Raw genomic sequence first — 64,233 nt, 5'->3', positions numbered from 1 at the left:
AAACGGATATATATAGGTGGGTCACATTTTCTATGGAAGGCCGGGTATGAACACAAGGTGGGCTCTAAGGTCTAGGATGACCCTACAAGGTATGGTGGAGATCATTATCATCAATGGGGGCCTAATGGTTTGGGGGCAGTTTAACAATGGAAGATGGGTATCATTAACATCAACGAGGGCCTAACGGTTTGGGATAGCCCAACAAGGTGAGGTCTGTTTGCCACACATGTGGGACCCTATTCAAGGTTGGGTGAAAGGAGAAAGAAAGGGAAATGGCCTTAATAATGGGCCCTAGGGAGGTTTACAACGATGGGCATTTAACCACCACTGCTGTTAAGGTGCAGTCCACTTGGGATTTGAATCTAACCCACGATGGGGACATGACCCTTATACTATATGGGAAAAATGGATGGACAACGGGTGTATCATATACATCAAGGTGGGCCTTACAAGGCAGCCCCCAACATGGTGGACGTTGTGTGTATAACATACATATCATGGTGGGATTACATAAGGCAGCCCACAGCTTAGGAAGAATGGATGGATAGTGTGCATAACACATACATTGAAGTGGGCCTCATGGGGTAGCCTATGGCCCGAAAAAGTGGATGGACAATATGCATACAACGCATAAATCATGGTAGGCCTTATACATCACGACGGGCCTCACACACGGGCCCCATACGTCACAATGGGCCTCATATACATTACAATTGGGCCTTATCACATAGGCCCCATATACATCACAATGGACCTCACGTATGGCCACAACGGGCCTGAGAAGGTTCAACGGTGGGTGCCAGCCCGCTGCTGTCCAGTGGTATGGGCCTGCCCCAACTGGACAACATGGGCCTGCTGGATATGGGCCACCCACAAACAGTACAGTGGGCCCGAATAATTTCAATGGTGGGCGTTAGCCACAGCTGTCCAGCAATGCCTAGACCTAGCTGCTGGATGGTGTGGATTAAAACACACTCATCAAGGTGGATTCCTACCATCCTTATTGGACAGTGTGGATGAAACACATACATCACGTGGGCCCCACAGCCATTGGATGACGTGGGCAGCACACACATCACGCTGGGTCCAGTCCGTGTCTAGGGATTGGACGGTAGGGATAAAACACTTACATCATGTGGGGTCCCCACTGTCCCAACCTGATGGACGGTGTGGAATACAACACATACAACATGTGGGCTCCACGTCCAGCGGACGGACGGCGTGGATAAAACACTGACATCATGATGGGGTCCCACCGTCTAGTGTACTGGACAGTGTAGGATAAAACATATACATTAGGTGGAGCCACGTGGGTGGGCCACCAGCTATGAGACCTAGCTGCTATAGGTTCATACCATCCAGGCCTACCGGACACCTTGGACAGTTTGGATATAATACATAAATCATGTTGGGGTCCACGTGGGTGGCCCACCAAAGTTTGGATCAAGTTGATATCTATGATTTCCCTCTGTCCAGGTCTGTCTGAGAACGGACATCGTGGATAGGTGGGGTCCAATCCTCTTCCACCGTTCAATTGGATGGTGTGGATCAACAGACATCAAGGTGGGTCCACATGTGTGGGACCCACCAGTATTAGATGAAGTTGATATTGGTGTTTTCCTCCCCGTCCAAACGGACTGCCAAGTGGGCCCACTCGGTGGACGGCATGGATAAAATACATTCATCATCAAGGCGGACCATCAATAGAGAGAGAGAGAGAGAGAGAGAGAGAGAGAGAGAGAGAGAGAGAGAGAGAGAGCGCGTGTGAGGAAGGAGCTCCGCCACCATGAGCTCCCTTCCAAGCATTACAACACATACATCAAATGGGTCCCACCACATGTGGGTCCTCAAATCATAAAATCAACGGTGGAAATTCCTTTCCCACCCGTAAGATCAAGGTCTGGATGACCTTTTTATAATAGGAAAATAAACATCATGATGGGGTACATGGAGAATGACTCCATTATGGGATGAACATATGAATCATGGCGAGCCATCGGCCACACGTAGGGTCCAAAGTGAGACCTATACAATCAATCGGTAGGCCCCACTCGGCTCATCATGAAAATCACAAATATAGTCCCATAAACACCCGCCGATTCCACTTCTTCTTGGTTCATTGGAATGTTAAGCTTCTTGACTTCTTCTTTTATGGAGGATGATGAAGATTGAAGGGTTGAGATGAGAGATTTGGGGTAGGAAGTGAGCCACACACTTGGGTTCTTTTATCTCCTTAGGATTTTCTCTCCTAGTTGCTTGGGATTTTGGGTAGAAAAATGAGATGTGATGGAGTGAAATGAGAGAGGAGTGGTGTTGTATAAAAGGGATAGGATGAGAGGAATGAGTGTGTAAGAGGAGTGACATGAGAGATATGAGTTTGGTTGACTTTTGGGTGAGAGAGGGATGAGTGTCATGCTTTGTTGGTAAGAGAGGGATGGGCTAGGTATAGGTTATGATGGCTTGTACTTGATTGATTGATGTGATATGTTGGGTAAAGATTCCTCTCTCGGGATTTGCAACGCGCAGTATTTTCTCGAAATACACGCGGGCCTATAACTCCTAGCATGGACATCGCATTGGTGCGTAAGACGCGGCGTTGTAACTGCGGCGACGGCGTGGTCGCTAGGATATAAGTTTCGGGTTGAGTTGACTCGGATTTTCGGCATGTAAATTAGGGTTGACGCAATCGCTGTTTACAGGTTGTGGGTCGCTAGAATTCGACGGGGAGGGTCGCGGGAGTTTAAGGAACGGTACAGACTAGGATACCCTTACAAAAATGAAAGGAAATAAGGGCTTGTTTGATTTTCTAAATTTCATGTAAATGCCCAATAAATTAGTAATTATTACTTCTCCACTTCGTTTGAAAATGCAATTACATTTTAGTTTTGAAAACCAAGTCAAATTGGTTAGTTTAAAATTTTGGGCCCCACCCTAATATATAAGATATATCTGTGCCGTCCATCCATTTTAGCGTAACATTTTGAGACATGAACCAAAAAATGAGGTTGATCCAACACTCAACTGGCCCACACTAAAGTAAATAGTGGTATTGATAAGTTTTTAACGATAGATGTTCAATTCCCTAAATCTCGTGGTGTGGTCCACTTAAACTTTGTATCAACCTCATTTTTTTGGTCAAGTTATAAATTTAGCTAGCATAATAAATGGCCAGTGTAGATAAGTTACATACATCAAGGTGTGCTCCAAATATATTTCTTAATGTCTTCAGTTTTGTAGCTCAAAAAGTTAGCATTAAAACAAGCACGAATAACAATGCTTCAATTGCCAAAAGAAATAGTTATTACTTACATTTTACAGTGTATTTACATTTGGCTAAGAAAACCAAACATCCCCGAGTGTTTTCCGTGGCCTGAGTACCAATGCGGCTAGTTTCATTTCGTTTTTAGATGGAGGAGCATTAATTACTTTAAAGTAGTCCAACTTTTGGGCCAAGCAGAAGCTCGTCACTTCACTAAAGCGTTCAGTAGCCAATTCGCGCGCATTTAAGTGCGCTCATACGAATCATCGCCATCTGAAAGGGGTTGTGGATTACGTTCTAATCCCGGTTGGAAAATAAGCTGTCTGACAAGAGCTCTGGTGGGGCCCAAAGTTATTAATTTGTTTATCCACGCCGTCCATTTATTTTATTAGATCATTTTAAGGAATGAACCCAAAATAAAGAAGATCCAACGCTAAAGTGGACCACCCCAAATAGTGATCTTGCGTTGCATTAAATGCAAGAGTCATCTTTGGTGTGGTCTATTTGAGCGTTGTATACTTTATTTTTGGGCTCATACATTAAAATGATCTGATAAATTATATGGACGGCGTGGATAAACAGATACATCACGTTGGGCCCCACAGGAGTTCTGTTCGGACGGCCAATGGTCCGAACGCGGTTCGGACGAAATCCGCTCACTGCCACGTATAGAAAACTCAAAAAGTCTGTCCTTTTCTTCCCCCGTCTTCCCTCAACGCATGTGTTGCCTCTCACTAGGGCCCGCATGCTAGGTGGACCGATGATCTGAACCGTCCAAGTTGTGGAATCAATGCTATATAGGCCATTCTAAGAAAATCACACTGAACGTTTAATATCTTACATATGATAGAAACGATAATATGAACGGTTCAAATCATCAACGAAATCTCAACGTGTGGGCCCCAGTGAGTGGCGACACAGAATGATCCTGAGTCGCGACGGAGGAAAAACGAACTGTACTGCTCTTCCTTCCTACACAAGCCCGTTCGTTCCTTCCTATGAAAGCCACAGTCCAAACACTATTAAACCCCCCTACTTCCCGCCTTTTCTCTCCATCCAAATTACAATTCATTCCAATCGCAATATCCCGTCCAAACATGTCATCCAGACTCAAAGTAGACGACATCCGAACCCTCCTCGCCCAGCGCGGCCTCGACACCTCCGGGACCAAGCTGGTCCTACTCAAACGGCTCGAATCCGCTTGCAGCAACGACGGCAATTCCTCATCCGACGTCGTTGGTAAGAAAAGGCCGAGAAGGCGGCCAAACGAGGACGGTGCCGAGTCCCAGAAGGTCGATTCTGTTGAAACGATCAGCGGGATGGGCATCCAGCAGTTGCGGGAACAGGCGGCGCTTCACGGCGTATCGGCGAGCGGCTCGAAGAAAGACCTAGTCAAGCGGATATGCGCGGCTATCAAGGAGGGCTTGGACGACGTTCCGGAAGGTATGGCATTTCATCCAGATTCTAAGCTGCGGCTTGCTCCGTTGTTTAATTACACTGAGATATTGAGATGATAGAGTATTGGGGATCGTTTGAATGCGTGTAAGTTCTGTAAGTGGGAAGTGACTGATAGGTGGTGTTTGGGGGAGGAAATTTACGTGTAAGTAACTTACAACGCAAAACTGCCAGTAAATTTAATGGGGCTGGTGTGAGAAGTTTCTTCCTAAAAGTGATATTCACTTGGGGTCTGCTTGGTTTTCCAATTTCATATGAAATGCAAAGTAAGTAAGCCATACTATCGTTTCCAGGTGTTTGTTTAAACAAGAATTATGGCTCATAAATCAAGAGTCGAAATACATTTGTGAAGGAAGTAGGTAAAGTAAATTGTAATCATTACATTTTCACCTTATAAAACTACCATTTTTACAGTGTTTTGTGGGTGAAACAAACTATGCAGCAAAATCATCATCGCAGTCGAATGTAACTGATGTCACCACACAGTTACAAGTGTAAATAATCATTACTCATTTGCTGTTGTAATTGGAAAACCACACAGGCCCTTACATGCTGCCCAGTTGGATGTAACATGTAAGTGTAAGTCACTTAAATGTAAGCAAATTTTTTTTTTTTTTTTTTTGGGTAACCTGTAAGTCAATTATAGGTAAGAGGCGGTGTATTCACACCAAAAAAAGCTTAGAGTAGAGAATCACTAAAAAATCTTCAAATTACCTAAAAAAGTCTGGTATAGATATGTCATTGAGTTGATTCTTAGGCTAAAACAATCATCAGGTGGGCCACAAAAGTGGCCCCATGGATTCAAAATTTCTGTAATATGGAGCTGCTGTTGCTGCTCTCCAATTGCAGAGAGGTATGCTTAGTCAAGGAAGTGAAATCTCACCCCCCCTGCTAGTAACTGACTCACAAGTTGTAAGTGACATAGTGATGTAAAAGAAACTCTAACCCTAAATAACTGGGGCATGGCTACACTGATGATGAAAATGATTGATCACTAACAAACTTTCCAGCAAGAGGGTGTTCATCAGGTCTCCATATCATATGAACAGTGCAAAGAGTAAAAATTATCTCTTTTGGAAGATGTTAATGCGATCAAGCCATATATCCACCAGAGTTTGTTCTTTTGTGGCAGACTTCAGTTTCATTTGTTTGTTGGGGTTTCTAGTCTAAAATATCATTCAAACATGTCACTGCAGAGAAAGAAGTTGATGATGATAAGGAGAAATTGGTCACAGCTACCAAGAAAGGTGGTGCAGTTTTGGATCAATGGCTCCCAGATCATATAAAGTCAAACTACCATGTTTTGCAGCATGTATGTATGCTCATTGTATTCATTGATTTGCCAAAACTCTAGTTTTATTTGGTTAAGAATCCTGCTAGAGCATTCATACTTGATATCGAAATTTTGTAATGTGAGCATCTGCAAATAATTTTCGCGATCTCTTACCTGCACACTATTTACAGAGCTATACCTTGCTTTCCCCCCCATGTACAGAATTAATGTTCGGACTGCATTCTTGAAGTTGCATTTGAAACTTAACCCCACAGAGAAGTAGGACTTGTTACTTTCTAAGGATAGATTTTCTGCAGTGTTGATTAGAATTCAAACATTGGGGCCTGTTTGGAATGTGTTAGTATTATAAGCAGATTCGTTCTCCACCTGAAATGAGAATGCAGCAATGATGGGTTCAACATATTATCACCATGCCTTGCTCTGCAAAATGTAGCTAGGTTATTTCTCATCTTGCTTCCTTAACATTCTGTGGGTACATCCAAACAGCAGCCTTGTCAGGTTTGGGTTTATATGCAATGAATTGACTAGTCATGTGGCTAGTGACTTGGGTACAGCTTGTTCTACAATTTGCTTCTTCACTTTTTATAGTGTCAATGACAATGGTGTTCTGTTTTATATCAATATGCGCTTGCCAATGTCTCCAGGTCATTTTTATGTGACTTGGAGCCATCCTAAAAGTGTTTTTGGTTAGCATGTGCATTTATTGATGGTTATTTAGACATCATATCAGATTAGAAAGAGGCCAGAAATCCTAAATTTATTGTTTCTGAACCTTAAAACTACATACAAAAACTAGTAGCGAGAATGTGTTTCCCAGTGACTTCAATGTAGCTTTGAATTGTACACAAATAGCAGAACCAGAAAGCAGACCAAGAAGTATGGGTGACCCATGAAATTTTGCAGCACGGATGCTCACTTTTCAGCTAAGAGCATTTTGATATTTCTCTCACTGACAAAAAGCACGGGCAGTTATCCTCTATATGGCATTCTTGAAGATTTGAAAGCAGTCAATGAGTTTAGTCCAATCTTTTCTAGCTAAATGTGGAACAGAGATAAGACCAGTTTGATATTGCTCCTGAATATAGTGACACTGAATTTGATTTCCCCTGCATGATTGAGGGAAGCAATGTGAATAGCACTCAATCATGACAAAGGAACATGAAATAGTTTAAGATGTCATGTGTAGTTGACATTTCCTTTGATGGGGTAGATGGAACTTATGCCTTCTTCACAGTTCAATATCTCTACTATATCTAAACATGGTATGGGTAGGGGTGTGAACGACCGTCCAACAAAAGGCCATGTGGAGCCCACTGTGATGTTTGTGTGACATCTGTTTTGTCTATCAGTTGAGGAGGCTCATGTTAGGACGTCTGCCTAAAAATGAGGCAGATCACAAACTCAAGCAGGCCACACCAACGGAAATATGTGGATGTGACACCCACCATCGAAAAGCGATTATCCCTTTCTCTGCGTGTAGTCGCACCCCTCCCTCCGATTCACTCTCCCCTTTTCTTTCTCACCCCTCTCTCCATGTGCATTGCATGTGCCATATCCACTAGTGTTATTAGTGAGAAACTCATACTAGAATATATTGTATATACTATGCTCACTAAGTTGTATTGAGAGGCAGGCAGTTATTTCCCTTTTGTGGCAGGGTGATGAAATCTATGATGCCATTCTGAATCAAACAAATGTTGGGGCAAACAACAACAAGTTCTATGTGATTCAAGCTCTTGGTAAATTTTTCTTTCCTTAAACCTTTTCCTTTTACCCAATTAGTTCTTTTTGTCCTTTTGATGGTTATAATCAAAAGAGGTTTCTATGAGCTACTGCTCCTTCAGGTCTCTCCCAGATCTTGCAATATGACAAGTGATTGGCACTGTGATCCTTTAGATCCATGGTTTTGTTTATGTGTTTTTGCTGGTAGCCAATTAACTTTCGTCAGCATTGTTTTTTATTTTTGAAAGGTGCAATTTTATTGACTTGCTGTTAATTCAAGGTTTAGTTCTTACAACCAGCCAAACTTTGGCCTTTGTAACTTTGTTTTCTAAATTAATTAATTAATTAATATTATTATTTATATAATTTGTTATATAATTTGGTTATGTAGTAATGATATTGTAGACATGAGCTGTTGCATGTGTAAATTGGAGGAATGATGCGATTCTCTTAATAATGAAGTAGCAAACATATTTATTTACAAATACAAAGAGAGAGTGTCACACACACACACCACACTTATTCGAATGGTAAACTGTCTCTGATGTTCTTTGAACATGACGAGAGTGGAATGATACAAAGGAAAGCATTCACTAAAAATGAAAGAAAATGATGAAAAAAAAAACTAGAAATGTGATTGTAGCCTCTTGATGCAATTAACACTTTATATTCTCGAGTTTATCATGCAATTAATACCTAGCATATTTGATGAAAATGCCCCCGCATTAATCACCCCCGGTGAGGTGTCTTGAACACGAGACCTCTCGCTCTCATACCAATTTGATGCAGGACAATTAACCAATTGCTTTAAAAGCTCGAACTGATAGAGCATGGCGAATTAATCCCTTTATCTCATAGCCCAGGCCCCAAATCCATAGGTTAGGTCCCTGGCCGAACCCTTCTTGTGGGCCCCAAATCCATGGGTTCCGCCTCACATGAGCCACCAGCCTCACATGGCCCCCAATCCATGGGTTCCGCGGGCTGCCCACCCCGAGTATGCCACTGCGTCCCACAGGCCACCCCACTCGAGCTGGGTGTGAAAATGCCCCTGCATTACATATGTATTGTTTACATGTTATTTCTAGGTACTTAATATGTGTAACATTATACTCAATCATCATGTGTTTTAACATCAGCATGCAAATTCTTGAAATTTGAGATTGTACGTTAGCATATTCATATCTTCAGGAATATTTTTTTTTATTTATAAATATTATCGTCAGGACTATATAGATAATAATATGGCCTCCTATATGCACATATATTAGTAAATTTAGTCTGCATGTTCCTTTATGTGATGAGCCAACGGCCCCAACCTCAGGTGAAGGAGGGTTGATGTCAGGTATGCAGTTGGTGATAAAACTTTGGCCAAACAATTATGAGATCTCTGGTTTGTTTTGCAATGACTGGCAAAAGAGGATTCATAAAGGCAATTCCAAATAGCCGGGACAAGGCTACGATGATGATGATGATGATTGCAGCTTCTTGATGACTGCAATGTTCTAGCCTTCTAGGAGTAAGAGCAGGTTATATTTGTGAGTTGATTGACTTTTTATCCTATACACGTGGGTCACATGTCAAATTTGATTAGTTTTGAGTTTCATTGTTTGAATAAATTTCAAGTCTTTCCTTTCACTCTGCTGGTTATGATCATGCCTTAATTTATTTAATCTGTTTTTTTTTTTTTTTTTTTTTTTTTAAATTTTTAAATACTACTGTTGTTATTCAATCTGTAAGATCTTCTTGTAAGTATGCATATCTGCAGCATTTCCACCATTTTTCAATCACTCTAAATACAGAATGCGAAGTGAACTAACTGGCTTTTAGAACCAATTAAATGCCAGATATGTGTTTCCATTACCTTCCTGCTTTTTGGGAACTTCCACTTATGGGAAAAAATATTCTGAGAAGTCTTAAGTTTACTTAGTGTTGGTGATGCTGTCAGATTGCTGTATTTGGTCCAATCAGTTCTCACATACCAAATTGAACTTCATGCATATGGCTTTTATATAAGTGCCTTCTAGATTAAAAATATTGTTGCCTTGACAATTCACGAAATAGATAACGTTTTAATTTTTTATCTCTACAACAAGTTCCGGGTGTGTTTGGTATTTTCTGCTTCCTGAGGTGGCTGCAATGCACCATGTCCAATCATGAGTGATGTGAGCACTCATGACCACTCTTTGCATCTCACATGTGATTTTGGGGCAAAAAATTGAATAAGGGAAGACATATTTCTGCACTGCCCCAAACAATGTGTATTAGTCTGCCCTGCCAACTGTGATTTTACTATGCACCCAAATGTACCCAATATTTGTTTTGCTGTATTACTGTTTTTATTCATCGGGATCCTCACTGGTGATAATACAATTGCATCCGCAGAATCTGATGATGGCGGCACGTTCCTGGTTTACAATAGATGGGGAAGAGTTGGAGTAAAAGGTCAAGATAAGCTACATGGACCTTACACCTCCTGTGACGGTGCAATCAATGAGTTCCAGCAGAAATTCTTTGACAAAACAAAGAATCAATGGTTGGATCGCAAAGAATTTATTTGTTATCCGAAGTGCTATACTTGGTTGGAAATGGACTACAGCGAAGCAGAAAAAGCAGTTGTATGTTGGTTTTCTCCAGTTATTACTTGTGGTTATTTTGACTGGACATTTAGTTTCTCGAAATCTTGCAATACCCGTTGGTTGAAGAGCCCTTCTGTGTATGCTCATGAGAGTCAGATTCTGGATCTTACTCTCCACACGTGCCAATGTGGTACTTGTGTGCAAGATCCTAGCCATTCATCTGGTAGGCTGTGTATCTGCATGGCTAGAATACCACGCCAGTCAGGTCATCATGTAGGCCATAGATGTATATTGAATTTGGATCAATGGTCAACTTTTTATCCTTCAATTTCTATATGCGTGCTGCCCACCCAAAGACCAGAATGGCCTTATTTTTGGGCCATGGCATAAATGGGGGGGACTACCCAATATATGACCCAGCATGCATGTCCACATTGGCATGTGTGTGAAGAGCCATTTGAGCTTCTCTTGTGAGTAGCCATCACATTTCTCTTTGTTGAATTTATGTCCTCCTTACAATTAGTATGTTTCTTGAGTTGGATGTCTAAACATTGTATTGCTGCTAAGATCCAAACATCATTACCAGGTTTGTAATAAACCCAATGGCTCTATAATTGGTAGTCAACTTCGGGAGACACGACTTGAACCCCGCCTTGCAAAGTTCATCTCTCTCATTTGCAATATCAGCATGATGAAGCAGCAAATGTTAGAAATAGGTCAGTATTTCATATACTCCGAATGCACATTTCAGATAGTCGTAGTTGGATGATAAAGAATTGACAATAAAGTGAAATCTATCCTGATGAATTTTATTATGATTGCTACAGCCTTTGATTGACAGTTGGTGTCACTGTCAGATTGAACTTAGTCCAAGTGTGCTATTTTGCATTTCAACATTGCTGGTGTTGTATTTCCATTAATTCTGCCAAACTATTAACTTGACTTTTATTCTGTGATATACCATTGGTTATCTTATTACCTTGTTGGTTTTTTGCTTTGCCTTGTTTTAGGATACAATGCTGAAAAACTGCCACTTGGTAAGCTAAGCAAATCTACAATTTTGAAGGTCAGGCTTTGAGTTCATGCATCTGACTTTTCAATTCCAGTGAATATTGTGAATGGCTTTATCTGCTTTCTGTAGATTGAGTGACAGCATGGAACAGAATGGACTTACAAATCCAGTAAAGAAACTATGTTTGTACAAAGGATGATAATGAAACAATCTTGAAGTCGTCTACAATAATAAGGAACATGTGGAAGACTTTTGTCAATATCTTTAGCTTATAATTAATGTACCACCAGTCACCACCACAACCACATCGTGGTTGCTGGGGCTCCCAAACTTTATACTGGTTGTTTGGGGCAGTTTGAGAAAAAAAAGACCTGTATTTAGTGGACTAGCATTTCTTTCCCAAATCATGGTCGAGATAAAGAATTCAGTGGACTGGCACATCCACCCCAAGTCATGGTTTGAGATAAGACTGGGAAGTCTCCGTTCTTTTCTCAACCATGATTTGATGGTAATGCATCATGTCAGTCATGAAACTGCCATGACCAGGATGCACCCTAAATAAAAAATGGGAATTCCACTTTTCACTTTTCAGCTGGTTGTTCAGTTTCTGGATCAATAAAAGCTGCTAAACATAGAGATGACAACTGTCAACAAATACATTCTGCATTGAAACCTATGGATTGTCAAGTGGAGCAGGGGGGGAATGTGGTAGTTTGTAGGAGCAATAGCACTGGATTATGATGCTAAGGCAGATCACTTTAGTGAAACTTACGGCTACTGGAATAATCTTATGATAGATCTCTTGCTATTGGATATCGCAATTCCTCGGTGCTGCAACTAAAAAGAAGAAGCCGATTTCATACTTATGATTCATGCTTCCTCACCTACTTCTCGTTGATTTGTAAGGTCAGGCTTAGGCTAATTAAAACCTTATAATGTTGTCTTTGGTGAAAAAGAGGATCCCATTTCGTCAAACGACATTGATCAACTTCTTTGATGGAATAAAGTGCTTAAATCAACACCCCCAAGCCAAGCCTTTCCATGATCTGCGTCAAGGATTTTCCTCTTCACCAATGTATTCGGCTGGAAAATAACTGTCAGTTGACTTCAGCCCCACAATGATTGAATTTTTGTTTCTCTACTCCATGCTTGTTAGAATTTTCCAGTGTTCCTCTTGGAGTTATTTTGAAGGAATCAACGGCCAATCTGCTCATTGATGCTTATCCCTCTATTGAGGATGCACAGTGGTTTGGTTGGCCAAATTTCTTTGTGGTTCATCAGATGATTCCTTTCGTTTCCTTCTGTTTCCTTCTGTTATGAACAATTCCTCTATCTTTGGTCCAACTTGGTCTATCTCACCTGCTTCCAATCCATACTAATAGTCATGTTTGGATGGTAAGCATTTCCCTAGGAAACCATTGGCTTCAACTTTCTAATTTTTTTTTTTTTTTTTAGAAGATGATAATTTATTGCTGGGAAAAACTACAAGGAGCACAAAAACAAAAAGTAAAACAAGAAGAATAGAAAAAAGAAAGGAGAAAAACAGAAACTAACAAAACAAGACAAAAACCTAGAAAAAGAAACAGAAAACAAAAACCGGTCCCACAACTGGTGAGGAACCCTGGAAAAGAAGAACACCATGGAGCCCAATCCCTAAAAAACACCAGTACCCTTGAAAAAGCTCCCGCCGTATATGCTCAGATTCTGGAATCCAAGGTTGTTTCTTTCAGCCCAAACAGCGTAAAGAATAGCCAGCAGGAGGGTCCTCCATTTCTTTTTTCTAAGGCCTCCTCGAGGCTCCCCATGTCAACTGTAGAAAAGAAGCTCCATAGAGTTTGGCATTGGCCAGGAGACTCCAGCCAAGTGAAGGATGCTCCACTAGATATCTGAAGGGAAAGGACAGTGGATAAAGAGGTGATCTACCGTTTCTTCTGCACGAAAACAGAGAAGACACATTTGGGATGGAAAATCCCCTTTCCCTCAAATTGTTGATCGTCAAAAGTCTGTTCCGTTCCACCAACCACCTGAAAGCTGCGACCTTGGGAGGCACCCCATATGACCACAACGGACCTGTGTGGTAGGAAGAAGATGAGACCTCCAGAGTTGAGAGGGATCTATAGAGTGATCTAACAGAGAACAATCCTGAGCCCACGAGTGACCAAAGGCTGGCATCTTCTACGTTTGGAGAGGGAGCGAGGACTTGCAAGTGAGAAGAAGCTGAATGAGATCCCGAATTTCTGAATCAGACAGGTTTGGGGGGGCATCCACACCCCACCTCTCATCTTCCACAAAGCCATCCTTCATCAAAACATTACGATTTTGGCTGACAGCAAAAAGAGCCGGAAAGGAATCGGCTAGGGTGGGAATTCCACACCAAGAATCTATCTGGAACTTAATTCTCATGCCATTTCCAAGGGAGAAAGAAATCCTTTTAAATGCCATTGGGGCCATCCTCGCTAGACCTTTCCAAATGAAGGAAGCACAATAGAGGGAGGAATCCTTAAGTCCACCAACCTTAAGGGGATTAAGGAAAGGCCATATTTTGCCGCTACTATCTGTCCCCCCCCCCCCCCTTCAAAGTAGGGGTGCAAACCTCACTCCATCTGAGAAGAGGAAATTTACTACGTACATCTCCTGCTTGCCACAGCCACAGGAAGTGCCCATGAAGTATGTCAATCTGAAGAATAACAGACTTCGGGCAATGAAACAGGGAGAGAAGGTAGATAGGAAAAGGTTAGAAAGAGAAGCCTTTATCAAGTTCAATCTGCCTCCCAATGACAAAAAAATCTGTGAGAGGGACATGATCTTGAAAATATATGAGAGGGCTTCAACTTTCTATTAAATGTCCTTAGTACCAAGTCATGGTATACTGATGTCAAACACATCAATATAGATGATGAAGGGACATGATCTTGAAAATATAATTCACAATTATGTTTTTCTTTTTTCCTTTCCTTCTTTTTTCTTTTTTCCTTGAATGTTTTTCAGTTTGTAACTTCTATTGCAGAATGGCGTTAGTGTAATAACTGCAATTTTTAGCTATTCAATTATTGCATTTCTTGATGGTATACTTACATCTTTTACACAAAATAGATTCGATCTTCTCATCTTTACCTAGATCTGAATCTGATTATGGAGTACATAAATCACACTCATTTGATTTTTTAGGGCTATGATGTCTTGAAGCGGATATCTGATGTGATAGGCCAATCTGACAGGAAAAAACTTGAGCTATTAAGTGGGTAAGCGTCTATTTCATGCAGTGGAGGTTACATAATTAAATTCAATTTGTTGAATATGCAATTTTGGTATCATAGTTTTGGTATAATTATACATATTGGCGTGTTGCGTTGCTTGCGGTGCTTTGGTCAATCTGGGTAGAAAGGAATGATCTCTGCTTTCGCAACAAGCAAAGATCTGAGGCAGGGGTTTTCTTGAGGATTACACAGTTTTTGATGGACTGGGCTCCTTGAAGCTAGAGGGTTCCTTTCTCCAGTGGTGGTACTAGTTGTTGTACCCATAGTTTTCTAGGTCTCTAGTTTTTCTAGGCCTTCTCCTTGTTTTCTTTTCTTTTTGTATTCAGTTTCTGTTTTTGCTGGCTGTAGTTTGTCTTGCTATAGCTGTTTTCTTCTTTTTAATATAATATCACCTTTCAAAAAAAAAAAAAAAACCTAATTCATGTATGTGTGTAGAATATCTTTGATGGAGACCACAGCCCGGTTATTTATTAGAAACAAACATCTGTTACCGCGGACATGGAACCCCTAAATGTGCTTGTATTTTATGTGGATATGGTTTATTACACAAAAAATATGATGTAAATATAGGTGCACAAATGTAGGTACTGATGTAGTATGCATAACAATAATCTATACGGCTATTAGTAACCTCCATTCATCATGCCTTCCATGTAAATTTTGTTTTGTTTTTCGAAGGGTTTATATGTAAAATTTACTTGGGCATTTGTCTGAATTGTTCTACGAATATCTTAAAGTTCAATTTAACATGTTACCTGACTTTGATATTTATATCATGTTTCACTGTCCACTTTCATTGCAGAGAGTTCTACACTGTGATCCCCCACGACTTTGGCTTTAGGAAGATGCGTATGTTTTGCTGCTCTCTTAATAAGCTTAGTTATATTTTATGGTTTTATGCAGCCATTTGACAAGCAAGTTTCATGATATTTAGTTTTGGTAGTTAAATCGTATTTATTTATTAGATTTAACCATAAATACATGGGTCTAATTTCTGTGGAATGCAGGTGACTTTGTCATCGACACACCTGTGAAATTGAAAAGCAAGTTGGAAATGGTAATTCGTTTTTCCTCTCATAAAACAAGAAGATCCAAATCCAAGAACAATTCATGAATTCACAATCAATAGTTAATGGTTCCACTTTGCCCTGAATTTGGATTCTGTAACTGGAAATTCATTTTTTCTCTTTCAATACGGAGGCGAAGGGAAGTTCTTTTCTATGTTGGCTCATCTGCTGGTGCTTTTTCTACTTCAAATGGTTGACAGTGGCCTGAAGAAATGGCACTAGTAGTGAAAAAATATAAATGATGTATGGCTCCACTGGCTTAGAGTAAGATTGATACCAGTCTTAAAATTAACTTAGCTGACATGGGATTTTGTTGTTACAATAAAGATAGTCTATGTAAGTGATACCTATGTATGGTCAAGTTTCGGACTGTAACATGTGATTTGATCAGTTCTCTGAATAACTGTGTTCCCAGAAATGCTTATGCATCTGAAAGTTTCCTTGCAGACCCACAGTTCTAAGAAGCATGATCTCCTTGAATCTTGATTCTGATCTGCTATTACCATTTGATAAAGTCTGCTGAAACAAGGATGATTTTCTCATGAAATAAACCACCACAGCATAAGCATGGTGGTCTGTGAGACTCCCCCCATTCGAGAAACGTGGACTGAGATTTTAAACCATGCACCACACAACAGCTCGTTTCTGGGTATTCACTCCAACAGTAGGTGTATAACTGGGCTGACCTGTTCTAACCCTAGGTCGACTAGAAGTTCAATGTATATCATCATCATCATCTTAGCAGCCTTGGCCCAACTAGTTGAAGAATAAAGATCACAACAAAGCAGCATGATCTTGGGATAGTCGAGAAGGTCTTCACTCTCATAAATGATCATGCTTTCTAGAAGAAAATAGGTGACTGCTGCAATGACCCTGTTTTACTAGCCCAACCTGTTTTTGTGGCCAGTTAATCAACCGACCATTCCATCTGGTCCGGGTTTTAAAACACCTCTCTCTCTCTCTCTCTCACTCACTCACTCTCTCTCACACACACACACATGTGTGCGCGTGCGCGCGTGTGAATTTCAGATTTGCAAATCAAAGTGAAATCCATAAGCTTAACGATTTTTGCTGAATGTGGAGTCCCCTATGGAAGTTTTGAGATCAGTATTTTATTCTGAGTTGCAGCCTAATTTTCCAATCATGTATATTTGGTTAAGTGAATTCTTTTGTTCAGTGACATTCCATCAGTTCTTTGGATGCCTCTTATTTTCTGGATAGAGAAAAGCAACACCCATTCCACTGTTTTGAAACCTGATCCTCAGATTGGGGTGACTTAGTGGGTATTGGAATAGCTTAGACACATGTCGAGGTTGGATCAATATTCTGTCCCATTATTTATCTGCTTCTTTAATCTCGTACCTGCTATAAAGATGCTAGAGACAACTGCTTATTGAATTGATCCATACTTCTCAAGTGTTGGCAAAGCATCTTAGGATGCCACTTGATTTTATTTGGAGACAGTTCAAGCATATTGTTTCAACATCATCAAATTGGAATATTGCTGATTTTTTTGCAAAATGCATGATTGGTGATAAAGGATATCTAATTAACAAACTCATCATTCTTGATTTGCTCATAAGGTGATGAAGCATTTCAGGGATTGGTTTGTTTGACTTACATGCATATGATTCCTCTTTCACCAGACCTGTGCATGCAGTCAATTATAAGTTAAAGATGTTCCCCATTCGCTCTTTGTAACAAACCAAATGATACTATGGCTATGTTTTCTTAGATTCTTTTGTTTGTACTGAATGATGAATGTTTGTTCCTTCTCTTTGAGCAGTTTCAGAAGTAATTTGTACATTGATTTAATGGATAGAATATGAATATCTGCTACTGCTAAATTCACAGGGTACATTTGACTAAACAATTGTGAATAGTAACCATATCTCATTTAAAAATACTTGTTGCTAAACTCCTTGAATGTGTTAAATTTTTGGCATTCAGGTCCTTTGGCTATCATGAGATTGCATTGATCTCATTGCTATTGAGGTTATCTGAAATTCCAATATACTTTGACTTACCCCTGTGTCAAGTTTTAAAGCTATTAATCATACCAGGCAAAACATTGAATGCAATTGCATTGCTTCTAACATTGGCTTACAAACTAATTTGCTGCAAATTTAATATGCAAATGGCATGATATTCAATTGTTTAATTAATAAAAAAGGATATTCAATTATTTACATTTGATCTCATTTTAATAAATAGATAACATGAACCTCCTCTGTCTGCAATTGAAGGTGGAAGCACTAGGTGAGATTGAGGTTGCCTCTAAATTGTTGAAAGACGACAATGACCAGGTATGTTTTCTATTTGGAATTGTCCTTTATAATTAGGTTGACTGCCACACTCATAAGCCAGAAAAATTCAAATATCCAGGTGACTAGGGGTTTTGGCTGAAATCAGAAGTGTTCAGCGAATTGGTAGTTCATGCCATAACACTTGATTCCCACATGTATTGACTGAGTTTACTGGTTAACTCTGTTGCATCATAAAGTGCAATCGAGTGAGATTTTCTCCCCAACTCCTCCATTAAGGATATTTCATTTAGGGAAAGGGTTTTTGTAATGTCTCTTTCAACAATTGAAGCATTGATCGAATAGCTAGGGTGATTTTGAGTTTTGGGTGGTTGTTTCCCCTTCATTTTCTTTCTTTTACTTTTCTTTGAATAAGTGTGTAACTGAAGCATACGTGCAGGATGTATCGATTTGTTGGTAGGTTTAGGTTCTTTCTTTTCTATTTTATATTTGTCGTATGTATGCATGCATTTATAATGTGTTTATTGACGGGGTTTGTTGGGTTATTTCTTGATGTTGTTTCCTCTCTCTCTTTCCCTCTCTATCTCCCTCTCTCTCTCTCTCTCTATCTCTCTCTCTTCCACTTGTAAATATGCATATAGGTTCTAATTGTAACTATGTAGGTAATTATTAAGTGGCTATTGCATCATCATCATCATCATCACCAAAGCCCTGTCCCATCTTTGGGCCTGGCTTCATGAATCTTGTTTTGCAGTCAATCCCAATTAAGGCCCTGCCCATGTATATGTTGTTAATATAAATCGGGCCAAGTTGGCACTAGATATCGAGTTCTTCCTCTCTCTCTCTCTCTCTCTCTCTCTCTCTCTCTCGGGTTAGGTTGAAGTATTTGTGTTAGTAAGGTTACTTCTAAATTGTGCGCGCATGTGTGCGTGTATATATTGATTGTACAACATCGGGGTAGGTTTTCATGTTTGAGTTTTTTTTTTTGCTAAATTTGCACTTGGCTTTCTAATTCCTTTGTCCTGTTTCTTATACTGTAGGATGATCCCTTGTATTCCCATTACCAACACCTTCATTGTGAATTGACACCTCTTGAAGTTGATTCTGAAGAATTTTCTATGGTAAGTCATTGTTTAATCATATCATCTCAATAAACCTAGGCCTTTGTACCTATTTTGATCTTTGATCCCGTGACAACAAATGAAATGCTACTACCTGAAATGGGTTTTATGTTTTATGTTTCCTTACTGCTGATAAAAGTGTAATATACCTGTTTGATGCAGTGAACAGTGTCACCTGGACACACAGTATGGGTGTTGAGTGTCTAAGTGTCCTAAAAGGGGAAATTTATAGAAATACAAAACCTTATCCACCTTTTGTATATCATATTATCATACTGAGATTTGTGAAGTCTCTTTTTTGTCGTTTGGCTTCTGACAATCTTTTCATTGCAAAATTATTATGCCTATTATCATCACTATAGGCATCTTTGACAGTTAAGGAACACTATGTTCATAGGATAAGTGTAGTTGAGATGGATGAGTGGCAAGACAAGGAATGATAGGATTAGAAATGATGCAACTGAGGGAACTTAGGAGTAGCACTAATAGGTAATGAGGGAAAGTAGACTTAGCTGGTTTCATCATGTGTAACAGAGACCAAACTGTGCCGCTTAGAAAGAGTGGGTTGGTACAAGTTGAAGGCTCTAAAAGGTCAAGGGAAAGGCCCAAAAGGACGCGGGTGGAGGTAGTAAGAAAATACCCGAAGACCTATGGTCTAACTGAAGTTATGGTCCTAGATGGAGTGGAATGGTGGTAAAGGATTCATGTGGCTGGCCCCAATTTGTTGGGATAAGGTTTAGATGATGATGATGATTATCATCACTATAGGCAACTGTATTTGCTTTTCTTGTGAAATTCTAAAGGAAAATCCCCACACCTAAAACCTTTTTGAAGAATGTTTTCCCTGCTTCTTCTCAGGTAACTACAAAAAACCTAAATGTACAAAGAAATGAAAGGCATTGTTGTTTTTCAGTTCGTCTTTTAATGAACTAGAAAATGTCCAGTTCTGTGCTTCCTATATCATTTTCCTTTGATGTATAAAAGGGCTCATGTCTATGTCGTCAAATGGTGGCTGCGGTTCTTCTCTGGAAAATGTATTCATGCTGGTCTGGTGCACGTACTGGCTATGGTGAACAATGCTCTACTAAAAACTCTTCTAACCATTTTCTATGTCCAGCCATATACTTTTGTACGATTAAATTGTTTTTGCACTGCTGATCTTTTAATTGCCTAATAATGGACCTTGAACGTGATATGATATCACCATGTAACATTTTCGTTTTCCAGATAGAGAAGTATATGAAGAATACTCATGCCAAAACACATTCAAATTATACAGTTGATATTGTACAAATATTCAAGGCATCTAGGGAAGTTGAAGCAGAACGCTTCAGAAAGGTGATTGCGGAACCTTGGAAATTTAATTCTCTTATGCTCTCAGGAGACTGTTCAGTTACTGTAGATCTTTCTATCTTCATTTTACCCAAGAAAGTTTCAGAATTTATGACTCCTTGCTTCCATTCATGGTCTAACCCTTTATGTGTGAATGGTTGTGTGTAGTTTTCTAGCATGAAAAATAGAATGCTTTTGTGGCATGGCTCTCGACTTACAAATTGGACTGGCATTCTGTCGCAAGGTCATCCTCGTACTTCATTATTTATTCCCAATTCTCCTTGCAAGCAGTGTTCGTAGTATCGATACTATCGGCCGATATTATCGTTATCGATGGTCGGCGATACGAAACCCCTAAGATTTCCCTCAGAAATACAATAAAATCATGTAATCCTGTTTATGCGATATATCGCACAAATATCATAAAATATCATGCGATATTGCCAATATCGATGATATATTGGCATTTATCATGACTTTTCCCTTGAATGCATACACGATATCATCGGAATATCTTCATAACCACGTACAATTCCAAAAATTTGAAAAATAAGTAAGAAATAGGAAAAAATCTCTTACCTCATATCTACCTGAAGGGCTGGCCTTCGACTAGATTTGGTGGGCCAATCGTCGACAACCCCGGATAAATTTAACACCCCCCCCCCCCCCTCGGCTTTTTTCTTCTGGGTAGAATCGCTTTGAAAGAAATCAGATTTTCATCGAGGTTTTTTTGAAATTGTAGGGCTGCGCCTTTTTATTCGGAGGAAATCGGATTGCGTATTGAGTTACTCAATACGCTCTTATGGTACTGAGTAAATTCTGTTGGGCCCACTGTGAATTCATGCGGTTTATCCAAGCCATCCATCCATTTTTGCACATCATTTTAGGGGTTGAGCCCAAAATTGAAGTATATCAAAAGCTCAAGTAGACCATACCAAAGGAAATAGTGGAGGTATTGATTTCCACAGTTGAAACCTTTCTAAGGACCCCAGTGATGTTTATTTGTTATCCAAACTGTTCATAAGATCAAACAAACATGTATTAAGGGAAAACACAAATATCATCTTGATCTAAAACTTCTGTGGGGCCCTAAGAAATTTTCAACTGTAAAATTCAATTCACACTGTTTCAGGTGGTGTGGTCCACTTGTGCTTTGGATATGATTAATTTTTTGTCTAAAGCCCTAAAATAAAATGATAAAATGCATGAATGACAGTGGGCCCCATAGAGTTTACTCAGTATGCTTAGCGTACAGAGTTACTTAGTATGCAATCTGCTTCCAATTTTGAGTCCTCTTGGATTCGGTGCGACTCCGGTTGCACTTAAGACGGTGCAACCCATACGGTGGGGCCCACCTTGATGTATATATTTTATATCCATTCCGTCCATTTGTTTATAGAGATCAATTTAGGTCATGGGACAAAGAACTATGCATATCCAAAGCTCAAGTGGACCCCATAACAAAAAGCAGTGGGATTGAATGCTTACCATTAAAAACTTCTTGAGGGCCATAGAAGTTTTTGATCATGCTAATATTTGTGTTTTCCCATACTCCATATCTCCATGAACTTGTGAACAGGTTGGATCTCAAATAAACATCATGGTGGGCCCCAGGAAGGTTTCAACGGTGGTCGTCACTGTCCCCATTATTTTTTGTGGTGGGATCCACTTGAGCTTTGGATTGGCTTCATTCTTTGGCTCATAACCTAGAATGATCTCTCCAAATGTATGGATGGTGTGGATACAACAAATATATCATGGTAGGGCCCACATTCAAGGTCCCACCCACATTGCTGTTCCGCATGGATTGAGCACGGGACACATATTTCCCGTGAAAATCCTTTCTTAGGAAGTTCCTACGTTGGGATGCTAGGTGGGGCCCACCTTAGTGTTTGTGATAAATCCACACCGCCCATCCGTTTTGGGGGTTCATTTTAAGACATGCGATAAAAAATGAAGTGTATCCAAAACTCAAGTGGGACGCCCAAGAGGAAACAATGGGGATTCAGTGACCACTGTTTGAAACATTTGTATGGCCACGAAGTTTCATATAAAGCCATGTTTATGGTGTTTTCACTTCATCCGAGTAGGAATGACCTTATAAACGGTTTGGATGGCATATAAACATCAAGGTAGATCCTAGGAAGGTTTCAACGGTGGGAAACTCTTTCCCTGACTTTTACTCTCGTCTGACCCACTTGAGTTTTGGATCCACCTCATTTCTGGTCGCATGACCTAAAATGAGCTCACAAAATGGATGGACAGTTTGGATTTCTCACAAATATCACGGCAGCCCCACCTGACATCTCAGTGTAGGAACTTCCCGCTATGCCTACGTGCCCAACTTGGGGAGTATGACCCCACCAGCGATGTGGGTGAGGCCCTGACCGTAGGGCCCACCTCTATAGATGTATTATACATCCATGCCATCCATATGTTTTTCTATATTATTTTAGGATATGATCCAAAAAATGAAGCTGATAAAAGTTCCAGGTAGACCACACCACTAGAAAAGGTGATCATTGAACTTCCACTATTAAAAGCTTCCTAGTGTCCACAATAATGTTTATTGAACATCCAACCTATTGACAAGGTCATGCAAATCTGGATGGAAAGAAAATGCAATATCAGCTTGATCTAAAACTTTTATGACCCATAAAAGGTTTTCAATGGTTATTAAGAACTATTTCCTATGGTGTGGTCCACCATTAAAAACTTCCCATGGCCCACTGTTTCTTGTGGTGTGGTCCACCTAAGAATTGGATTTGATTCATTTTTGGGCCCATGCCCTAAAATGAATTGGCAAGAAGGATGGACAGTGTAGATGTATCACGCGCACATTGAGGTGTGGCTCACATAATAATAATTGTGTTTAACAATTAAGTGTCCACTAACCAGATGTTAGAATTTTTTTGGCCTAATAATAATTGTGTTTTTATACATCTCTTGAAACATTTATAAATATTATGCATTTTATTTTAATATAGTTGCCTTAGTTCAATTAGACAACGCTTGGCTTAGGACCTTATAGTTGCCTTAGTTCAATTAGACAACGCTTGGCTTAGGACCTTATACAAAAGAAACCTATTGTGTGCATTTTTTATTTTTTTTTGCAATGTTATGATTTGAAACTGTGTATTAAGATCTTTTTTGACAATCCCTGAAGTTTCATTGAAAAATTCAACCATTTTCCCAATGTTTCCCCATGTTTCCCAAAAAGTGCGATAAATTATGCGATACAGACGATATATTCCGTGCGATAACCGATATGTATCTGTATCCCAAGGGTGCGATACATAGCGCGATACCGATATTTCGAACACTGCTTGCAAGCCATAAAGAAAAATTCTACAATAAGAATGCGTGACGAGAAGAAGGCATTTTTGTGGCACATGTTTGGGCCCACTGAAAATATGCCCTGGACCAACAAGGTTGGCCCACTAATTGGTGGGCCACAAGTATGTTGAATATGGACTGTCAGTCTTTTTACTCTTCTGTCTGTTTCCCCATACAGGCGTGGCCCACTTGATGGTGCACTGGTCTGGTTTTTGGGCCTGGGCATATTCATCATGGGCCCACCTGATGAATGGCCTGGGTCTCGCACATGTGCAGTGTTGGCAAATGCACTGCGAGGAAAACACACAATCCTCTTCGGGTGGATCTCCTTAGCATTTCTCTTATGCAATTAATTGTTCTGATTAGCATATTTCCTTTCTGGTCATCTATAGTTTCTGTTACCTTTTAACACTAATCGAGTGTGTTATACTGTTTCCAAGCAAAATTGGTGAGTTATACAGAAAATCTGACTGCTTCTGTCATGATTAAACATAGGATTACGGATCGCTCCTCCAGAAGCACCTTCCACAGGTTATATGTTTGGAAAAGGTGTTTATTTTGCTGATATGTTCTCAAAAAGTGCCAATTATTGCTACTCTACTAAGGCATGTAGGGTCGGCGTGCTTCTCTTGTGTGAGGTAATTCCCTTAACTGGTAACAATATGAGGATCATTAGGATACTTTTAGTTTCGTCTTATTGAATCCTTACTAAGCACACACCTCTACATGTGGCCACACATTGCCAACTGTATGTGGGACATCTGACCAAGCATCAGGTGGGCCAACTTGGTAGATGATCCAGTTCAATTGTGTGACAAAGATGCGCTTTAATAAATGGGGTGCAATCATTCTGCGTCCTAAGTACACTTGTGGCCCACCCAGTGAGTGAACCGGCCATGAGTTCCACATGATGTACTGATTTGATGTACCACACAAGTATCAGGTTAGTTGGGTCCTTACACTTGCTCCGGTGGTAGACTCTTAGGAGTTTCGACACCTGGTCAAGGGTTCGAGTACCCATAGGTGGTGAAATTCCACTATGGCGTGAGTGTGTGGGGGTACCTGTGCGTGTGTTTTTTTTCTTTTTTTTTAAAGTATCAGGTTAGTTGATGTGGATGCATATAGAGGTGGGTATGATCTTAGCATAACTGTCTTAATATTACTCCTGCTTTGCCTTTAATGTAGTAGCATGTAACTTTGGAGATGTTGAACCTTTTTGCTTCACAGGTTGCACTTGGTGACATGGCTGAGCTTCTATCTGAAAATTATAATGCTGATAAGTTGCCGAAGGGAAAGCTAAGGTTTCTTCTCGCTGTCTTATTTAATTTTCTCATTATAGTTCGAATGGGGTATTATTTGATGGATAGAAAGGAGAGTACACATCCATGGAGTCAATTAATGAAAAAAAGGAGAAAAATAAGGCATCTGTTTGCTACGCTTCAGAATCAAAATCATATGAAATTGCATGACCACCCACTAATTATAATGTGTATGCTGATTCAATCATTTAGGGAGAAACTTGTACACTTGCTACATGATCTCCAATGGCTGTTAGAACTTGATCAGAGGTGGTTCATGCAATTACTAGATTCAATGTTCAAGCTCTAGGATAGAATGTTTCAGTTAACTCTATATCTAAGTTACATGGTCTGCCAATCCCCGTATGTTGGGATAAGGCTTAGATGATGATGATCAAAGTTGCATATTCCAATGAAAATTGTAGGATTGCAATGATCAGTGATTGCATTCCAGTCATCGAAGTTGATCCGCCAAGAATCACCAAAAATGCAGCAAGAGTTAGGGCTTGGAAAGGGTATGGTTGATCCACAAGCCTGCCAATCCTACCTGCTTGAGAGCCAGGTTCAGGGGTATATTGGGTCGTAAAATGTTGTCTATTTAAGTAAACTTAATGTAGGGGCATTTTCACACTGGGCTCAAGTGGGGTCGCCTGTGGGATGCAGGGGCACACTCGGGGTGGGCGGGGCCCACAGGGGAGGTCTTGTGTTCGAGACTCTTCACTTGGGGTGATTAATGCGCATTTCACACCGGGCTCAAGTGGGGTAGCCTGTAGGATGCGGGGACACACTTGGGGTGGGCGGCCTGTGTGAGGCGGTACCCATGTGATTTGGGGCCCACGAGGGGGGTTCAGCCGAGGTCCTAACCCATGAGACGTGGGGCCTGGGCTATGAGATAAAGGGATTAATTCGCTATGCTCTAACAGTTCGAGCTTTTAGAGCAAGTGGTTAATTGTCCTGTATCAAAACTGGTCAGGCTTGGGTTGACTCTAATCTAACTCTGGTCACTGATATATGTTATGTATGTATAAGTGAATAAAATAAAATATGCGCCGCAATTATTAATGTGGATCCTTGCAAAAGGTCCGCAGGCTTGGGCTTAAGCCTCTGTTCATGGGTCAGATAATCTCATACTGGAAAAGGGTTGGGCTCAGGTCTGTTTTCTGAGCACTTTTGGTAAATGGGTTGGGCTCAGGCGGATCATGACCCAACCTGAATCTAGGCCATTTCTATTCCTAGCAAGAATAGTAGACAATAACTAGAGAGTTCCAGCTCACACATGCAAGTGGCCACAAAATCCATTAACATAGAAAACTGAGTTGCGTTACCTAGAATCTAAACCATGGAAAACCCTACGATTCATAGTAGCTGCTGCAAGTCTACAACTGCTTTTACAAAAAAAGCTGAATCCTGTTCCCTCAATATTTTGATTTATAGCCTATAGAAAATGCAAAAAATCCCTGTGAAAGTAGGGGAAAATATAAAAAATACCTTTTAACTTATTACTACCTAAATATAGGTCAAATCCTCCTAGCCTCTTTAAGGATATTGCTGTAAATAAGACAACCTAGCTGACCGCTGCATTAGGACTTTAAGCCATGGCTTTTCAGAAATAATGAAAATAACCCTGGCGGAATAATAAGACAATAAATACAAAGTCTTTAATTTTCTTGGGTCGATTAGGATGCAAGCAGCACCAAAATGCTTCAAAAAAGTACTCTTGATAATCCTATGGCTAATTCCCTCCAGCAACTTGCATGAGTCCTAAAGTGTTCTTAGGCACCACCGCGCATCACAAAGCAGGCCAAGTTCAGCCATTTGCTTGGATCATTGCATGTAGCAACCTCTGGTCAATAGGCCATACCACATTGTAGGTAGCATGTAGGCCAAAAGTTCAGTTCTGTGGTTGTTGTTAGAGAGTTCTTGGTTTCTATTAGATTAGACACATCCCGACGTGAAAGAAAGGAAAAAGAATACTAGATGACGTTCTAACATGCCAATGCAATTTAAAATAATAGAAGTATGATTGAAACATAAGAGTTCCAATTGTAGATAAACAATGAAGACATGTCATATGATTGGCTAGCCTTGGTTCCCCCATTCAGGTTGAATTCCCTGCAGAGGCTTTGGATAGGATTTTTGACAGTCTCCGTGTGACGAGAGGCGCATTCAAACGGCTAGCTAGGTCCCATGAGATAATCCAAATAGCCTTGCAAATCCCCTTGGAGTCATTTCTGACTGTTGAATTTTCCTATCCTTGTTTTTTGGTTAATCGATCCGTCCATTCAATCTTCCTCTAATGAGTTCTCTTGAATCAAATTTGCACGATGGGAGTAGGATCTCGAATCTCACTTTACATTCATAATAAACCTTATTTCGCTTTGTGGCAGTAGGATTTTCAAGCATATGTATGTTTGTTGGCTAGCATTGTTTTAAATGCAAATGCATTTGCAGCACAAAAGGTGTTGGAGCAACAGCGCCAGATCCCTCAGAGTTTCAGACACTTGAAGATGGTGTTGTTGTTCCCCTCGGCAAGCCAACAAAGCATCCGGTTCCTGAGGTAATTTGGATGATCAGCATGATGAATTGCATATCCTTGAGCCCAGCAATGGCCAATAGTGGGGGTTGGATCTTGAATCCTACTCTCCCATACTTGCATCATATCTGCGAGATTCAGTTTATTCATCAGGTGGGTCCCAACAAGTAATAGGCGGCCACTCTGAAAAAAAAGGCCGGCATTTCACCATGTGGGCAACACATGCACGTTGATGTGGACATGGTCCGTTCCCTTAGACCATTCATTTGTTCCATAGGCATGTGCCTGTCTAATGATTGGACTGGCCTGATTTTTGTGCCTCCACACATTCATGGCATGACCCACCTGATGACCGGCCAATATCTTGCACACATTTCCATGTTGGGATAATGAGGGGCGGTTAACTTTTGTGATTTGTCACAGTTCTCATATATCATTGTCAATCTTGCAGTGTAGCTTGGGGTACAACGAATACATTGTGTACAATGTTGATCAGATTCGGATGCAATATGTTGTTCAAGTAAATTTCAATTACAAGCAATGATGATCAGCCACTAGAATTTTTCTCCAGTTCCGAAGGATTCGATCAGTTTTGCATCACTTCTAAAGTCTTCCCAGATGCAAGATGGGCCCCTTCTACTCTCATTGATGTGCCATTTTAGAAATCTTTCTTGTATCTTTTAGAGTTTGTGTTATGTATTTGCACTGTAATAGTCATCATGTCCAGCCAGGTCAAGTCAACTTGTAGACTCAAGACTCTCTCCCTCTTTGATGTGCAGCCAGGTTAGGTCGACTCGTAAGACTCAGATGCATATCTAACAAATAATATTTAAATTTTAAAGTAGTAGTAAATGTTTAACATGTTTACTAGAGTAAATTGGCTAACAACTAAAATGAGTACAACCTGATGTATGTTGGCTGCGCCGGCTTCTCTCCCACACAAAAGTTTCAGGCTCAAAAAGCGCCCTCTTCTTTATTCAAAAGGCGACTCCCAACGACTTGACTGATTCAGTCGCCTTTTTGAACACGAAACCTTTGTGAGGGAGAGATGTGGGCCTAACTAACATGCCACTCCTTGTATTGAATCATTCAGGTTGATTAGAGTCATTTGGTGTGTTGATCTGAGTTGACTCGGCTGAGTTTGATTATATATATATGTGTGTGTGTGTGTGTTGAAAAATGATGCAATATGTGACCATAGTTTTAGAAATATGATAATGGCAATGTTTAATAGCGAGGTACATATTAGATGGTTGTTGCACAAAAAATGTCCGACTTTGATATGTGTCCCGCAAATAGATGGTTAAGAAAGAAAATATAGTGTTTTAAGATTCTATTGCTAAGATGTTCTGATGTGGTGATTCATGAATGGATCATCATATCAATGGCTTGGATCATTGAACCATGACCCCATTTTTGTGTGTAAATAAATAATATAATAAGACAATCTACGTTGAAATATGTTCATATGGTGACAATAAATCCTCTCTTTTAATGAGACAGTATGATGTGCTTTCTTTGACTAGGATTACTGAATAGCAGTGAATTTAGGGTTATAGCTTTACCACATCGTGACCTACCAGATCAACGGTTTTGATTATCCCGGATGTGTACGTGTATGTTGGTCTCCAAGGACTCGGATTGCGTGCTGAGCAAATTCTGTGGGTCCCATCGTGATGTATGTATTATCTAGCCGTCCATCCATTTTCCAGTTCATTTTAGGGCATGAGCCCAAAATTGAAGCATATCCAAAGCTCAAGTAGACCGCACCGCAGCAAACAGTGGAGATAAGGATATCCACCGTAGAAATCTTCCAAGGGTCGATAGAGATGTTTATTTGTCATCCAACCGTTCATAAGATCACACAGACATGGATGAAGGGAAAACACAAATATCAGCTTGATCCAAAGCTTCTGTGGCCCCCAAGCAGCTTTTAACGGTAGGCGTTCAATACTGACTGTTTCCTATTGTGTGGTCCGCTTGAGTTTTGCATGTGCTTTAATTTTGTGGTTGGAAACGTTTCCACAGCTGCCCCATCTTCATTGGACGGCTATCAAGTGCGATGCCGTGCCACGAAAAGCCAGGTAGGTGTGGGGCCCACCATCTGCTTGATGGTCGACTACCTAAGCTGAGTCTGCAGAAGGAAGACTTAGAAACTCGATTCCTTTCTTTCTCAGAGAAACGCCAGGTGCACTGGGCACGTGCACTTTTCTCTCACTCGTTGCTAACACGTGCCAAAATAGCGTACATGTGCAAGATCAAATCCGTTCATCAGTTGGGTCCCACCCTTTTAATGCCAGATTGAAAAATATCATGTCAGATCGTGGCTCGTGTAGGCCACACATGCATGTCCAATGTTTACCAACGGTGGGTTTCTTTTAATGGCCCATTTCTTTTGCACGTGTCTGGCCCTACTGATAAGTTAACCAGCCGGAGTTTAGAGACAAGGCATGTACATGGAGGGTTGAACCTGATGAGAGATTTGGATGGCACACGTGTCTCCCATGTTGGCACGTGCAGGAGGCAATTACCAGAAATGTTCAGGTCCTTGATCAATGGATGTAGCCAAGTTGGACCCATAGATAGACCATAAAAGAGCCATCTTATTCTCGCTTGGAATAGAAAAGAAAATGACTTGAGAAGGTGCAACACGTATGGAATTATTGGCTCCTTTAACCGGTATGCATGCGTGACTTTTGACACTGGCGCAGGAAGAGACGTGATGAGGTCGATCCGGAATACTACGCTGAATTCATAGGACTCTTTAGACTTTTCAGAGAAAGAAATTCCTCAAATCCACAAAATAAATAAAAGTAAAAATAATTTCTAATAAATTTAAAGTAATTAATTCAATTCAAAACTAAAATAATTTATAATAAATTCAAAATAACTTAATTGATAATAAAAATGAAATTACAAATATTTAAATAAGGAACTCAAATCCAAGAAGAAGTTTTACTTACTAAAGCATCAAAAGTTATACTCGAGCTAAAACTTATTATTTATAATAAAAACAATAACTTACTAAACGATCAAAAGTTATACTCGAACTAAGACTTATTATTTATAATAAAAATTAAATTAAACGGATGATTAAAAGTTATATTCAAACTAACTTATTAAAAGTTATATTTAAACTAAAACTTATTATTTATAGTAAAAACAAAATTAAATAGATGATTAAAAGTTAATTATGCGTGAACTAAAACTTACTATTTATAATAAAAATAGAATTAAATGAATGGCCAAAAGTTATACTAAAGTTAAAACTTACTATTTATAGTAAAAAGGAACTAAATGGAACTTTTGACCGCAAACGTGAAATCTCACAAATCCAGCATGGGCAACTCGGCATAGTAGGTTGATCGCCTTAAGTAAGTCTTCCAACCTAAAATCATATATAATATGTCGAAAAACTCACTCCGACTTGCGAGATACGATTAATTTAAGGTTTCGATGGTTCGCATCATTTCCACCTCTGATCGGCCCTTCTCTGTCAATGTTTCCCATGAAAGCTTCTGCGACCTGCTTTACATCATTAGACATGCACCATGTGAGTACACTCATCGATAGCACACGTGCCAACATAGCACATGTGTGAGAGATCAAATTCGTTCGCCCATCAAAATACGCTTGTGTGCCATGTTGTCGCGTGTGACCATAAGGAGGCATTGAAATTGTCCTTCAAAATATGTATTGGTCAGTGATCGAAGGTGCAGTTAAGAGAGAAGGCACGTGTGTTGGCATCTCTAGGTGGGCCATCTCTAGTAGGCACGTATGTTGGCAATACAGCTCAAGTACACGCCACACATATGTCAACATGGCATGATAGGTCCAAGATCAAGTCCATCCATCAGAGCGGAAACTCTATATTGATCCCCTAATCCAAGAATCAGGTTGTTCCACTAGTCAGGTGGACCACAATCAACCAAACAAATTAACGGCTCTGAAAAACTCGGCTGAAGTTTTCTAACCCAACCTCCTGCTTCCAATATTGGGGCCCACATGCTGAGTGAACTAGATTTATTTTTGGGAAAAGATGTATAAAGTAGTTGAATGTGTGCGATGTTAGCACACGTATGGTGTGAACATGAGCTTTATTGCACGTGCGTGTGCTCTAGCAAAGCTACCTCCAATCAAACATGAAAAACTTCATAACAAAACGAAAGTCTACGTAATTCACATGATAAAGATATTCCTACTCTGTGCTTGGAAGGCCCTATCCAGAATGCTTGAGGATGGACGGCGTGGATCACACATCATTGAGGGACACACAGATTTTGATGGTACCAAAACTCCGTGGATTTCATGCATTTGGACCTTATTTTCGAGGCGTAATTATATATGGTATAAGGGTATTTTCGAGGCACTTGGACCTTATTTTGCGAGGCATAATTATATGGCATAGGGGTATTTTCTTCCCAAACAATCACCTATCAAAGTCATTAGTAGATATTTACCACTGTTCACAGATGTAATTGAAAAAACAAAGACTCCCCTGTATAAACTCCGGTAGACTTTATATGGAGGATCCTTTTCGGTCCATGGTAAAATCTTTAAACTTTTATTGTACTGGTAGTGAGAAAATCTCAAATGGCAAGCATTTGTCTTATGTTCATGAAGAAAATTGATTACCTATAATTGGTTGTATTGTAAAATATTATACGTGGAATTGCAAATATCGTACTATGCATCGGATATGAAGATCAAAAGAACTAGATGGCGTACCTTGTTGAGACGCCATTGTTGTAGGACAGATGCCACAATCTTCATTTTTTTACACCCTTAGATAAGCTCTGATGAGATTCTTGCTTTTGCCAATGTGTTGGATTGGAGACCTAGTCCCATTTTATAGTTATAGAAAGTAGAAGAGTTTGAAGTACCCATTGAAACTTCTCTCCCTTTGGCTCCGACAATCTCAATTTCACTTGGATACTGTTTGTGTGTTGCAGTTCTAGCCTCCCACCCCTTATACATTTTTTTTGGATGTATAACACCTTAGTGGGGTTCATTGGTACACCTGATCACATTATCTAACCTTTAAGATAATCTAGACTGTTGATCAATAAGGCCCACCTTATAAAGTTCTTACATTCTCCCACTTGGGCCACTTTGATCAATGTCAATGATTAATTTTTTGAAAACATTTTAAAAACATGTTTTAATTTGAATAAACATCCAAACGGTTAACCAATGCAATTTTTGGATAATATGGGTAATGCTATGACAATCTAGTCCATCAAGACCGCTAATATCAGATCGCGGTAGTTATCACAACATTTAATTTAAGCAAAGTGAGACTAAGCATAGTCATAAATACTATCAATCTTAAATATATAAATCAAGAACTAGGAAGTGGGGTATAAGGATTATACGCATAGTGTGATGATGTATGCCTATCCTTAAGAGGTCTTGGAGCTTTCAAATGTTTCCAATGAGATACGACTATAGTTTTACTTATTCAAAACAGATTGTGCATATATACTTACAGAGAAACAGAAATAAACTTTATATTAAAATCATCAAAACTTTATCAAATGAGACTTGTTCAATGTCTATAAAAACAAAACATGCTTAACTCCTACTAATTGCAAACATTTGTGGGATCGATGACTTCCATGTATGTTACATGCTTCTGAAATGACGTGATAGTGAGACCTTTAGTTAGCGGATCCGCAATCATCTGCTTAGTGCCGATGACCTCCGCATACACTTGACAATTCTAAACTCTTCTATTTACAATAAGATATTGGACGTCGATATGCCTCGACCTAAATAATGAATGCTTGTTGTTACTAGAGAAGGAAATCACAGTTGAATTATCACAAAGGATTTTCAATGATTTTGGGATATACTACAGTACTCGTAAACTTGAGAAAAAACACTGTAATCACAATACCTGATTAGATGGCTCATGACAAGCAATGAATTCAACTTTCATGGTGGATGAGGCTATGGTTAACTATTTTACGCTTGCCAAGACACAACCATACCAACCATCATGAAAATGTAGCCTGATGTGGAATTCTTTGTATCAACGTAGCCTATAAAATCTGCGTCGGAATATCTAACTAACTTTAAATGATCAAATCTTTTGTATGTGAGTTCGAAGTCTTTTGCGATTAAGTATCGAGCAAATCGTTATGTGCCACCAAGCGGTAGAATTCTTCTACATAATCTCTCACCAATCGGTACTCTGTTGACAATTTTAGTATTGTTGAAATAGTACTTGATCGTAATCTCTAGGGAGGAATCATGCACGTAGAAGCTGCTTCATTCGCTACCATGTGCAAATTGGTGTTTTTATATATCTCGTCCATGCGAGTTGTAGCTGCTCCCACCAATTTGAAGCTCCGCCCTTCAACTTATAGACCACGAGTTTGACCTTCTTTGTTTCAGGGATCTCCATCGAAGAATATCTCAACTTCAGAAAGTCAATCGAGGAAATCCTCGATGCGAAGTTGGCTATTGAAGTAGGTATATTGACTTTTATCATGAACTCTCGATTTGACCAATCTGCTCGATCACCACATTGTCTGGGATGTTGGAGGATCATGTCATCGAACTCCTCATCATTGGATGCTCCTTCCTTAGGGATGATCCTTTAGTTCATTACTGGCACCATCCTATGATCAGGGCGATTATAAGTTCTAGCAATTATTGGTGGTGGATTATCGCCAGGAAGTTGCCCTAGGGCCTCCGTTATACTGTAACACCCCGAACTTTTCAATACCTATGTATTGAAAATTCTCGAGTGTTACCATGAAGTTTAACTCAATATGTACATATAAACAATACTGATTTAGCTATTCTAACCCCGCATCTATTCTCTAACATGAATCCGACCATTGATCATGTGGTTTGATATATGTACCTTTCCTTAACTAATAAGTAAATAGTTCTCTATTCATAATAATTTAGATATAAGTTCTTTTGTAATAATTATTTAGAAATGAACATGTAACCATGTAGAATTATTGGATTTCATAAAACTCCTAAATATACAATAATTACAAAAATGTCATTAACCCAGACCTCTGAATTCTAGATTACATGATTCCCACAATTGGCTTGATGAGAAATTTTATATCATGCTTATTTATCATAAATTAACCATACAAGTCAAATTTTAGCCCTTATATCATGGTAAAAATGGCTGAATTGACAAATCAGCTTGTAACCGTCGATTTTGGTGTCCATCGAGTGAAGAAATCTTGTGGGTAGTCATAATATGATACTTATATTTAGTAAGAATTTAAAGGTGCAGTATATGTGTTTGTGAAAATGCTTCATAGGCGAACTCGGCTTAAACTGGCCCGAGCCATTGACCGAACCAAACCGCGCTGGCTAGTCAGGCTCAAAGACCGAGCCGAGCTGAGGTCAGCTGGTGGCTGAGCTGAGTCGAGCTGAAGCCAGCTCAACTTGATTCAACTCGATGTACACCTATAGTCCACATACACCGATTGCTCTCACACTAACGGAAGCGGATTTCCCATTAAAGGCTATGCTAGGTGGGGACTACTATGATGTTTGTTAGAAATCCACCACGCCCGTTCATTTTGCGAGATCTAAAACAAAAGTATGCCTAACTGGAGGGAAAATTGGGAAAAGAAATTAATATAGTTGAAAACTTAATGAGCTCTCACCTTGATGTTTATATGCCATCCAAACCGTTTATAAGGCCATTACCACATGGATGAAGTGAAAACATTAAAAAAAAAAGAAAGAAAAGAAAGCCTGATACCAAACTTTTGTTAACAGACAAATATTCCAACGGTGGTAACTGAATTTCCACTGTTTCCTCTTGTGTGGCCCACTTGAGTTTTAGATCTATGTTATTTTTGGTGAAATAGCTTAAAATGATGTGGAAAAACGGATGGACGAGTTGGATTTCTCACAATCATCACAGTGGGCCCCACCTGCCATTCCAATGTAGAAACTTCTTCGCAGGGAATCCGCGTCCCACACCCACTACCAGCTGCGTTGATTCCATGCACGTACTACTGTGTTGTACGTAGATGCCTTATGTTCTTTTTTTAATCTGATGTGTGGGCCCTTTACACCTGAACCTGAAGCATCGAGGGAGGAGATCCACCATACCCGTGATTAAAATTTTCATCCTCTCAAGTTCTATACCACACACCAGGCATATGGATAGTCTGATCTTAATCATTTCACGAGAGCATCAGAACCGTGCAAAAAGGTGACCAGCACAATAAAGATTATGTGTGGCGAATATCAGACCGATACACTCATTAGTGGGCCACATCCATATAATGAGTCCTATACATACCTTTCTTTCTGCCAACTTGTAGACCATCTGAGCCATGCAAAAGGTGACCCATGATTATAACGATCACAAAGACCAGGTCATTTATTAGGTAGGCCACACCCATAAATTACTCTTATTAGATTATCTTACCGTTGGATTGGTAGAGATTAATTAGATGGTTAAAATTGAAAAATATCCAATGGTTTTGTTATGGGAAAATCTGACCCGACCCAAATTGAAGTCAGCTCGGCTCGGCCACATTTATGAATGAGTCAGCTGAGCTCCATCCAAGGTCCGGTTGGCAAGACGAGTGGCCACATCAAGTACTTCAACATGCAAGATGGCAAAGCTACACAACTAATCTGCGGTGCGGTATTAGCTCGTCTAGACGATCAATTGAAATAGTGCCTAGTTACCAAGTTCTTTTGTCGAGCTTTCACATCACCTTGGAACCCAGAAGAAGTCATTACATGTCAGCTCTACTGTCGACCCCGACTAGATCCCCGTCTGCGAGCAAGTGGGCTCGGCCTATTTGTAGGCTAGGATCGTTTTATGTTGGACTCAGACTATAAGATCAGTTTGGCTGAAAGGTAACCAGATTCTAGTAACACACGATAGCTTTAACCGTCGCACCACAATCATAGAGTAACCGACGACATCAATGCACGCATGGTTATTGCCCAACGGTAGAGATCCGGTTGAGAATGATGGATACATTCACTCCAACCAAATGGTATAAATAGGGGATTCTCCTATAGAAACAGGTATGCAATATCTCTCGCCCGAAACCTATCTACATTACTTGGACCTAGATTCCCAGCCTGACTTTGGCGTTGGAGGGTCCCTTGCTCTAGCCAAGGTCTCTTTTGTTTTCCTCTTGTGTAGGCTACAGGACTTAGCACAAGTGCTTGGAGCTTAGTGAGGGTGAGCCAAATTACTACATGTCTTATTTCAACAAACAAATGCCAGTGAATCAAAGATTAAGATTGATTCTACGAATCTGATTTTGGAACTGTTAGTTCCGCAATTAGACTTTTTAGTTTGAGTTAATGTATGCCACATATACAATTTCTGAGTACCGGCATATCAAACATCATACACTTCCATAGTATCAATTAACTAGCCTTTACTGTGTACATGAGAGAGAGAGGTAAAAGCAAATAAATGAATTTTATAAGATATATGAAACATAGAATACAAGGGGTGTGCTCATCTCATTGCATCATTGATCATGATCATGGCCATGATCATTGCTTGGTCCATCCCTGGCTGCATGCTTAAGGTCAGAACATCTTTACCAAGTAGTGTCTCTGGTGCTGAACCACACTTTCTATTAACCTGCCAACCAACCCAGCCATATGTCTGTTAACTATGCAGTAATAATCCTAATTCTATTCTTCCCACGTGTGTGAGATCCTCGCTGTTCATCACGTTGGTCCCACTTGGTGTGCTCTGTGGCATAAAAATCAGACTGGACGAATCAGTAGGTGGGTCACACATGTATGTTGAATGTGGACCGTAGATCTATTTTAGTGGTAACTTTTTTATACACATGTGGCCCACTGATGTCCAGACTGACATGATTGTTCCATGGCAGATATCCGGTGAGGCCCTACATGCCAATTTGGCACGTGCGAAGAGTGCACAGGAACATTTAAATTACGGTGTACTGGAAAGCAGTACTCTTTACACGTACATATAAAACTAATGTACGTGCATGCAATATGTGTACACATGCAATACGTATATGCCAACCGTAATCAGAATCGTGGATTATGGTGGGCCAAACTCAGGCCATTTTAACATCCTTACTTCTACGGTCAATATCTTACCTCAGCCACAGGAGATGCACCAGAAGTTGTACGGTAGATCTTCGACCATCTCTGGTGACGTGACCAGTTCATCCAGTAATTGATCAGCCCATCTCCACCGTTATCCACCCATATCTTGCAACTAGGGTAGCCCAAGGCCTTTGTAGCCCTAATCAACGGCTCCTGTTGGCCATCCAACCGTAAGACATCTTGATCTCCTCTGTATACTTCCCAGCTTTCCAAGATCTTCAGCTTCTGCTAGGGCACAAATAGAGGTACAAGTCACATGCCTGTACACGTGCACATGTTATATTGAATTTCAGAGTATATGCATTGAAGAGAAAAAATAATAATCTGGCAGAGTGTATAATCGATGATACGTAGTTACTTATAAATTACATAAAACTTGTAGATGTTATACAATTAATTGAAATTAAACCGTCTAAAATTAGTGTATCTGTTTAGATGTATATACTGTGACTAAAAATTATTTTATACAATTATCTGACTATCAGATTGGTAGGTATTTTATTGGACGGTTAATAATGAAAAATACCTCTAATGAATCAATGGTTAGGATTGTTCAACCAATCTGAATATTGGTTTGTAACTAAAAGATAGTGTTTTCCAAAATTAAGTCAGTCTAAAGTTAATATATCTTGCATGTACCATTTCTAGACGCCTGCATATCAGGAGCCATAGCAGCCAGACCATTAAATAAGTCTTCTGCATTGAATAGAGAATGGACATGTTGGTAATCTGGTCCATAGAGTATAGACTGAATTTGTGTGTAACTACTATTTGACCACGTGGAAATGATGATCGGTACCTGCAAAAGAACGTGGTGGGGCCCACCTATCACCACCATGTGATCGAGATTAGGAGGTGTTGGACAGATGGGAGACTTTAAGGAGGAAACAGTGGAAATTTTGTCCATCCCTAGCGAAGGTGTACCTGATGAGCATGAGACACACCCTCTATTATTGAAGTTCTTTTTGGAGCGATAGGAACTGCTACAGCGACGTCAACGAGGAAAATCGTAAACGCCTTCCCTCTCCTTTCAATAATTTCAAATACCCCTCTCTCGAAGAGGCTTAAAGAATATTTAAATAATAATAATAATAATATTAAAATCTCACTTGAAGAGTTGGTGATGACAAATGTCCCTTCTTTTCTTTTTTCTTTTTTTTTTTAAAAAATTTTGTCAGGAATATTCCTGTCCAAGATAATACATTCATGCATTTCACGAGCCAAAAATGGCACGTTTGGATGGCCAAAAACATGGGATGGTATTTCTGAGATTTGCTATCACCACACGCCTCAGAGCCCTATACGCATGCAGGCACGCGTGTGAACATGGAACACGTGCAACATTCACGTGGGCTTTTTTCTTGGGTCTTCTTGAGTAACAATAGGGCACTTCTAGGCCACAACAGAAAAATAAATGAATGGTAACAGTCAGATTCTTTTACACATTGTGCCCCACCTAACGTGTAAAGCTGCCTTATTTTGAGGTGGATGTTCTCAGCATTATTTCCAACTAGACAGATAGCTAGATCTTGCATGCATGTTCTCTATTGGCACATGTGCCTACATGTTGGTGACAGACTCTTTAGAGCCACCACACATGCCAAAATATAAGGGCCCGTTTGGCCGGGCAGATTGAAAGGGATTAGGAGGGATGGAAAGGGATGAAGTTTAAGGTAATGATGGTGGTGTACTCAATGGATTGGTTTAAGATCCATGGGATTGCTATATCCCGGGACAAGTTGGGGAGGTCTGTTTGGGTTGTTTGCAATATCCCGGGATGACGGGAGTGACCTTGTTTGGATGGGGCATGGGATGGTGTGAATCCATCCCGGGCGTCAAGACCAAGAGGGATTTCGCAATCCCACAAAATTGCCCGAAATCCCATCGCAATCCCTTCCTCTCTGCCGAAAATCCCATCGCAATCCACTCGATGGACGGCTATCTACCGCCCCAAACAGACATTTAAAAGGGTTTGGAGGGATATTACTAAACTATACCTCCTAATCCCGTGTAAGTCCGCGGGCCAAACACGCCCTGAACAATTTGGATTATCAAACATGGCCCCACCTGCCAAGACAATGTTTATGTGACTTCACCTGTTGGAAATTAGGTGGTTCATATATAAAATGCAAACTTTAAGATTTATTATTTATTATTTATTATTATTTTTTTCTACCCACGTACATATAATCTATTCTTGAATTACCCCTCATATACATAACAGGCAACTTTAGAATATTTATATTATTAAATTCAGACAAACTTTAGAGTATTTATATTAATAAATTCAAATGATCACGCATTTTAACTATATGTTATAAAAAATAAATTTTAATTTACATTGTCAGGATACATGATAAATGTTACAAGAGAAGTTAGATATCAGCTGTGAACTCGATGTAAACTCTCCTTCATCTGGGTTTACCATTAGGTGTGAGAGCGCAAAGCTTTGTCCAGCAGAGTTGGGGTGAGTTTTGATTTTGTATTTTTTTATTGAATGTTTACTTCCATATCAATCAATCTCAAATGCCCCTACCTTAGGAATGCAAATTTTCAAGCCATATAGTATTTCTATCATGATTTCTCAAAATAACTCTAATTAGTGTTGTGTTATATTGAATTATAAGGATGTGTTTGGTTGCACCAAATATCTAATATTTCTAGCATCCGTTCTCCCTTAGATCCTTTGTTTCGCTCCAATAGTATCATAGATCAGGATGGATGCAGAGCTCGCTCCGCGAAGCACCCTTCACGGCTTTGATGCCAGCAAGTTAGACCATACAAAATAGAAATACCTTTTCTTGAGTAATGGAACTGATTGAGAATGACCGGCCGAGAGGGCCAGAGAGATGCAAGTGCAATAAAGTACTAGTCATAAAAATCATGATATTTGTTACAACCAAACACACCCTAAGCTAATGAATATGTTTTGAGTGACCCAAATTGAAAATTTCCACAGTAACCATTTCCATTTAAATATCATAAATGAATAATAAAAGATAAAATTGATAAGAATAAGCTATCATGAACTGAGACAGATGAAAACGCGCATCACCTTCTTGCACCGTCTGATTGTCAGCAAGACGTTACCGTTGAAATCCATGAGGAAAGTTTCCTCTCTTCGATTGCATGCGTAGTTTTCGACCCGAAAAACCATCTTTCCATTTGAATCGTCGAAGACGGTGTAGCCGTTGCCATTGAAGAGCAATGACTTGCACCAGATTGTGAGTCGAACTGGGGAAGAAGAGCACAGCTGAGGGAATTCATGGAGGCTCCTTAGAGCCCTTGGATGAATCTCATCATGATCTGGGTCACTGCCCATTAATCTTGGGAACTGATGAGGAGTCCCTCCATTTCTTTCAATTTTTATAAACATGGGAGTTGCGCTTGGAACATGATCTTCTCAGCTTTTTATAATACTCTTATTTATTTATTTATTTATATTATCCTTTTGTAGAGAGAAATTACGTACTAGGGAGACCCATCTCTTGATGATCCCGGCATCCAACCGTCTGATTTGTAGGACACTAAGTGTAGGGTCATGAGCCTATGAAATGGGTGAATTTCAGAAGGACCGTCCATCCATATAAGATCCTTCGGTTCAACGGTCTAGATTATTAAAACGTGGGTTCCATTTGTATAATTCATGTTTTGATGCACCAAGATATGATACTCGTGCACATGATGAAGATGTGGAAAAACCGTGTAGGTTTTGATGATCCATACCATCATCTTATGGGAAAACTAAGATGGGGAATGACCCAAAAATCTTCTAGATTGGAAGATCCCATACATCCAATCTTACAATAATTTTATATCAACCGTCTATGTGTAGGCCACTGACTGAAGGTTTATGAGGTTCTGCTTTGGGTGATTTTTTGCGCGTCCTCCATCCATATACGTGTCCATCAGATCAACGGTCCAGATAGTCAAAATATAGGCCCCATTTTTGCTATTCATATTGAGATGCATCAGGACCTACATGCATGTATAGAGATGGGAGAAAACGTGGAGGTACTTTTTGGGAAGTGGGGACCACAATGGGAAAAGAACATATGTTTTGGCTGCGAAAAACAACTGAAGGAGAGTATGTAGACCAGCCTCCTTTATTGACTGGCTTTCTGGGGGCATTTATGCGGCGTAGATTTCTCATCTTATGACGCTTTTTCCTTAGCACAGATATTTTGGTGCGTACATCTCCAATACCATATACTATAGATGTGCCAGGCTTTGATCTGAACCGTTGATCCTAGGGTTTCTACTACATCAAAATATTTCTTGACTGCACCATTCTAGCCGTCCAAATCAGAATTTGAACTATTGTGTACATTTCGTCCATTGGTATCCATTTGTATGGAAAAGATTAAAAGGTGAAGATTCTCTAAGCAGAGAAATTTTTTAGTTTATGGTCCGCTTGATGTCGATTTATTGAATGGATGGTTCTGATCTTTCCAGGGATTTCCCACGTGTGCAGAAATCGCATGGACGCATGGGACCTCCCGTGCCTCTCGATGCACTGGATCAGCACCCCTCCATATGTGACCTATATCTGGGAACGTCGTAGAAAAATTACAACTCGTAGCTGGGATCTGTCTAATCAAAGGAAATTAAGCCATTGGATTCATTCCTCGTAATCACTATAAGCTGAATTTAGGTTCTTTCTGACATGTTACCATGGTCAAAGACTCGACTCAGATGGACTCGTTCGGCAGTGAGTCGAGCCGAGACTCGCCCGAGTCAGAGCTGAATCAAGTTGGGGGGACTCGGTACAGGTGTGATAAAATCCGAGTCCGTTCAAACTAATTCAAGTCTTAAAACTATGCCCATTATCAGTAGCATATAGAGACAACATAACTTGTAATCACACTCATTCATGGATCTTGTAATCGCACCGAAATTGTTTTTTGAATGTGTAGTGCTAAGTAATAGTTCTTGAGGATGTATGCATACCGTAACTATTTGTGAGTCTTGTAATTATATTGTAATTGTTTTTGAAAACTGTAATCACACCAAAAGTGTTTCCAAGTTCTATAATTATATGGATTTCACAATTTGTAACTGCTGCCCGCTATTTTTAACAATTTTGTCACATGATAAGTGTAGACATGACGAAATTGAATTTGCGACTCAATTCAAAGTGAATAACTATGACCTCAAAGCCGAGATATCTAAATACACAGTATATGATTGAAATTAAATGAGATCGGTCGTTTATTCAGTCACTCGCTTAATGTGTAAATATGATCAGGAGATATTCAGAGTGTAAAGTTTGTCTTCTGATAATGGGTTACATATTTATCTTTTATACGAAAAGATTTTTCACTACAGATAAAAGAGAAATGAAAAACAGATTCTTACCGTTAGTCATAAAGAACAGTTGCTAAACACCTTTTCGAATGAAGAACTAAATACACTTTTCTAAATGGAGAACTGAATCCACCGTATGAGTATAGAGCTAAATTATAACTACTTGATTAACGTTATGAATTACATTATAACGTGTAAACAACGAGTGAAAAGTAAAAAATAACACTAAAAAATGTAATTTATTTATAAAAAAGTTGAGTGATTACACTAACGAATGTAACTAAGATAATTAAAATATAATATTAGGTTTGATTGGATTGATATGAGATAAGATTTTCTTATTGAATTTCTTTATTATTTATAACCTTATTCTGGTCATTTAGATTCTTCTCATATATATTTTGACAGTTGTTATAACTGATTCTCACCGTAAAATCTTCCTTACTTCTACTTTTGACATCCACCGTATAACTGTTTTTATTTGCTAGTTTTGAAATTGGCCACTTAAGCAATATCGTGGCACTGCTCGATGCACTTTAGATGTACTATCATAAAATATGCTTTGTGCATCACCACATAAATCCATCCAAATTACACGTGACTCATTTTGATGGATCCCGCAGGCATTTGCGACAATGAGAATGAACCGTAATCATCCTCATCTTAAAATCATACTCATGACAAATCACATACAGCGTACAGTGACTACGGCATACTTAGCATGCAGCCAAGTTTGTCTAACTGATGTGCCATTGCGTAGGATATCTGACCTAACCAAAGTTGGGCCCTGCCATAAAATTAGTCTCTCCTTGAAATTCCAGGATCATACACTCTACAATGGGCCATATTTATATGCTAAGACATCCCACCATGTATACATTTATTTCCATTTGTTGCCTATCCAATGAGTGGACCAGCCTGATTTTTGTGCCAGGTGATCATCGTGATGGGCCCATCAACTTTCATGGGCAGGATATGGTTAAAAAAGAGACAGTAACGGGAATTATGGGGCTGCATAGTAAGTTTACATAAATCAGTTCTGTTTAAAAAATATTTGGTATGTGAAGTAATCAGATATGTTAAAGCCATTCGTTCTGATGGAGGGCTTGAAGGGGTGATTCGGACTAGAAATGCCATCATGATACAGTCTACCAGATCCAGTCCGTTCATCAAGTGGGGCCCACCATGAGCTTCATCTAGGCCAAAAATCTATGTACTCATCAGATGGCCTTAATGGCCATTTTAACATAAAGAATGATACTGTCCATAAACTATACGCAAAAAACTACACTGAAGCAAATCTACGGTGGGCCTTCACCCAAGGATCACAACGATCAAATGATCAAATCAATGGACTTTGCCCATAAAATTTTATGACCGTCCAAAAGGAGGATATTGATTGTATGGTCAGAACCATCGAAGGGGTTCTAATTTTAGATAATGGGCCATCTTGATGGCAGTCCATCAATTGGACAGTCTGGATCTAGGGCTTGTGTTCTGATCAAATCATATATATGGCATTGCATTGAGTTAGTAGAATATAAAAGGCAATGACTTCTTAATAGCAAAAGCAAACACCGGTCTCTGCTACACCGAAAATTTCCTTGATCGTACCATTCTAGCCGTCCAATTCAGAATGTGAGCTGTTGCCAACTTTCATCCTTTAGATTAAAGGTTAAGGTTTATTTAAACAGAGTAGTTTCTACGTTATGGCCCACTCGATGTTGGATTTACTGAATGGATGGTTCTGATCTCATCAGTATATACCACGTGTGCGGCAATCGCGTGGATGCGTGGGACCTCCCATGCTTCTGGATGCACTGGATCAACTCCCGTCCATGTGTGATTAGAAAAAATAGCAACTCATTGCTGGGATTTGTCTAATCAAAGGAATTTAAGCCGTTAGATTCATGCATGGTAATCATAGTACTCTGAATTTAGGTACTTTCTGAGCTTTGACACTTATAACCATGGTTAAATGAGTCGACTCGGATAGCACTCGACCGAGTCAGTGCTGAATTGGCCGAGTCGACTCGACAAATCCGAGTCTTGGAACCATGCCATGCCGTTACAGATCACGTACAGCGACTGCATGCAGAATTAGCGTGCAGCCATGTTTTTCTGACCGATGTGTCATTTTCCTACAATATCTGACCTGTCCAAAAGTTGGTCCCCACCATAAAATTTGTCTGTCCGTAAAATCAGATCCATCCACTCAATCAGTGGGCCACATTTGCATGCTAATCCAGACCATTATCTGTCCATTTATTTCCATTTGTGCCTGCCTAATGAGTGGACAAGATTGATTTTAGTGCTAGATGATCTTCGTGATGGTGCCGGATATCCTAAAGAAGTGAGACATGGGTGGGAATGATGGGGCTGTATGGTAATTTTTCATACAGCGGCTGTAGTTGGTCAGTTTTATTTATACACAGAACGTGAAGTAATCAGAAATGATAAAAGTCATTCCCGCTGGTGGAGGGCTTGAAGGGTTGATTCGGAGTAGAAATGCAATCGTGGTACAGTCATCCAGGCCATTCATCAAGTGGGGCCCATCATGAGCTTCCTCTAGCCCAAAATTCAATCTAGCAATCATAACCGTTGATGTTTGTCCTGTTGTTTAAGAAAGTAAGATGGCCTTAATGGCCATTTTAACACGACGAATGATACCGTGCAGGAACTATACGCCAAAAACTACTCTGAAGAAAATCCGCGGTGGGTCTTAATGCAAGGATCATATCGATCAAATGATCCTAATCGTCTAATCAATGGACTTTGCCCATATCATTTTATGACCGTCCAAAAGGTGGATATTGATTGTATGGTCAGAACCATCAAATGGATTTTAATTTCAGGTATTGGGCCATCTTGACCTACCTGTCGATTGTATTAGTTTGAGCTTTTACATTATTTTCCAGCAAAGGCAGCTCAACTTTTTTGGGGGACTTGGGTAAGTCATAAAAATGAGGCTTGTTAGTTTAAAAGATAATAAAAATAATAATAAATTCAAAATTAGCAATAAAGTAGGTAGTTGTGGTCCTCGGTTTTAGGAGAAGAATTTATTGGGAATGATGCGATTATTTTGAAAAGAGACGATAAAGTTAGACTGTTATTATTGATAGTGCTAATTTTTAGGATTTATTTTTTATTTTGTAAACTAATTTTTAAATGTTCTTATTTTGTAGGACTTTTAATAAATTTTATTTCAAAAATTATTGACTTTTTTTCCTTCTTAATTTTAATTTTACTATAATATAGGACCTTCATAATTAAGAAATTTTAATTTTGTTATAATATATTGCTTGGTAATTAGGGGGCTTTAGGCGATTGTCTCACCTACCTACCCCTTAGAGCAACCCCTTCCAGTGTAGCCGGCCATTGTTGATGGCTGTTGACGGTGGCCTGTGCAAAGGGGATGCGGCTTCAGCGGATCCCTGTGGGGCCTACCGTGATGCATGTGCCTTATTTCCAGGCCATCCATTCATTTTGACAACTCATTTTAGGACGTTATCCAGAAAATGAAGAATCTCAGGTGGACTTTACCATAGGTAACCATGGTATTTGACCATTAAAAAGTTCTCACGTCCTACTAAAGTTTTAGATCAAACTGGTATTTGTGTATTCCCTTCGTTCAAATCTTTAGCTTGATTCAAAACTTTGGTGGGCCCCAAGAAACTCAGTGGTTTGCGTTCAATCACCACTGTTTCTTATGCTGTGGACCACCTGAGATTTGAATCGACCCGCGGCTGATAAATGAGCTCAGAAAAAAAAAAAAAAGAATAAGAAGGACGGTGCAACACATACATCACGGGGTCACATGATAGGAAGTCCGCCTCCTTACACTGTTGATCTTGTCTGACTTGATTGGATGTTCCCATGACATATGTCTGTACCTTATTTCTCCTTGTGAAAGGGAGCTTTCATGGTATGCCTCATGAGTACTTGAGGAATTACAGGACCCTAGAGCTTGGCCCACAATTCTCGGGTTCTCATTTTTAAGAAGACAATTCTAACTTTTCAATTTAGAGTAAAAATGAAATGATTTTTTATTATAACTATTTATTTTTTGGGACATTGACAAATTAAAATTTATTTTTTAAAATGTTTTTAACTATCCGTTGAATCTTTTTATCATAGTCGCATTCTCATTTATCTTTTGCTCGACATACATTTAATATTTAATATTTTCGAAATGACAATAATAATATCATTTACAGTAAATATAATCAGTGTTCCACTAGTATATTACAATTGTTCTTTTTATATGGTAGTAGAAAATGAATATTTATGGTGGTCAAGTAGTTGTTTGAGTTCTACTAAGCATGCCAAAAATTATTGGCATTTGGTTTGTTTTTTGTCACATGCAGTGTATGCGGGCATGCAAGAATCGATATAATAGGCTGATTCAAACCGATCAACTTTGACTCCAAGCACCAAAATAGGCAGATGCATTAAATTTAGGTAGTATATAATTGAATCTGTGGAGATCAGTCACTTACTCAGCCACTCATAGAATATCTGTAATAATCATGCGATAATCGGAGGATAAGGTTCTTCTTTCAAATATGGACTACGCCTTGCCTTTCACAAGAAAGAACTTTTCAGTATAGCAATGTAATCAAACAAAATGAAAAATTTACAGTCAGTCATTGAGGACAACTATAAGAATGCGTCTCTTGAAAGAACTACTTGCATTGGAAAGGTTCAAGTTCAGCGTATGAGCATACACTTGAATTAAAACTAAAAAATTACCACTATTGAATTATTAATACTTTTAAGATGGACTGAGCTAAGATAAATAAATAGATTTGATTTGTTTATTAGATTTAGTTGTGTATTTCTCATACTAATCTTCTTTAAATTTATTGATTTCTTTTGTAGCTATGCTTCAAACGTTTTCCTTCTTTATTGGATGATTATGGCAATCGAAAAGTCATCATTTAGATTATTGTCTTGTTACGTTGTTTTTTTTTTTTAAATTTTTTAAAAAATGATTCCTCTTCTCTTAGTGTTGTTCCTTTCGATTAAGGTTTACTTATTGACCATGTTTCACTCCTAGATATCTTAGTTGCATTAATTTATTAGTCACCCGATGACATATAACATTAAATTGACGCCAGCTATGATTCTGCAAAAAGCATTTGAAATATTTCAGAAAATTTTTTCATACACCTTCTATCTCTCGTGTTGAATGTGCCTTACGTTCACATGATTCATTTGTTTTGGCCGCTCATTTCAGGGCATTATTCCAAAAATGAAGTAGATCCGAATCTTATGTGGTCAACCGTACCATATGAAAAATTGATGTTTGACCATTAAAAACTTCTCATGAGCCACAAAATTTTTGGATCAAGCCGATATTTGTGTCCCCTTCATCCAGGTCTTTGTGACCTTATCAACGGGTTGGATAGCAAATAAACATTCCGGTACGTGGCCCCAAGAAGTTTTTAATGGTGGCCTATTCAATCACCACTTTGCCATGTTTGATAATCCAAATCGTCCATATTTTGGCATGTGTGGTGGCTTCATAGAGTCTGTCACCAACATGTAGGCACATGTGCCAACATAAAACATGCATGCAAGATCTAGCTTTCTGTCTAGCTGGAATTATTGCTGAGAACATCCGCCTCAAAATCAGGCAGCTTTCCAGGTTAGGTGGGGCACAATGTATAAAAGAAACTGACGGTTAAAATCAATTTCTATCCATCCATTTATTTTACTGTTGTGGCCTAGAAGTGCCCCCTATTAATGTTACTCAAGAAGGCAAAAAAAAAAAGAGAAAGAAGCCCACGTGAATGTTGCACGTGTTCCATGTTCACACGCGTGCCTGCATGCGGATAAGGCTCTGAGGCGTGTGGTAATAGCAAATCTCAGAACTATTATCCCATGTTTTTGGCCATCCAAACGTGCCATTTTTTGGCTTGTGAAATGCATGACTGTATTCTCTTGGGCAGGAATATTCCTGACAAAATAAAATAGGAGGGACTTTTGTCATCACCTCTCCCCTCCAGTAGGGCTGAAAGTTGGGCGGGTTCAACCCGACCGACCCGTGACCAACCCGAAATTGCGTTGGGTTCGGGCAGGGTATATCGGGTCTGAACTCAAGCTTGGGCTATACAAACACCAACCCGATAAAACTTGGGTTGGGCTCAGGTTGAGGTCTCGGGTTGCCCGATCCAACCCAAACCCGATCAATATATTAGTTATTTATAAATTATAATTGAGTGTGGATCGTTTGTGTCGAAGGCACAATAGTGATGTCGGGTCTCATTTGTCCATGTCATTTCCAAGTACTCAAGCTAACAAGATATGCTAGATTTCTCTCTCCCAAATAGATTGCGTGCTATGCTACATGGCTTTTAAAGGAGTAGTTGTCCTATATTTTAACTTGTTTTTTTAAAGAAAAACATTGAAATTCTTTATGATGAATGATCACATATATAATTAATAAAATCATAGATACAAAAATAAGTCTTATATTAAAATATAATAAATTAATGTAATAACGAAAATATTAGCATGTATACACCCGACCAACCTGATTAACCCGACCGTGCCCGCTTGGGTTGGGCTTGGGTTGAGAATTCCCAACCCGAGATTGGGTTGGGTTGGGTTAGGGTTGAGTACCAACCCCACCTAATCCAACCCGCCCGACTTTCAGCCCTACCCTCCGGTTTTTGACAATTATAGACGGGACGCGGTTTGGCTAGTGACGTTGCCACCAGCCAGGTGGCTAGTGGTCGGTGCTATGTGGACCCCACCATGATGTATGTCTTTTATCCACGTTGTCCATCCATTTTGAAAGATAATTTTAGGGTTTTATTCCAAAAATGAGGTAGATATAATCTCACGTGGATCACACCATGGGAAAACAGATGTGATTGAATTTCCACCATTAAAAACCTCCCAGGGCCCACTGTAATAGTTATTTGACATCTAACCTGTTGATTAGGTTATACAGACTTGGATGAAGGGAAAAAATATATATCAGCTTGATCCAAAACTTTTGCGGCCCCTAATAAGTTTTTAACGGTGGGTGTTCAATCAACACTGTGCGGTCCACTTAAGATTTGGATCAACCTTAGTTTTGGGCTCATACCATAAAATGATCTGGAAAAATGGGTGGATGATACACACACATCAGGGTGGGGCCCATAGAGCACCAACTACTAGCCATTGGCTAGTGGCAGGGTGAGTACTAGTAGCCGATCGGTTTTGGGCCCTAGAGCTTGGCCCACAATTCTCAGGTACTCATATTTGACTACTCGGTTTAAGAAGACAATTCTAACCTTTCAATTTACAATAAAAATGAAATGAGTTTTTCTTGTAGCTATTTATTTTTTGGGCCATTGGCAAATTAAAATTTATTTTTCAAAATGTTTTTAACTATTTGTCCAATCTTCTTATCATAGCCATATTCTCATTTGTCTTTCGGTGGACATATATTTAATATTTAATATTTTTGAAATGACAAAAATACTCTCATTTACCGTAAGTGTAATAAGTGTTCTACTAGCATATCACAATTGTTTTTTTTATACGGCGGTACAAAATAAATATTTATAGTAGTCAAGTAGTTGTTTGAGTCTTACTAAACATGCCAAAAATTGCTGGCATAATTTGGTTTGTTTTCTATCACATGCGGTGTGTGCGGGCATACCAGAATTGATATAGCGGCTCGATTTAAACTGATCAACTTTGATCCCAAGCACCAAAATAGGCAGATGCATTAAATTTAGATAGTATATAATTGAATTTGTGGAGATCGGTCGCATACTCAGCCACTTGTAGAATATCTTTAATGATCAGGAAATAGTTGGAAGGTTAAGTTCAACGTATGAGCATAAACTTGAATTACAACTAAAAAATTACCGCTACTGGATTATCACCACTCTTAAGATAGATTTGATTTGTTTATTGGATTTGGTTATATTTTTCTCATACTAATCTTCCTAAAATTTATAGATTTCTTTTGTATCTATGCTTTAAACGTTTTCCTTCTTTATTGGATGGTTATGGCATTCGAAAAGTCGTCATTTATATCATTCTCTTGTTACATTTAAAAAAAAAATAAAATTTATTCCTCTTCTCGGCATTGTTCCTCTCAGTTAAGATTTACTTGTCGACCATGTTTCACTCTTAGATGTCTTAACCGCACTACTTTGTTAGTCACTTGATGACATATATCATTAAATTAACGCCAACTATGATTCCACAAAAAGTGTTCTAAATATCTCAAAAAATCTTTTCATTCACCTTCTATATCTCGTGTAATGCCGTATATCACCTTCTTATCGGCTTTTCTTAAAACAGTTAGAAATAAGGTACAATACTTACATATTGATTTTGATTATTATTATTTTTTTACACACTCACACTCACACCCCACACACACTCACCCACACAAACATACCATGGTGGGATTTCACCATAATGGGTACTGGAACCCATGACCTCGTGTTGAAGCTCTTGTGAGTCTACTACTGAGCTTACCTATCGTTTGTATTAGTATGAGTTTTTACACTATTTCCAAAGCAACCGGCCATTACAATATGGGGTGTTGATGGTTGTTGAAGGTGGCGAGTTCAAAGGGGACGCGACTTATGTGTATCCTTGACTATGGGCCCACTGTGATGTATGTGCCTTACATCTACACAATTCATTTGTTTTGGCAGCTCATTTTAGGGCATTATTCCATAAATGAAGCAGATTCGAATCTTAGGTGGACCATACCATATGAAACTTTGATGTTTGACCATTAAAAACTTCTCATGGGACACAAAAGTTTTGGATCAAGCTGATATTTGTGTGTCCCCTTCATCCAGGTCTTTGTGACCTTATCAACAGGTTGGATGGCAAATAAACATTTTGGTGGCCCCAAGAAGTTTTTAATGGTCGGTAATCAATCACCACTTTTCTTGTAGTATATATGGTCCACTTAAGATTTAGATTTGCTTCATCTCTGGGCTCATGCCCTAAAATAAGCTATCAAAATGGATGGATGACATGGATGTAAGGTACATACATCATGGTTGGGCCCACAATCACCTTGGTGGATTTGAAGCCCCCTCGATTCAAAGGGGCTGTGATTAGAAACAAAGTTTGCGTGGCATTTACAGTATAGACATGGATTGCATCTGACATTGTCGGTAGTAATGTTTTTACTAGATGGTGCTTTGTGCACCCACCATAATGAATGTGTTTTATCCACATGATTCGTTGCTACCAATTCAATCAAATAAGGCCATACGTGTGAATGAGTGCCTAGATTGGTTTTTCAAGTGTGGGTAAAAAGTGTGAGTATGCCAAAGTCTACTCAAACTGAAAGGTTTGATTGAATCGTTAGTGTTCCCCCATGTCGAGATGGACAAATTGGAGACTGGACACGCGATCCAATTGTCCTCTTAACCATCGATTTTCGCTCCATTGAAGTGATTTGCGAAAGGATAGGGATTAGCTCCTTCGAATGAATTCTTTTTACCTTGTGGTAATAGACTTACGTCTACGACTTTAATGGTTTTTTCTTCCACCAATCTTTAGGTTTTTATATTTCTCAAATGAATAAAAATGTATTGATAAATAAAATACAACAGAACAATGCTGAATTTATTAACATTTAGATGCATGGCTTATTACAATCGACAAAGTGGCAATTAACTAAAGAATAAATGAAAAGGTGTAACATCCTAGATTTTCGCTATTTTGAATTTTCAAAAACTCTTGAAAACTTTTGATATAACTAGCCTACGTTGCCGTTTATTGGCCCTTGGCGTTCGAAGTGAGCCTATAAGCGGGTGGTACCAGTAAAGAACTGCATAAATCCGATTAATCAACCCTAAGAAGTCAACGAATTCGGCCGATCACTTAAACACCGAATTTAGCTACATAATTTGGTCACATGGGGACCAAATCTATCTGACCTATCACTGACTAATCGAGACAACCGTAACTAAATAAATATCTACCAAAAGTCGAGACAATCAGGGGTCAGATCTTAATTAATAAACCAAACTGACTCACTTATCCTTTTAGCCCAAGAATTAACGGCTTAGGGTGAATATAACTGAATCATCATTTCTGCTAATTGTGAATAAGTCATACTATGAACTTAGCTAATCCAAACCTTAATCATTACACACAAGAAATCTCGATACCCAATTCATTCTAGAAATGCTTTGATTATCCAAACAAGCTTTAGACTGCTCATTAGTGGGCCACTAAACCCGATGCTATAGAAATATGTTCGTATTAGTGGGCTTGACATCCATCGCGGGACATCGAGCCGAGATCGCGTCTCAAATCATTCAACTTAGACTAGCAAGGCGAGTACTTGAGTTGTGCGAATATCTTATATAAAAATTTGAAACTTAAGTGAAATAAGTCCATTGCTCTTTTGCAAAGTTGTAACTTTCGAACCGTCGGTTTATGGCAAAATTCAGGGTACCGATTAAAGATATTTCTCCACACATATTTGTATAGCCACGGCCCCGATTGATCATCGGTGACGGTGGTTAGGGCCTTCTTGGTTAATCGACAAGCCCAATCATCAAATGGTTGTGTCCAAATATAAATCGCCTATTGGGACACTTATCCTACGTTATAGATTGACTCTTACACCTTTCAGCGGGTCCCTTTGGTTAGAAATAACTCCCTCCAGGTTAGTATAATGAATAAAAGGCCATTTGGGTCATTTGTGTAACATCTGACACTATATAAAGTCCTCATTTGGGCACCCCCTCTCTCCATACGAATTTGTATTTGCCAAAGGAGAGAAAGAGAAAGAGAAAGAGAAAGAAGAGAAGAAGAGTGAGAGTAGGAGTGTGGAGGCTTTAGTGTTTCCCTTCATTGGTTTCTTCCAATCAAAGCAGTAGCCTTGATAATTTTCCTCTGCCGAATCCACCCCATTCACGATTGGGAGGTAAGAATCAAACCTACTTCCCGACATAGGTTTTTCTAGGATGAATTGCATGGATCTCACATATTTCTTGGTGCTTGTATAAGAATTTATGATTTTTTTCAAATCTCTAACCCTACGAGTGCCATGAGTCGAGCGGATCGTCACAAGGTGCGAACCATTATGCCCAAGTTTCCAATCATCGACCCTTGAGGGTCTTAGTTAACAATTTTATTGTTTATATATAGGTTGGTGTATGCTAACAAGTTTAAATTTCAATTTGATTGCAACATGTATTATTACTTGGTTGTCGATGCCCATATGTTTGATAAAATGCCTAAGTGAATGAATGTGTTACTCTAATGATGTTCACATGTTTGGTCGAATGCTCAATTGGATGTGTTGTTGATGCATGCATGTTTGATTAAATGCTCTAGCGAATGTATTATTCTATAGAGGATCACATGCTTAATAAAATGCTTAGGTGATTAGATGGGTGTTCTATGGATGATCTCATGTTTTATAAAATGCCTAAGTAAGTATGTTGATCTATTAATGATCATTTGTTTGATGAAATGCCTAGGTGGTTGTGTTGTTGAATCTATGCTGACGGAATGATGAATTGCTTAGTACATAGCGATACTTAGGATTGCTATGCTTTTGAGTCAGTTGGCTAATAGCCTGAACTAAAGGGGTGGCCCAAGTTCGACTTAGATTGAACGCGGATGACCAACAGTAGTTGGACTACATAGGATGCTTGCACCTAATGCCGGTTGCACCGGGGTTCTCCCAGGTCAATCAAATTAGCTCACTAGTCGACTGATCATGTATGACAAGATTAAATTGAATCTAGAATACCCCATTCCCAATTAATGGTCCATTCATAACCATTAGTGTTATATGATCCCCTGCAACTCATGAGTCGGTCATGGTGGTATGGGATACCGTGTCCAAGCTGTCGGCCTACGCTAGGGTGACAAGTCTCATCGTAGTGACCAATGAGCACTAATGAAGGTAATAGACCATTGTTGGAACAACCTCTATCAAATTACCTGACCAATGGTTTCGTGCTAGAGTACTATTCGAACGACTCGGGTGTGAATAAAATTAGGTGACGAGCTATTTCCTTATGGTAATTTAGTTTTATGTGATAAGCCCACACCTCTGTAACGCTCCAACCATTGTTCATCCAGGTTGTGGTTCGAGCGTGGATTGGGGTGAGCCGTTTGATCCGGACCCCCTTTGAAAATAGTGCTCCAGTTGGTCGGAGCAATGTGCTGTGGACTGTTATAACCTCGGAACTGAGTGATCATACTCGGTTTGGGTGACAACCTATACCGGGTTGATCTTCATACATTTAGGTATCATATCATACTTTTAAAATTATTGATTTATGAGATAAATGGGTGTCATCTAAATTTGGATAAATGGACAATGGTAAGGAGTCGCTACGTGCGGCAACGAGCCACGTGATCTAGATAAGGACTCGTGATATAACGTCGATATCTTAGCTTTGCTAATATGCTAGATGAATTGAACTTAATAATTACTTGGCTAACATGATTATTCATCACATTGCATTAATTTAAAATGTAGCGAAAAGGCGTTGAAGTCATATGTTGAAGAAGTGTTGTCATTTGTGAACCAGGTGGTTGGAGTTGCATGTTGAGGGAGTGTTGAATAGTGAGAGCATGCATCATGTTATATATTCATATGCGCATTTAACAAGAGTATTTAAGAAATATTTGATTTCTTGTTTTATCATTACCTATGCTAATTGAGTTAATAACATGTGTAACTTACAACTAATGGAACCACTGAGTTAGATATTCACTACCACCTGGGATGGTGTTTTAAAACACCAACGAAGTGTATCATTGATGCAGGTACTAGTGAGACCTCAGACAAGTAGGCTTATATTAGGTTATGCCAACTCCGTTATATTTTGGAGAATTGGGCGTAAACTGAAAGCTTTACACTTTAACTGTCTTAGGTATGTATATTGTGCATTGTGGCTTGTATAATTCCATTTTAGGCAATCATCACTATTGAAATTGTATTTTTGACTTCTAGCCATATATTTATAAATATTTTGTTATCTCTACCTCACTTTGGATTCGCTAAGTGAATTGCGTTACTTTGATTATCCGTGTATGGAATGAATGTGAATTTGAATGAGGTCACATGTGCATTCTCATTAGGTAAACACTCGGGAACTCGGGATCAGGGTCTTTGTACTCGGGTGTCGATTTTCAGGACGTTATAAAAGGAAAAAGATAATAACTGATATGATTTATCGGAACAGACGTTTGAAGTGAGTGATCAATAAGATGTGACTGGATTGGGTATATATGATCAACCAAACTGAAACTTAATTGATCAGTATCCTACAACTTAAGGTTGATGATATGTATTGTACTCCTAAGAGACTATAACAGGAGCCGCTATACAGTAACTATTTAAGCTAAAACTAAGCTATGTTAAGTTAAGATAAATGCAAAAATAAACGAACAGTAGATAAATGTATTTGGCTTGAGGACTCGAGCTTTTCTTCGTGTGCTCCTTTTATACCTTGTCGAGGTGGTGAAATCCTTCGCTGGGCTTTCTTGTTGCTTTTGGACCCTTTGTGATCACGTTGTAGTTCTGGATATAAGAATCTCCTTGATTGATCCGAAACTGCTGGCTTTATTGAAAAGAAATGTCTCCAGACATATTCGAACTTACTAGCTTTTTGAATTTTCTTCTTGTAGTTGATCCTTCGTAGAGATCTTTGTGGCCCATTAAAGATTAAGCTTGGGATCACCAAAATTCCTCCAATGAATACAACTGGGCTAAGATCATGACCGCTCATCTTGTGGCCCATCTCCTCCATTTTGAGGTGTTGGGTTTTTCAAATCAAACTACCTCCTGTATGTAATCATTCATAAGGTGATGATTTGGTGTGATGATGAATTTAACACATTATACTGATATGTTATCGGATTAGGTAGGATCAAGTTCCCCCATTTTCTTGATCCAATTGAACCACGAGTTTGAATCGGATCATTCAACTGATATTTCTCCCTCTCTGAACTTGGTCCAATCCACAGTCAGGTTTGGTTGGATATTGGTCTGATCTCTCAATATTCAGAACCTTCTCTAGCGTCGTTGGTCTTTTGAAGTCTTTGGAAATATCTCTAATTTTGAAAGGATTGTATGAAACGGCCTCGCTGAGGGTATCATAATTTGATACGTGATAAGATATGTTTTCTCAACAGGTCTCTTATACTCATATCAGGTATGCTGCCTTATTATATAACGCCCTGAAATTCGGGGGTCGAGCATAACTCAGCTCTCGAGTTTCAAAACATCACTTATGCAACATACGTAATGATGAATGTATGTTGTCTGTATTAGTGCATAAAACATAGAGTAGATTAAGCCAAACTACAAACATAATCCAGGGACAGGTGAAATATGCAAGCGGAAGACTGAAGAAATATATACATATATATATATATATATATATATATATATATATATATATAAGTCCTTGAGATATGTATGCTTTGTTAGGTCATAATTACAAGTATATGTTTCAAAATATAAGTATCAAAATGAAATACACCATTACAACAATAACCCTGAATCCCCATAGCTCAGGACACGGCTCACATGAACCCGCCTGAGAACTGCATAAAGGAAAACGCCTCCTTGTCATCCTCATACTCCTGCTCTACCTCGTGGGTCACATCATCATCTGCATCTAAGACAGAGTCTGGTTGGTATTTAAACACCATCCCAGAACGTGGGAGTGAGTGATCAACTCAGTGAAACTATACGGTAAAAGTTAACATGTTATCAATTCAATCAAGCAGTAATGATAAAGCAATACAATTAAACATATCCTAATTACTCTTGTTAATGCAAGAATGTACGTAGAAATGATGCATGCCCTCGCCTGCACTCCCTCAGCGACTTCATCTTACGGTACGCATGACAACCTCCTGCAGTGCTCCACAACGCCAATGCACATGTAATGCGGTGTATGAACATGATTACCAAGTTGTTATTAGTCCTTTTCATACAACAGGATTGGGAAGCTAAGGTACCTTCCTTATGTCAATTTCCAAACGGTGATCCATTCTAGGGTCGTCAGTCCTATACAATCTCATACGATATTATGGTTCTAGGTCGCTGCAAAGGGCTCGTCACCAATCAATACATGCCTAATCATACCTTAGTTGCTACAATAAGGCTCATCGCCTCAATGCAGTATCAAAGTATGCTCGAGGTCACTACAAAGGGCTCGTCACTAATCAATGTAGGCCGACAACACGAATATAGTGTCCTATACCACCATAATCAGCTCACGAGTTTGGATTGCTCACTGGTTACTATGGGGAGGCTTGTCACCCCAGCGTAGGCTGACAACTCAATCACGGTGTCCCATACTACCATGCCCGGCTCATGAGTCTTAATGGATCGAGGTACCATAGTTAACGGGATTGCACTGGTAAGTTTGGTACTCTAGATTCAAACAGTAGCGTCCATACATGGTGAACATCCACTGGGACAATCAGGTTACTTGACGGGCTCGACTAGCACGAGCGCACGTTGAGTTGAACGACATGAAGTGCGCAAACACTCCGTGTGGCCAAACCATTGCCGACAACCCTAATACGACTCGGTTTCGCCAAACACGTCTTACGTGACGAAAGCGACCTCAGCCATAAACTCAAAGCTTGTTACCGATTCCCTGGATTATTTCATAGTCTCAAACACATTCAATTATAACAGATACTCATACAAGCAATTCAGAACAGTAATGGATCAACAATTCCAATCATACAAGCATGTGAGCATTTGATGGATTTCAACTTAACATGAATTCACACATAGTCTAAGTTAAGCAGATAAAGAATGTAAGTTGCATGGAGAAAATCATATACATCATTAAGATAGTTGAGAATCTCTTCTCAACGCCCATAAAAAGTACAACATATTACACACTTATTCATTCAGACATTTCTACAAACACTTAGACTACATATTCCAACATACATGACGTATGTTGGTGATAGCACATATTAGGACAAATCCTTTCGCCAAGGAGTTGTTACACATACAACTAGCACAAACACGCAACAATTAATCATGACAAACACATGTTCATATTTCATACGTATACGATACTTTCTACATATACATGGAATACACAAATCTCAATATAGTTCATATATATCAGAAACGCAATACAAACATCGCATTTGGCATGTGAAATTGCACCCACAACAATAATAAACCATTAACCGACATTGAAAGCCTTGAAAACCATAACATATATGAATATAGTCCGCACCTTAAACCAGAAATTACGCAACGGAATTCGATTTAGACGATAAGTCTTCGTCAACGGCGAATAGGTAACCTAAGGCATGAATTAGATTAGCTACATCAACACTTAAACTATTCTAAGTTCCAAATCAGGTTAGGGTTTAATTGATTTATCCAAAAATGAGATTAGAATCACCAGAATAACGATTCAAATGCGATGGATTAGGTACGCAGGGTAACTGGAAAGAATTCCAAGATGATTCACCAACTTCTCTCTCACTTTCTCTCTTTTCCTCTCTCTCTCTTAGCTAGGGTTTGGAAAATTCGTATAGAATTTGAGAGTGAGGGTTTAAGGTCTTTATATAGGCCTAGGTTTGATGGAAATAGCTCCAGGGCCAAGGTATACTTGGTTATAACCAAATATGGGCCGTTCCGGTCCAACGAAGCACTTCTGGTGGCCCCTTTTCCACGTGCGGTCGGACTTAAGCTCAGTAACATTGGATCTTAAGCAAGTTAAGTTTTCAGTCCGATCGGGTTTCCAGATCGCTCATGGCGGACCAATTTCAATTCAACGGTTACCGAAACTCGATCAGAGTCACAAGTACACCGACATGTGAGGGACATTTCTCTTGATCCGAGGGTGTATTTGGGTCAGATTCTGACGGTCTGAATCCTAATATTTGGTCCTCAAGCGACACAACTCAGATTACTTAAATTTGAATTTTATTTCTAAATAGTTTCACATTTCTCATACTCTTCATTCCGGGCTTAAGTTGTGCATTTCTAGACACATTTTGGACTTGATTTCTAAGGGAGTTGTCAAGTCCAGTAATGCGGTCATAACTGTATAGTTTCAGGGTAATCGGACTTTCGTCGTGCGGTACAGGTCCGATACGGAGTTTCAAGATGCTCCTGAGAGCAACCGAGTTTAAGAATAGATTTTAAATTTCAGGGTAATGTAGCGTCAATGATTCTGCACGTTTTGGGTCTTGCAGATCATATTTAAAGTGATTAGTGCTAATTTCATAAGCACTCTAGTCTAGCACTTGCTAATATTAACCTAATTTCTAAAGGATTTGGTCCTGGGTGATTTCTGCCTGAGGTGGTACTCGGGTCTTTGTACGAATTTTTTCGAGACGTTACAATCCACCCCCTTTAAAGAAAAATTTCATCCTTGAAATTAGTACCTTCTTGTACTCCTCGAGAATCTGAGGGTAGTTCTTTCGAACATCGGCTTCTGTCACCCAAGTAACCTCTTCTTCCGTGTGATGCGTCCACGACACTTTCACAAGTGGAATGACCTTGCTACGCAATACCTGCTCCTTCCTATCTAGGATACGCGTCGGTCGCAGTACATATGCAGCGTCCTCGCTTAACTGTACCTGCTCCCATCTGATAATGTGGGAAGGATCGGGAACATATTTATTCAGCATGGAAACATGAAATACGTTATGCATGCCTGCAAGTGGTGTGGGCAAAGCAAGGCGGTACGCTGCCGCTCCCACTCGATCCAGTATTTGAAATGGACCAATAAATCTCGGCGTGAGCTTCCCCTTCTTACCAAACCGAAGGACTCCCTTCATGGGGAAAACCTTAAGAAATACGTGGTCTCCAACCTCGAACTCAAGCGGTCGCCGCCTCATATCAACGTAACTCTTCTGCCTGCTCTGGGCTGTCAGAAGTCGACGTCTAATAATGTCAATTTTCTTTGAAGTCGCCTGAACCAACTCTGGGCCAAGCAAACTATGCTCGCCAACCTCTGCCCAGCAATGCGGTGCTCTACACGGGCGACCATATAATGCCTCGTAGGGAGCAATGTCGATACTCGCCTGGAAGCTGTTGTTATACGCGAACTCTGCATAAGGGAGACAGTCATCCCAACTGTACTTGAAATTCAAAACGCAAGCTCGCAACATGTCCTTCAAAATCTGATTCACAGGTTCCATCTGCCTGTCTGTCTGCGGATAAAACGCGGTGCTGAACTTCAATTTCACACCCATCGCTTCCTGGATAAGAGTCCAGAAGATAAATGTGAATCGCGTGTCTCGGTCCGACACGATCTCTAAGGGAACCCCGTGCAGACGTACAATCTCCTTAATGTACAACCTAACCAACTCGTTTGCAGAGTTCGTAACTCTGATCGGTAAGAAATGAGCCGATTTCGTCAATCGGTCGACGATCACCCAAATGGAGTTATGTCCCTTCCTCGTTTTCGGTAGCCCTGAAATAAAGTCCATAGAGATAAAATCCCACTTCCATTTAGCTATGGGCATGGGCTGAAGCAGTCCAGGAGGTCGGCAATGCTCTGCCTTGACCTGCTGGCACGTGAGACAACGGGATACGAACTCAGTAATGTGAACCTTCATGTTGTTCCACCAGTAGGATCTCCTCATGTCTTGATACATCTTCGTGCTATCTGGATGCATCGCAAGCTTTGAATTATGGGCTGACTCGAGAACCTCTCATCTCAAGTCAGGAACGTCTGAGACACATAGGCGGCCACGATATCGTAGGCCCCCATCTGAAGAAACACTCCACTCGGAGTCCTCACCTGTACGAACCCGCTCTCTCATCTTCGCCAGTAGCTCATCATCTGCCTGAGCTACAATGATCCTATCATCAGTGAGGGGATGTACTCGAATGTGTGCGACAATCTCATACGGCTCTTCCACCGTGAGTTTCTGCTCAAAGTCCCGTACAAACTCCATCATGTCCTATTCTACTATCATTAGCGGAGCCGCAAACTCTATAGTCTTCTTGCGACTCAACACGTCTGCCATAAGATTTGCCTTGCCCGGATGGTAAGAGACTTCAAACTTGAAGTCTTTTAGTGTCTCCATCCATCGGCGTTGCCTCATATTCAGATCCCGCTGAGTGAATATATACTTAAGGCTCTTATGGTCGCAAAAGAGCTCGAACTCCTCTCCGTAGAGGTAATGTCTCCAGAGCTTTAATGCAAATATGACCGCTGCTAACTCGAGGTTGTGTGTAGGGTAATTCTCCTCGTGTTTCCTCAACTGTCTCGAGGCATATGCAATCACCCTGTCCTTCTGCATAAGGACACAACCCAAACCGACACGAGACGCGTCGGTATATATGACATACTTGACCCCTTGCTCTAGCAATACTAGCACAGGGGCGGACGTCAACCTGTCCTTCAGCTCCTGAAAAGCTGCTTCTGCCTTTTCATTCCAGGCGAACTTCAAATCTTTCCGTGTCAACTGAGACAAAGGTCTGGCTATCTTCGAGAAATTCTGAATGAATCGCCGATAGTAACCTACCAGACCAAGAAAACTTCTCACTTCGGTAACCGAACCGGGCTGCTCCCAGTCTTGAACTGCAACTACCTTAGCAAGGTCCACAACTATCCCTTCCTTGGACACCACATGTCCCAGGAACTTGACTTCTTCTTTCCAGAAGTCGCATTTCTTGTACTGGACGAACAACTGGTTCTTCCTCAGAGTATCCAAGACCGCTCGCAGGTGTTCTTCGTGTTCTTCCCGACTCTTGGAGTATATCGGAATGTCGTCAATAAACACAATGACGAATTGGTAAAGGAACGGCCGGAATACTCTGTTCATCAAGTCCATGAACATAGCCAGAGCGTTCGTAAGACCAAACGACATCACAAGAAATTCATAGTGGCCAAAACAAATTCTGAAAGCCATCTTCTCCATGTCCTCATCCCTGACGCGCAACTGGTGATACCCTGACTGCAAGTCAATCTTCGAGAAATACCTTGCCCCCTTCAATTGATTGAACAGATCATCTATCCTGGGCAAAGGATACTTGTTTTTCACCATTACTTGGTTTAATCTGCGATAATCAATACACAATCACAGTGAACCATCCTTCTTCTTTACAAACAATACAGGCGCTCCCCATGGAGACACACTGGGTCGTATAAAACTAGCATCTAACAGATCGTCGATCTGTTTCCTCAGTTCCTCCATCTCACATGGAGCCATGCGATAAGTCGGAAGAGATATGGGCGGTGAGCTCGAAGGCCAGATGTACGGTAGCTGTAGAGTCAGGCGCTTCCACTGTAAGTGCAGGAACGCGTGCCTGCTGAGCTCGGTTGGGCCGAGGCACCATAGGTCGCTGAGGTGGCCTAAATCGAGGTGCAGGGGGCCTGAAGGAAGGATGTGCAGGTGTTGTCTATTAAGGTGGAGCCGATAGAGCCTGAGGGCAAGGACGGTCGATTATCTGTGGCAGTGAAAACCCACTGTCCCGCATTCGCGTGAATCAATTACGATCCAAATGCCCGACTTTCCCACAGTATGTACAGCCAAACCTGAACGCATCAGCTGAGCCGGCGACGCGGCACGTCTCGGAGGAGAATCTGCCCGTGGCCTCTTACCGAGAAATGGTCTACTCGGAAAGTTAAGTCGCAGTCTGAGAACTATAGGTGCTCGCATATGGGACAACCTATCCCCGTCCTGCTCAGCTCGCAAGGACATGCTCACCAACTTAGCATAAGAAGAGATGCTAGCATAGCACATCTTCGATCGAATCTCAGGCCTCAGTCCCTCAGAAAAATGCCGCATCCGCATTGGCTGATCACCCAGAAGCAAAGGAGCATACCTACCCAGCTCTGTAAACCGGTTCTCATACTCTGTCATCGACATCCCTTCCTGACGGAGGTGAAAGAACTCACTCTCCTTCTTGTGTCGGTAAGTGACCGGAAAATGCTTCTCGTGGAAGCGAGTCTCAAACGCCTCCCATGTCCACATGAAACCCTTCGCAACTATGCGGACAACACTGTCCCACCATAAACTGGCCTCCTTCTCAAACATGAAGGAGACAAGCTCGACCTGCTCAGCCTCAGAATAGTGAAGCGGCCTCAGCATCTTAGAGATGCGGTTAATCCAATACTCGGCCTCCCCGGGTCTATGAGAACTGGCGAATGTGGGAGGTCGTAAGCGTTGGAATAGCTCAAATGTGCTGCTAGCACTAGCGTTCCCAGATGGGTGCATAGGTGAAGCAGGTGGAGTCGCCCCCATCAACTGAGCAAAGATACCAACCATGGAAGATAAAAACTTTTGCTGCTGCTGGATCTGCTGCTGTTGCATCAACA

The 64,233-nt window shown here is 39.9% G+C and overlaps 2 protein-coding genes across 3 annotated transcripts; one reads left to right on the top strand and one right to left on the bottom strand.

The window, feature by feature from the left end:
• The first annotated feature begins 4,263 nt into the window (after positions 1 to 4,263).
• LOC131225389 (poly [ADP-ribose] polymerase 2) lies at positions 4,264 to 28,396 on the top strand. 2 transcript variants are annotated; one of them, XM_058220917.1, is made up of 17 exons: positions 4,264 to 4,702; positions 5,911 to 6,026; positions 7,666 to 7,747; positions 10,113 to 10,345; positions 10,893 to 11,022; positions 11,317 to 11,372; positions 14,487 to 14,560; positions 15,378 to 15,424; positions 15,583 to 15,632; positions 17,889 to 17,948; positions 18,947 to 19,027; positions 20,255 to 20,365; positions 20,528 to 20,603; positions 24,191 to 24,333; positions 24,923 to 24,996; positions 27,445 to 27,550; positions 27,978 to 28,396. In XM_058220917.1, exons 1-17 carry the CDS (start codon positions 4,357 to 4,359, stop codon positions 28,068 to 28,070), a joined length of 1,878 nt encoding a protein of 625 aa, XP_058076900.1. In that variant the 5' UTR covers positions 4,264 to 4,356; the 3' UTR covers positions 28,071 to 28,396. The 2 variants fall into 2 exon arrangements, with proteins under 2 accessions (XP_058076900.1, XP_058076901.1); XM_058220918.1 differs by lacking the exons at positions 5,911 to 6,026; positions 7,666 to 7,747.
• An 8,555-nt stretch (positions 28,397 to 36,951) lies between these two features.
• LOC131225286 (protein LURP-one-related 8-like) lies at positions 36,952 to 41,038 on the bottom strand. The gene is made up of 3 exons (XM_058220797.1): positions 40,695 to 41,038; positions 37,631 to 37,864; positions 36,952 to 37,136 (listed from the first exon to the last, which is right to left on the bottom strand). Exons 1-3 carry the CDS (start codon positions 41,013 to 41,015, stop codon positions 37,008 to 37,010), a joined length of 684 nt encoding a protein of 227 aa, XP_058076780.1. The 5' UTR covers positions 41,016 to 41,038; the 3' UTR covers positions 36,952 to 37,007.
• Positions 41,039 to 64,233: the final 23,195 nt, after the last annotated feature.

The sequence above is a fragment of the Magnolia sinica genome, chromosome 14, assembly GCF_029962835.1.
Source record: "Magnolia sinica isolate HGM2019 chromosome 14, MsV1, whole genome shotgun sequence".
NCBI lineage: Eukaryota > Viridiplantae > Streptophyta > Magnoliopsida > Magnoliales > Magnoliaceae > Magnolia > Magnolia sinica.
Note: the sequence above shows the minus strand (reverse complement) of the source record. Positions and strands in the feature narration are given on the sequence as shown.

What these genes read in the sequence shown, in the direction of transcription:
- LOC131225389 (XM_058220917.1), top strand. Translation starts at nt 4,357, where the DNA reads ATGTCATCCAGACTCAAAGTAGACGACATCCGAACCCTCCTCGCCCAG. An exon ending in CTATGTGATTCAAGCTCTTG is followed by an intron (nt 7,748 to 10,112) that starts GTAAATTTTTCT and finishes TTGCATCCGCAG; the next exon opens with AATCTGATGATGGCGGCACG. An exon ending in AAACTTGAGCTATTAAGTGG is followed by an intron (nt 14,561 to 15,377) that starts GTAAGCGTCTAT and finishes CTTTCATTGCAG; the next exon opens with AGAGTTCTACACTGTGATCC.
- LOC131225286 (XM_058220797.1), bottom strand. Translation starts at nt 41,015, where the DNA reads ATGTTTATAAAAATTGAAAGAAATGGAGGGACTCCTCATCAGTTCCCA. An exon ending in CAATCAGACGGTGCAAGAAG is followed by an intron (nt 37,865 to 40,694) that starts GTGATGCGCGTT and finishes GTGCCCTAGCAG; the next exon opens with AAGCTGAAGATCTTGGAAAG. An exon ending in GTGCATCTCCTGTGGCTGAG is followed by an intron (nt 37,137 to 37,630) that starts GTAAGATATTGA and finishes GTTGGTTGGCAG; the next exon opens with GTTAATAGAAAGTGTGGTTC.